Source organism: Uloborus diversus, chromosome 1 (genome assembly GCF_026930045.1).
Source record: "Uloborus diversus isolate 005 chromosome 1, Udiv.v.3.1, whole genome shotgun sequence".
NCBI lineage: Eukaryota > Metazoa > Arthropoda > Arachnida > Araneae > Uloboridae > Uloborus > Uloborus diversus.
In genome coordinates, this window is record NC_072731.1 from 213452551 (window position 1) to 213524639 (window position 72089).

Consider the following 72089-nt stretch of genomic DNA (forward strand, 5'->3'; position numbering starts at 1 on the left):
TGGCATTTGAGATAAAGTAAATCATAACAATCTGTCAAGTATAGATAACACTTATCCAAAAGAGCCCTCTTGCTCTAGAGCAACAGTGAGTGTTTTCTTATGTTCTTAGAGTTTCAGAAGATATCCAAAAACCGAAGAGCGAAAATTATAAGTAATAAAGAAAGATCATAAAAAAGGGCAAAAGTATCAATGCAAGTAATACTCCTGGGAAACAAATTTTAGAAGAAGAAAACACAAAAACTAGAGACATGAAAAAAAACCCTCAAAAATATAGAAACAGTGTAGACTTATTTGACCCAACAAATGAGGTAGAAAAAATTAAATGGAAATCTGACATTTTATCACACTATGTTAAACGTGCGAAAATATATCTTCGGGGTTTGAAGAGTTGGATCGTGAGACACTTGAAAAATGTTTTGTTCTGATAGAATTTGCCATCAAGCAGAAATACTTTTATGTTGGACATTTTCTAATGGTAGCTGATAACAATGGAGATTTGTGCATTAGTTTTTAGGGCAAATGTAAACCATTTTGACTATTTTTATTTGACCATATGGACCAGATATTGCTTCCGTTCCGAATAAAAATATTACTTTGTTTATAACAGCTGCAAAGAAAAGAAGTGATACAAAGCGCATTAAATCTTTTTGTGGTTTGAAAAATATTTTTTTTATTTAGATGCACTATGATTTTTTTTCGTTATGATTTTATTTTGCTTTTAAACGTTGAACAAATTAGTGTTTCTCACAACCCTATATACTGTCTCTATGTGCCTTGTATGCTGTCTCTCTGTGCCTTGTATGCTGTCTCTCTGTGCCTTGTATGCTGTCTCTCTGTGCCTTGTATGCTGTCTCTCTGTGCCTTGTATGCTGTCTCTCTGTGCATTGTATAATGTCTCTTGGTGATTTGTATGCTGTCTCTCTGTGCCTTGTAGGCTGTCTCTCTAAGCCTTGTATGCTGTCTCTCTGTGCCTTGTATGCTGTCTCCTTGTGCATTGTATAATGTCTCTTGGTGCTTTGTATGCTGTCTCTCTGTGCCTTGTATGCTGTCTCTCTGTGCCTTGTATGCTGTCTCTCTGTGCCTTGTATGCTGTCTCTCTGTGCCTTGTATGCTGTCTCTCTGTGCCTTGTATGCTGTCTCTCTGTGCATTGTATAATGTCTCTTGGTGATTTGTATGCTGTCTCTCTGTGCCTTGTAGGCTGTCTCTCTAAGCCTTGTATGCTGTCTCTCTGTGCCTTGTATGCTGTCTCCTTGTGCATTGTATAATGTCTCTTGGTGCTTTGTATGCTGTCTCTCTGTGTCTTGTAGGCTGTCTCTCTAAGCCTTGTATGCTGTCTCCCTGTGCCCCGCATGCTGTCTCACTGTACCCCATGCATGGGACACAGTGAGACGAAATTTAACGTTTCCTTTTTCTATATTATCTCAAAAACATTAAATAGTAATGAAGTTGCTTGGTTCTCAAAAGTTTGTACACTTAAGCTGGATCACAATTTCACCTTTAAAATTTTCTTTTAGAATCAAAGTTTCCAAACTTATTGAATTTTACATCCTACTGTGCCTCACCCTACCTTACTTTTAAATCATATTTTCAATGCTAAATATTATTTTTTTTTAATTAATTCTACTTTCCAGACAAATGAAAAGAAATAGCCGTATGAAGTAATGCTTTTTTTTCCCTCAGCTTTCAGTTTTTATCCTCATAAGAATGCTTCTTTCCAACTAAAATAAGGAACTTAACGTTTTAACTAATAAAAAAAAGTGCACCTACGTATACTGAGGGTTTCTTCAGAATTTTTCTTACATAGAAAGAAACTATTGACCTAATAACTTTTTCGATATTAAATTTGGCATTCAATGTTACTTTCAAATAGTACGCTTTATCAAAAGAAAGGAACAAGCTGAAATTCGCAGTCTACATATTTATTCTAGAAATAGAATCCTTTCTAAAAACTAATGATATGAAATCAAATTCCGTGTAAAAAGGAATGCGGAAAAATTAAGTTACAGAGAATTATGAAAGGAGTAACATGGGAATATTTAAGATCAACTTTTATTGGAGATAGTATTTCAAAGAGCAGGGGCATATTATTGCATTGCATTTTTTATACGTCATTAGCTAGTGTGCCATCTTATAGGCAAAGCTTTTATCTCATACCTGTTGTTTAATCATTACACTCTTAAACGTTTTCAATCAATAACTTGAAATAACTACAAATTTTATTACATTTATGGAGAAAGAAAGTACATATTGTGATAATTTAAGTGTTTTTTGATTGAAATTGTAAGGCGGTAACATTTTGAACTCCAATGATAAAGGAATAGTATAAAACTTCTGTTTTAGTCCCGTAATTAGGATATTTGCTCTTTGAAGACAGGTTAATTTATGACACCGAGTAGTTGTTTCGTTTTACCTTCCGTAGCTTAGTGCTTTTAACAAAATTCAGCCCATAAGATTAAATTTGCTTGAGAATCGAGATTACAAGCGTAGTATAAACATAATTACGAATATTCGTCACAGAAATTTAAGCATTTTAGTAGCAAGCCTAAATTTTTATGGTTGAAAGCAAATTCAGACAGCATTTAAAGGGAAAAAATGTTTTTGTTTAATATTCACGAAGAAACTTTTTTATAAACTCATTTTGGCCATAGTTGTATAAATTTTCAACAGCGGTGAATTTATGTGTGGATAACACCAGTAACAACCACCTTAAAGAAAATCAAATTTGTCATGTTTTGACCACTGGATGGCAGTGTGGATAAAAAAGAAATTTAAGAAAACTAAGTTATTTAAAAATATAAGGAAGTAAATCCATAATGAATCACTGTCCGCTACCTAAGTGAACAATCAATTTTACACAAATCGTAATTAATAAGTTACTGCTTATTTGAAAAAGGACTATTTTATGGAAAATACGTGAAACTTCAACGAAAAAAAAGCTTCCCTCCAACATCGTAAACTGCAGGGGTACAAGCTTGACGTGTAGTCTCTTACACACGAAAACTTTACAGGTAAAAAAAATACAAGAAAATTTAAATTTTAGTTAAACTAAATTAGGTTTAATAATGTCATAATTTCAATTATTATAAACATAAATGATTATTAACTAATAGGTATTGTAATTTAGAAACTAATAGTTTATATGTTTACAAAAACAAGCAATTAAACTATAGTAAAGCATATTAGAAGTTTGTAGTTTTATGATATAATTCCGACAACCTTTTTTTTCCATAAAACTCCATTTTGGCTGGTTTTAGCTAGTGGTATGGAAAATATCAGTTTTGTTGACCAAACATATAACCTGCTTTTGGAGAAATCAGGATGTGTTTTAGTGCATAAATATTTCCTCAATTTTGATTTTTCATTCTGAAAATGATTTATTTATCCTTTAAATGAAGTTCATACATTTAACTAAGCTATAAAAAACAACAATCACATTAAAATACTATAAAATTAGGGCCATTGACTCAAATTAAAACATTTCTTTTTTATTGCGTTCCAGTTTTTATTGATCAGCTCTTAATTTCAACTTCTTGTTTTTAAAATCATTTTTTGATGCTTAAAATTGCAGATTGGAGAAAGTAAATAAATTATATACTGCATATTGCAGAGACACACTATTCGTTTTCGAGAGGGTACTGAAATTCTGAAGTTTTGTTGTTGTTTAACCTTGTGAATAAAAACCTCTTTATTTAAACGAAATTAATTTAAACCTATATTATTACATATATATTTGGGTTATGATATTTAGATTTTATTAACACACATGCACGTCTTATCCCTCAAAGATATTCTCAGAAAATGCGGAAAATGCGCGTTTATTGCAAACATACTATTTTAAGAACTCGTTCGGACTAAAAGCCATTGTTCATGAGTGATTTAATCGTCTGGAATACTTCTCTATTGTATCGCTTTGTGCACTATTGACCTGTCGCACCTATTCAGATCTGCACAGCAATCTTTGTTTAGACCAATATTTGTACCTGGCACTTTAACACTACTGAGGCAAGCAAATTGCAGTGAGAAATCAAATGTGACCCGCTGCTGCATTTGTTGTTAACGGCGACGTAAATACATCAATTAGATCGACCGCAAGATTAGTTGTAAAGGAAGTTTATGTGAGGTTTCGAGATTGTCGGTAAACAAATGTGAGTATTGACGCCTAAGGAGATTTTCTCGTATTTACGTGTAAATATCTAAGAACTGGACGACTGACACAATTTGGTTTTCAGTTTTACTGACAGAAATTATATTTTGGAATTTAAGAACTACAATTTGAAAACTAAAAAAAGAAAATGGAGTTTAAGGAGTTCAAACTATCACAACTACACTGCTTGACAATTGCTAAGGAACAATTCCTTTTTTTTGGAATAGCTAAGAATAGACAATGATTAAAGAAGCAGAACTAAGTACATAGATAGTAGGGAGGATGTGCCTTTATTATAAGTACAAAATAGTACAGATAATACACACCGATGAAGTATAAACTTTAAAATTAAAAAAAAAAGCCTACTTAGATGATTTTTAAACAACCACAAAAAATTGATCTAGGTCAGAATGATGGAGACATGAGTACCTTAGTATGATGTGTGATTACAATGGACACTAATGCACATTTTGCATCTGTTTTCCATACTCCCCACTAAACTATCGAGGAGTGCTTGGGGTATATTTTCCTACTCCTCTCTCAAGGAGGATTTGACATCTTGTACTGTTCTGGGAGGGACGGTTCTTTGTGCAACACGTCTACCAAGAGCATCCCAGACATGTTATATTGGATTTAAGTCGGGAGAGTAAGCAGGCTACTGCATACGGAAAATATTTTCACCTTGCATTGAAGTTTTGCGTAGTAGTTTGTGTTAGAACCAGGGCTGTAGAGTTGGAGTCGGACATATTTTTGAGTTAAGGAGTCGGAGTCGCTCGAAAACATGCCGACTCCGACTCCAGGTTTCCTTTTTTTCTTAAATATTCACTGATTCCCCTTGCATTTTTTCTAAAACTGACAACCAATTAATTTAATTACATGCATTAAGGCCGACTAATAAGAAAATAATTGTCATTGTCGTACCCAGCTGGCTTGATTTTTTATCGAGTTTTCTGTAACAGCTACCTACGCCGACTCCTAGTTTGCTTATTTTTTAGCTTTATTTAACTGATAACAATTGTCAGCACACAGTTTTGTTGCCTAACATTTTCAAAGTAATCACTTTCAAATAAAAATGATATATTTTTTTACCTAGATCTCAGTTTTAAAATAGTAAAAGGAATGTATGAATCGCTTGAGCAAGTCATTAAACTTCTGAGGGTGCTTGGTAAATTCAAGTAAGTGTTTGTATGAAAGCGCAAATCCAAAAGATTTGATAAAATATAATTTTTTTAATATAAAGACTTTACCTAAGAAAACTTAGTTAACACTAAAAATTTCAAAATAAAATCAGTACATGATTCATTGGTTACAACACTGAATAATTGTAGTTAATCCTAAAATCTTCTTATTATGGTTTATTCCAAAGCTGCAAATAAAATTAAAATAAAAATTTAGCCAAGAGATGTAGGTATAGTAAAAGCTATTTGTACAAAGATACTTGTATACCGCTGCATTTTGGGTAAAATTTGCTCCCGACGTACATGTACCCGACCTCTACCGCAATGTAGCGCAATATTTTTGTTGAAATTTTTAAGATGAAATTTAAGACTTATTATTGGGGAAATTTTTCGGAATAGAAGTCTTTCGATTTTTATAAATTCTGAAATTAAGTCACCCGGAAGAGGGGGGGGGAAGGACCGCTTCCTCTAAAAAAAAAAAAAGGCTTTTTGATACTCAGCTAAAGAAAAAATCTCTCAAGTTACAGCGCTTTCAAAAATTGAAAGCACAGGATTTGATCAATTTCAATTTGTTAAACATTAAAGGGAAGCAAATTAATCCTATTCAATTTTTTTAAATGAGATTTTTAATATTCTCACTTTAGAAATCGCAAATATTGGATAATTTGATTTTCAAATTGAATCTCTAACGCTGTATACATGTTATGTTTACAATAAAATACTACGCGAAAGTTTCATAAAAAGGAATTAATATTTCAATCTCCGTTTAGGGGTTTTCCCCCTTCCCATGAGGGGGAGGGTTAGAAAAATAAATAAATTAATTAATTAAAAAGCCAGAGTCGGAGTCCATCAGTTTTCTTCCAACTCCGCAGCCCTGCGTTAAAAAAATTACCGCACAAAGGCTAAAATTTCAGCGGGATTTAAAATATTTTGCAAAATTTCTCTTTGATGTTTGTCTAAAAATCTCAAAATTTGAAGTCTTTTGCCAGAGCTGAAGACATTACCTCAGAGTCATGAAATTTTTCACTGTACTTAGTTTTAAGGAGTCACAAATTTCCCGCACTAAAGCTAAGAACTCTGAAAAAAATCGATTTTTTCGGCCTACCCTAATGCACAATTTAGATTGAATTATCTTAATGCAATCAAGTATTTAATCTGCTTTCCCACAAAAGAAAAAAATCATAGACAGATCAATCTTGACTTAAGGCAAACGACCTTGCCAAAATATTGCAAAAATCAAAACAAACATAAATAAATGATAAAACGAATAAAAGTTTTCCCTGATTGATTAGCTAGAAATTTTCTGAGGAGTTGAATCGATTTAAAAACACATCCAATCGTTATTATCTTTTATTTAATTTTATTTAGGTGACTTTTGTTGCGTTGTTTCTGTTGAAATCACAATGGAATCACTTGTCATTTAATACCTTTTTAACGAGCTGTAGTAAAAAAATATCAGGGGCTTCACAAAATCTCCAATTACCAAATTTATGAATTGAAATTTACGAGTTTGTTTGGCGTAAAACAATTGGTAATCAGGATATACAAATATATTTCGAACATTTCATTTACTTTGGCAATGGAAACATCGACGAAATGGTTTAAATAAATAAGGAAACGCAAATTTTATATTCACTAAGTTTAAAGTAAATTTTCAAAAATTCAAAAAGACGAGAAATTGCATTCCTTGCAGAAGGAAAAAAAAATCAAAACGCCGGCTAAAAAAATCGAGTGATTTATCACCCTGAAATGCAAGAGTGGAAAGGGTTTTGAAATTCCAGCACGGATAATGTGATATTTTTCGGTGAAATACGTTGGTTATATCTTTTTCCATGTCTGAAAAATAAATTTCCGCTGCATTCCACCTTATGCTTTTTATGGTTTTGCTCCCAGATTGGAAGTCGCTGGGGTAAATTGAGCTGGATACCTTGATTTTTGTATAAAACATGTTACTATTCACTATTATTTTGCTCTTCCTTTTGTAGAGATCTTGACAATGCTGCTGTTGAAAGAAATATGCTACAACTCTTAATTTGAAATACATCATCTAAATGTTGTTATTCGTTAGAAACAGTAAGTTTAGTTCACCCTTTTGTATCAGTTGAGAAGTCATTTATAATTTACTACACAAATTTAATTTCTCATTAGGCAGATCCGTATTTAAGGAATGGGGTTTTAGGATTCAAAACCCTTCTGAAGTTTATCAAAACCATTTAAGGAAATACTTTCTTTTGTTCATCGAAATAGTTGTTATTACTGTTTGATTTATAATTGCCATTACTTTTATTTGAGTTTAATTTGAAAAATTAAATCATGGTCGAAAAATTGGTCAACCTTAGTGATTTATCTGCAGTACTTATTTTGTTGCTATTATTGTGAACATCATTTCTTACAAAACTATATAGGGCTCTCCTTCAGACATTGAAAATCGTGTCACTAATATAAACTCAAACTTAATTAAATTCTCAAAGGAACAAATATATGTTTAACGTACATGAGTGCACACATTTTTTTCTTTTGAAGATTTAAAAAGGCTTCAATTATATTTATTGGGGAACAAGAAAATTATGTACTACTTTTTTCTTCATAAAATATTTGCGTTATAATTTATATTTTTCATAAATTACTAATTGTAATAAAAATCAACAAAATATATGAATTAAATAAACTTTAAATGATCATACAGATTTCACGAGAAATTTGTTTGGTAAAACCCTTCCCAAAACAAAAGTGTGGTTACGGCTCTGTAAAATTATTTATTATTATTTGTATATATTTGTAATTGTTTTAGAATATGTTACAAAAAATGTTTTCAAAGAACATTATGTATCAATTGGGAAGTATCTATTGATTGATTATTCAAAATGGTTTTTAGAGTCAGAGTTTCATCCAGCCCCATTCACTTCAATTATATGTTTTGATTTTCTTCTTTTCTTTTGAATATTATAAAGTCCAACTTAAAGTAAGATCTCTTAAACGCTCCCCCTCCCCCCATCTTCTTTCTAACTTTTTAATGTTTTTCATTAGAGAATTATAATCTCAATAAAACTGCACGAATGAGCCACTGAGTAATTAAACTTAATGCTATAAAATCATTACAGTTTCAGATGCGCGAAAAAATAATAGAACAAATGATATTAGCTTTAGAAAAATAACCTGTATAACTATATGTCATTAATGGTTGCGATTGTGCGCAAAATTCAGGATACTTCTTGAAGTATCCAAAAATTATCCACTTTTTGTATACAAAATTTGCACAAAAAGTGGACATTTTTAAAGTGTGCGCGATGTGTCTTTTTTGCAAAAAAAAAAAGTGCAAACATTTTCTAGCTTCGTTTTATGAAAATAAGGTTTTAAAAAGTGTTTGTTAGCTGTTCTAGTTCTCTTTACTCCATTTTTAATGTTTTTTTCTCATTAATGTACTAAGGTCTTATTTTTTAGAGTTTTAAATCAACAGTTATCGTCACATAATACGAAATATTAGTGTTGCCGCTTGCAGTATTATACTAACATGCCGTAAAATCAGCAATAAGCATGAATTACATTTTTTATTTATTACTTTTTTTAAGAGCACATTTTTTTCTCTTGCAGACACACTACCACAACGTTGATTGAGAAGAATTGTAAAAAAAAATGACTAGAGACAAAACTGAGAAGAATAAAAGAAGAACACGTAGAAAAGCTGCATCGCTAAAGTGATGTTCCGAACAAAAATCTTATGCATGAATCTCAAAAAGCAGCTTCAAAGGTTGCCATCTAACTATCGAATGGGTTTAAAGACTGGCTTAATCTGTTCCTGTCGTGGCACATGGGAAAGAATGGAGAGAGACCATCTTCAGAGAATCTTTGTATTGACCAACTGTGAAAGCTACATAGCTGTTATTGCATTGGGCTGTGCTGAAACCCTTGATACAAATATAACCAAGAAACCATACATTAGACTATTAAGGGAAAAAATCAAATAACATCGAAAATGCATAGCGATAAAACGTGAGTTTCGACCCATAAATTATTTGCTCCTTTCGTTTTCGAAGAGGCCTTAAAATTTGCCAAAAAATGATATATATATATATATATATATATATATATATATATATATATATATATATATATATATATATATATATATATATATATATATATATATATATATATATATATATATATATATATATATATATATATATATATATATATGTGTGTGTGTGTGTGTGTGTGTATATGAGAGAGAGAAATAAATTAGGTTTCTTTACGTAGTTTCTTTGTCTCAGTTTTTGCTAAGCCAATGATTGGACTTGATCCCTTCCTCTACTAATTCCTGCTCTAAGGTGCACTCATGCTCTTACCCACATGCATAGGGTAAAATCGCGTGATACTTCCAGTTTCTCGCCAAGTATTCAGAATCGCGCCAAGAACTTAGCGCTTTTGTCAAAATGTTGGCAGACATTAGGCCGTACATTTCGATAAAAAGGAGGACGACGACAGTCAAACAAAATATATCAGTATACTCTCTCGATGTCTAGCTATTTATTTTTTTTTCTTTTATTACACTGTTCTTGTATTTCATTATTTCATTAGTTCGTTGTAGCATTAATGTAAAAAAAAAAAAAAAACCATAAACTCCATTTTGGGGGCATTCTAAAATGAAAACTACTTGCACCTGTGTTCCCTGTTCGCAAATAATATTTTATCAGAGCACTGAAATTGAGAAATTGAACTGAAAAGTAAATTATTAAAAAAAAAAAAAAAATGAAAGCCTTGAATATTTTGAAGTATTTTTCTTTCTTTCAAACTGTGCTAAATCTGCGTAGTATTTGGAAATGTTTCTTTGATGGCATTGAAATCTTAAGCAATATTATCCTACAATATTACTCATACGAAACCAATACCTTTCCGAAGACTCGCTAGTAAGTGTATTTTTACTACGCACTCAGAAATACTATTTTTGAACTATTCTAAGATCATGGAACTAAAATTCAGCTGTGATGTCAAAATTTTATCCCATAACGAAAAATATAGAGAAAATAGAAACAGTTTTTATGTTCAGGATAAAGCCCAAGGCTATTGAGTGAGCTCAAGAACTTTCCCTCTCGGTGAAATGTCACACTTATTCTCTTGCGAGAATAAATGCCTTTCACCCTCTAGGAGTGTGTCATTGCTCTCATAAACTTATGCATTTCGTTTCCTTAAACATTTTTATTTGTATTTTGACTTATTCTCAGTTTGCGTCGCTTCTATTTTACGTGCATCTCATCGTTTCCTTCGAATTTTTAGCTTATCACAATGCGTTCTTCATAGTGTTCTATCTTTTAGTTGCAGCATTAAAGTTGTTTTGAGTTTTTAGTGGCTTTTCTGCTACGCGTACTATAATAAAAAATAATTATTAAATAAAAACAAAAAAACCCGACTGCGTAAAAAACGATGAAAATTAAAAAGAAAAATATATAAGCCCAGTAGTTTAGGATTTTATTAAGTACTACTGAATAACTACACCATTAAAATCGATACACATATAAGACAAATCATAAATTGAAAAGCAGATGACCAGTCCTTTTCTTTTTGACAAGTCAAGGAACCCCGTAAAGTTTGAATGAGCCCCGACTGTTGATTCTTCTATTCTGCTTTTGATTTTATAATTTGTTTTATATGTGTATCAATTATAAAACTATTTCAAAGGTGTAGTTATTCAGTAGTACTTAATAAGATTCTAAAATACGAGGCCTTTATATTTTTCTTTTTAATTTTTTCGTTTTTTACGCAGTCGGGTTTTTTGTTTTTATTTAATAATTATTTTTTATTTTGCCTTTTTTAGTTAATTTTCATTGACATAATTATGATTATAAGACGGTAAATTTCTCAATCTTGTCATTTTATTAAGAGAGTTTAAATCATGAGGATTACTAACTAGCTTAACAATGATCTAAAATACTGATTAATAGTCCCTCAAGGTACCTAACTCCGCTTTAAAATACATATGCTTGACCTTTAGCAAAAATGCACGAACTTAAGTCAACTACAGCTATATAAACAGCCTGTATAATTAATGATGACGAGATCTCGGAAACATCGTCTGTCAGATCTTTTCGGAAAACTAAAAAAGTCCGTCAAGAAAGCACACGTTTCGAAATTTAGTCCCCTGAATCACGACAAAAACAAATCACAATATGTTAGAGATGAAAATCGAATTAATAGACGTAGACAAAACATTCAGACAGTGAAACCGCTACCTGCATTTGTCGCGCGCTGAGTCGCTCGCAGGTAGCTTGCGACACGATCCAGAAATGCCAATATGGCGAATGGTTGTTGGTATGGTGAATTTTGATTACTGTCATGTGTTTATTGACACTCCGAAGGTTAAGAAAAATTGATTGACGTAAGAATTATCAAAATTGGCCAAGGCGCTTAGTTTCTACAGCGCCACATAGGAACAAACATACATACATAGACTCATAAACACATTACCTTCCTTTGCGTCGCACACGCGCAGTCGGGTAAAAAGAAAAAAAGAACAAAACCATGCCGAGCTGAGTTTTCAGTAAATCAATCAGGTTTCATGTTTTTTTTCTCATAAGATGCATCAATAAAAAAAAGTCTATGGGGAAACAAATAAGCCCTTAAAATGTTTTAAGTTTATGACTTGGATCGGGGAAAGCATCGAAATTCTGTGTTATTTGCAAAATTTTTAAAGTCTCTTAATAGTCCAGTCAATGAGTGCTCAATAGAAGGGTGTAGCGTGCATGGAATATGCGATAACTTTTGACTTCAGAATACTGTTAGGTGCAGTTAGTAAGTAAAATCCCCGCCTATGAGGGTGAGTTAAAGGTGAGAGGGAGGGGGAAGTTGACAAAGTTCTAGATCTTTAAATCTCCTTCAATATGATATGCTACTTTATTACAATTTACTCAACCAAATCAAACGTTATAGAATTTCAGACATGCACCTTCATGGCAAAAAATTGAACACTTGTCATTTAAAAACATCAAATTGACTCGAAAGGATCGCGCACTTCTTCTTTCCTCAATGAGTTCGACAATCCTGATTTATAATGAAGACGTATTTGTATATTACTGCAACACAAATGATGTTACGCTTCCAGGGAGGGGGGGGGCTCGTGAAGTTGTGACTTTGTGACAAAGTGGAAGAGTAACACGATGTGTGACATTAAACATTTTGCATTGGTATATTTTTATGAAAAGTACTTTGTGACAAAGCGGGAGCGGAATTAAAATGTTAAAAAAAAGTGTAAGATCATTTATGGACAGCCCCTTACCAAGAAAACGTACGAAGATTTGCAGAATTACGAATATGCAGTATGAATCAGCTCCATACCCATGGCCTTATTTTAACGAAAATGGACTGAGGAAGTCCAGAAAGTCAACACTTCCTCACTAAAAAATTTGTTACGAGTAATTATTACATAAATATGCTGAACGTCCCGTACCTTGGGGGAGGGGGAGTTAAAGGGGAGAGCCAATGTTTATGGTTTTCGATTACATCTCGGAAATGGTAGAAAAAATGTGTTCCGAATGAAAGTGAAAGTTAATTAAATTTATTGTGAAATTGTTTTCACAGGCATATACATATGAGATTTCCAATAGTTTTATTAGGTTTACGTTCTGAAAAATCAATATTTTCTTTTTTAAAAAAATAATACTTCGTTCTTTATATCTTGGAGTGTCTGAGCCAAACAGGAACTCAAAGGATCTGTAATGTGCCGCAATCATGTGACATGGATCCTGACGGTTTTCTGTGTCTCGAAAATCCACTGGCTGAAAACTTGAACATCGCATTCAAACTTGATACCTAAGCAATACGAAGCCAATGCACTACCACCGCGAAACCCAGCTGACAAGCAATTAAAAACCATGAATTTCTAGTATGTACACTCAATTTCATTATTCTTATTGAAATGAGTATGTGATGCTATAGCATGATAAGGAAAATTTTAATAATAGAAATAAGGTAATGTAATTAACACGTAGCACCTTTTTGTAATTGTAGTTTTTATTACATAAATACTAATCATATTTTCTAATTTTTCGTGTGGAATATGGACAGACAGGAATTACAAAATGAAAATATCATCTTTCAAGGTGATATATCGATTTAATTCTCAGGCTGAAGAGTCGAAGCTCAGTCATGTCCACCAGCAGTGAAAAAATTGTTCTGAGAAATTGGTAATGTATTGATGTCATCGTCGTTCCCTTCGTCCCGGATAAATATTTTGATTCCGTTGTTCCAACTGCCCTTGCAAGGCTAGCATGCGACAAAGTAGTTTAACAATGATTTTCTACAAGTGACTTTCCGATGTCACATCCTTTTATTCGTCGGTCAAAATCAACTTTAAGATTTCCGTCAGGAACAACATCCAATTCCGAGAGTTTCGGCACGAGTTGGTCATTCCTCCTTTCTCAAACTCCAATCCGGTACTCAGACATTAAGTTCTTAACTACAGGTGTACTTGGTAGTACGAGAGAGTTGAAGATCAGTCTTTATGTTTGCAGATACTTTGATAAATGATTTGTAGCGGAACACGTTGAGACACTTTTCTGTGGCTGGAGCACCGCATCATTACCCTAGCAGCCTCAGCGGATTCAGGGGAAGAAGAACTGTAGATATTTTACTAGTAGAATGATGTGATCAGTTGGGGATGTGGCTATCAAGAGAACAACTAGGAATAATTCCTCTCAAATAATAGCTACAGAAGAATTTTTTCATCTGATGATAGCTGTCTTCGCAATTTCAACGTCAGTATCACCTAAAGCTCGGAGCATATATTTGTCTTGTTTTTCAACAGCTTCATCATTAGCGGATTTTTCAGCTGACATTTTATGAAAGTTGGACAGAAACCTTCTCGTTTGAACGTCATTTCAATTTTCTAACTGACATTGATGTCCCCGTGGTTTATGTTTATACAGTCGTATCTTTTTTTCAAACAGTTTTGTAGATTAGGTATCCTCAGCAACAACAAATTTAAATTAAATCAAATCAATGTCGCTATCAATTTCCTTAAATAGTATGTATATTGCTGACTTTCTGCACTTCCTCAGTCCACTAAATTATACTGCATATACTTAATTCTGAAAATATTCGTCCGATGGCTTGTTGAAAGAGCTGTTCATGTGAATAATGTCACACTTTTTTTCAACAATTTTAACCCCCCATCCCTTTTGTCACAAAATACGTTTTACAAACTAGTTTTAATAAACATATTCGGATTTAAAAAGATTTTGATGTCACACTTCTTACTCTTTTCTTCCCCCTTGTCACAAAGTCACAATTTCACGCCCCCCCCCCTCTGAAAGCGAGACAGCATTTGTGTTGCAGTAATCCACAAACACTTTTTTATTGTCAATCAGGATTGTTGAATTCATTGAGGAAAGATGAAGTCCGCGATCCTTTCGAGTCCATTTGATGTTTGTAATGGCTAGTGGCAAGTGGTTGTAAATGGCAACAAAGTACCATATCAAATTGAAGAAAAATTAAAGCTGTACAAATTTGTCATTGACAATTTTTATGAAAACTGATCCTGGGATGAACTAGGAGCAAATGTTTGCAAAGAATTTCTCCGAAAATTATCGATTTTTCATATTATATACCCGAAAAAATATTCGATATTTGACAAATATTTGTAGAAACAGTTTTATAGGAACTTTAATTTAGCGTGAATTTTAATTTTGAGCGCATTTTTTCCACCGTTTATCCACAAGTCTACGCTTTATTATGCTCAAATTTGAAATGGGGTAGTCGAAATTTTAAGAGTTTTTTTTTTTTTTTTTTTTTTTTTTTTTATGAAAGAGCATGCTCAAAAATATAGGATCTGACTTGTTCGATATTTTTAAAAAAATCTTTAATCGATGTTTCTGCCGATGACATCACAAATAATGAAATGACATTCACTGAGGCCATTACGGAGCACAACATTTAATTCGCTTCTTTACTCACATGTGTTGGAAACGACATGATTGATAGCAAGCGTAGAGCGCAATATTTAGTTCGTTTGTTGATTATCTCTTTAAGACCGAGCCGGGGGGAAACTTTGCCACAGTTAAGTCCTGACTTTTTCGCCTAAGCTATTTTAGAAATGGAACCGTCCACGCTGAAGACCCCTTCGACCGCAGATGGCTCTGTTCGACCGTTCCTCTGTTCCTCTTCCGTTCTTCTGTTTGCTAATTGCAATAGGCGTGGTTAGCTGTCACCTTAATCACTCACGCTTCGGGCGCGCGGACTTCTTCACTTTTGCTCTAATGGTATCTTTGATGGCATTCAAACTTATGTCGAGATGCATAACAGTCATCTTGTTTTTTTTTTAATTATTTTTTTTAGAGTAGGTAAACAAAGAAAAAAAAATATATTAATCATAAATAAGAACATTACAGTTCAAGCACAAGCTTAAGATTTATTATGCAATAATTTATTTCCAATTTCAATCAATTAAATTTGCACAAACTGATAAGAATAATTACTGAAAGAATGTTTTTGAAAATATTTTCAAATATTTGGAAGAAATCCCCTATCTCCTCTTTTCCATTTCTGAGTATACTACGAACAAGTAATAAAAGCTGTCCCAGTCAGAAAAAAAGGAAAGTTAAAAGAAAATAATAGAAAGATAATTTTTTCAAGAGTAATAATGAAAAAAAAAATCTTTTCCTCAAAAAACGGGGGTTAAGAGAATGGTTAGTGGGGAAGCCACGAAATCTTATTTCCCCCCCCTTTTTTTTTTCTCTTTTAAAATAAATACTTTATACGGGCGGGCTCCTCGGATCTAAGCTACAAAGCCGTATACGGGCGGCCTCGGTCTTAAGGAGTTATAATAACGTGGAAACGCGGTAGACAGATGCGCCAAAGTACATCATTTGTGACGTCATAAAGACCACGCCTTACTTTCAAAAATAGACTTTAAAAAAATAATAAAAATTAAGCGTTGGGAAATGAAAGTTTTTTTTTCTAGCTCCATGTTTTTTTTTTTTTTTTTTGACTGAACGAAAACAATCCCATTACTGTTATATGTTATTACTGCATGTGTGGTGTAATCTTCTTAATCTAATTATGTAAATCTTCTTAACGAATAACAAAAAATCAGCGTGTACGCACAAAATCGCAAAGTGAAATTTTCGAAAACAGTTCATACAAGTTAAACACAACGGTGAAAAACACGAATATCATCAGAATCTTGAGTAGTGCGAACCGAACGTTTCCTGAAACACAGGCTTAGCAAGAAATAAGTTATCCAATTCAGCGGGCTTTAGAGTCCGCTTTTTTGGTTCGAATGATATTAAATTTAAACTATGAATAATTCAAATACACTCTGTCGCAAAAAAATATGTGCACCTAAAAGAATTAAAGCCACAATCATGAAACTTGGCACAAATGCAGTTTGGTAGCCGATATGCAAATGATTAAAATTTCAGCGCCAATGAAACAAGGCTAAGCGCGCTATGAGCATGTGAGTTGCACAGGTGGGAGAGTTTAAAAGCAAGAGTACTTGTGCAGTAGGGCTATTCAATCGAATCTGTTGACTTCGGTAGACTGTATTGTGACTTAAGATGCCTCTAAGACGTAACCGGCGGCAGCATGAACAGCTGACGGAGTTTGACAGAGGCCGTATAATAGGCCTCAGAGAAGCAGATTGATTAAACAGGAGTATCGGCCGCAGTCTTGGTCGGAGTGATATGGTAGTTGCTTGGTGTTGGCAACAGTGGATCACGGAAGGGAGAGTCTACCGTCGTGGATGGTCAGGGCGTCCCGCGAATATTAATGAACGCGAGGATCGCGCAATCAGAAGAGCGGCCACGTCGGCACAGACAACGTCGCTAGCATCGATTCAACGCCACTTACCTCCTTCCAGGCATCCGGTGGTATCAAGGAAAACCTTTAGGAGATGACCGGCCGAAGTTGGCTTGAGGAGCCGACATTAAGACGCTTGCCACTGACCACACATCACAGGCAGTGTCGACTGGATTTTTACCGACCTCGGGCAGCTAGGAGTGTAACAGACTGGAGGCGTGTGATCTTCAGTGATGAGTCCCGATTCAGTCCTCAGTGCTAATGATCACTGTACAGGTGTGTGGAGGCGCACCGGCCAGCGCTCCGAGCCAGCATTTGTTGTCGAGCAGCATACAGCCATTTCACAAGATGTGACAGTGTAAGGAGCGATTTCTTGGGACACACGATCACCTCTAGTTGTTCTCTAAGGCACTTTGACAGCTCGCAGATGCGTTTACAGCATTTTAACGCCAATTGTTCTGTCCCTGCTATCAAGTCCGCCCAGGTGCCATTTAGTAGTAGGACAATGCTCGTCCACATACTGCGCGACTATCTCAACATTGTCTTCAGGGATATGACGTACTCCCATGGCCTGCTAGGTCACCAGACCTTTCACCAATAGAGCATATCTAGGAAGTGCTGGAAAGGCAACTGCAGCCATCCCGGGATACAGGGGAATTGACGCAGTTGCAAAGATTATGGCATGATCTTCCGCAGGGGGTCATATGTGACCTAATTGATTCGGTGCCATGTCATTTTTCGGCTTGTATAGCTGCCAGAGGTGGCTTTACTACTTACTGATTTGTAACCTTTTGCGTGTTGTAACTGCTTAATAAAATTATCTTTTATTCTGCCTTTTGACTCAGCTTCTTATCTCCTTATACACTACATGCTTGTGTTGCGCTATACACTAAACTAAAAATGTGTTAAAAGTGATAATTAAATTCATATAATTAACATAAAACTGCAGAGTATGTCTTTCATTCCAGCAACTCAGACCGAACTAAAGGACATTATTTGGCGCCGTACTCTTCGAATTCTAAGAAACTCATTCCGATTAATGGTTAACTAGGGTTCTCCAATTAAAGAAAACTTTTAAACGACCGGAGGTCATACTATGGTGTTTTTATGTTGATACATATTTTTGGCGGGGGGGGGGAGGAGAGAAAATGATCTTTATACATATATACTGCATCTCCCGGCTTTGCACGGTCTACCTCGAAAACACAACTGGCGCGTATTCAACAGTTAGGCTTAAATAACAGAAAAAAAAACAGTAAAATTTAGCCGTGAAAATAATGATTCTTAAATATCGGTAACGGCAAATCTTTAAATCTCGAATAAATTAAACGCAACCCTTTATAGTTACAACTAAAATCCTTGATTATCATCTGCTGGCAGTACAAAAAAAAAAAATAAAAAAATAAATAAATAAATAAAAATTAATTTGAATTTTGACATTTGGAATTCAAATTATGTTTTTCGCAATCACAAGTGTGTGTGTATGTAGGCGAGTGTGTTTGTGTCTGTGTGCTGGCATGAGTGTGTGGGTATGTGTGTGTTTGTGTCTCTGTGCAGGCATGAGTATGTGGGCATGTGTGTGTATGTGTGTTTATGTGTGTGGAGGTGTGTATGTGTGCGTGTGTGTGGTGTGTGTATGTGTTTATGTATGCGTGTGTGTGTGTAGGATATGGACGCAACCTGGAGAGTGTTTTCGCTAGAGGAGCAGCATCGTGAGGCCGGTCGACGGTGGTGCTGCAGAGGAAGGCGTGTTTAAAATAAAAACAAAGGAATTTCAAAACAGTCAAGCGAGAACAATGAGCAATGTGATTACTCAAAAAAAAAAAAAACACAATAAATAAATAAATAAAGAAAGAAAGAAAGAAAAAGAAGAAAAAAAAGATAGCCAAAAAATAATTGAAAAGGAAAATTTTTAAGAGTTTTGTTTGTTTATAGTCGAGAAAAAAATGGCAACAGATCAAAAATGATGTTATTCATGTTAATATAAACGTAGTTTGTAAACAAACGATAAATTTAAGATTTGATATGCGGTTGTTCCATTAGGGTTAAAAATTATTTAATTTTTTTCTTGGTGATTTTACAGTTTGTTATTTCCTTTTACAAAAACATATTTATGTATTTATTTTTATTGTATTCGCGAAAAAATTTTCACTTAAAAATCGGCCTTAATTTCCATTTTCCTCACCCCCGAATGAATGTTGATTTTTTTTTTCGACCCGATCACACGTGGATATATGCCTGGGAACATACAGACACCCGAAATATCCATTTTTACGATCCCCGAGTTAATTACAACGAATTTTATCGTGACGTCCGTATGTATGTGCCTATGTGCGTATGTGCGTATGTGTGTATGTATCTCGCATAACTCAAAAACGGTATGTCCTAGAAAGTTGAAATTTGGTAAGTAGGCTCCTAGTGGGGTCTAGTTGAGCACCTCCCCTTTTGATTGCATGTGGGTGTTCCTAAAGGGGTCTTTTGCCCCTTTTTGGGGGTAAATCATAGTTAATTTCGGTGTGAACTCAAGTTGGGTTATAATTTGTCGGACACTTGACGATATATCGCCAGTTTTTTGGTCGCCAAGTTTTTTTGCCAACTTGGCGACAAATTTGGCGATTTTTGTTCTTTTTTTTAAAAAATTTGATTTTGATTTGGCCACTGTTGGTGATATTTAGAGAGTAAACAATTTAATCACATTAAAATTGCCAATGTTGAGGAATTAACATTAAATTGGAGTAAAAGGAAGTCATGTGATGCACACATCAGCTCGTTTTTTTTTTTAATTCGAGGGAAGAAAATAAACATCAGGGGTATTTTCCGCTGGCTTTCAAATGGTACTTGAATAAAAAAAAATCAAATAATTATTTCGGCTAGAAAGAGTTATTTAATGACAATTTCGGGTCCTAAAATTAAAATTCGAACAGCCTGCACCTTGAAACCCATTTTCAACTTTTAGATTTTTAGATGTTTATTTTTTAAGCTAAAACTTTAACGTATATTACCTAATAGGGCTGCTAAGTACATATAATACTCTTCTATTTAATGAACATTCAAGACCTTCCTTTACATTAAGCATTTCCTTCACATTAAGCTGGAACTGATGAAATTTGACGTCATATTTTCACTGAGGTTGTGTTCGAATACTGCTACCGGTTGACGGGGACTCTTTTTTCGTGTTATTTATTGCAAATTTTAATGCAGTTAAAACTACGATATTTTCCCTTCTCTATGTTTCTTTTTTTTTTTTGCTAACGATGAATCTGAAAATGAAATTCCAACTTTTTGCGGATTTTCGTTTCATTTTTTTTACTATTTACGAAATGTTTTCATTGTTGTCATGGCATTTTACTATTTTTTTTTATTATTATTCTTTCTTTTTTCCAAAGGTTCCTTACGCACGTAGTATGGACGTTCAAGTAAAGTCATGAGAAAAATAATGATTCCTTTCGTATAGCGATATGAAATTTTAGAAACTTCATATTGCTATACGAAAGAGTTATACCTAATTATTAGATAGTGGTTTAAAAAATAATTAGGTAGGCACTTTTTTAATTAAATAATTTTGTATTTTCACGCACATAATATTTTCTCGTTCGTTTTTACCCGAGAAAAAAATCAGCACCTATTTCAGGCGGATTAGTTAAAAAATTCTAATTACTTTGAATAATTAAAAATTAAACCTTTATGTAATTGCAATTAATGATGGCTGAAGCGCTTAAACTATGTTATGCTTATATTTCGTCGTTTTACTTTAACATTTTTAGAGACAAGGTAATTGCGAACATAAAATTAATGATGTACTTAGCACTAAAAATGCGTGTTTATTTTTAAAATACAAATATATTTTGTGCCTTTTCTAATTCATTTGAATGAGGTTCCACCAATAAAGATGTCTCTCATGTCACATAAGACATTCCAAATTGATATCTAATTTTACGCATGAATAATCCCAAATTATTTAAATGGAAGATTCCCATGTGAAATGGGAAAATATAATGGAGTTTTCAAATAAAAGATCCTTTTGTGATGCAACATAAAACTGCAAGATGTTTTGAGCGAATCAGAATGACTTTTATAACGTGCGAAATAATTTGCAACTACTTATTAGTTTAGTTTAATCCAATTAGACGAAACCATTTTAAGTTTTGTTTGTACTAAAACTGAATTCTTCTTCTGAAATACAATTAAAGGCAATTTAAGAACGAAATTCAGTTTTATTATAATGTTGATCAAGATAGTTTTTAAATGGTTACGATTTTCATGTCGACGTAACGAAATATAGAATGTTATAAATGCTTTTTAGAGCTAAAAGTTGTAAAAAAAACAAAAAAATAACGTGTTTTGAAATACACTTTAGCATAAGGTTACAAAATAGCACTAAACTGTCAAAAAATAACTGAAGTTTTATTTTAGTGAATGATTGCATTTCTTATCTTCAACTGCAATAGTTGAAAAAATAATATAAAAAACTTTCTACTGAGGATGAAGGAAATAATGAATGAATACAGTTGCTTTATTACACCAAAACAGCAACACCTGCTGCTTTTGTTCAAATTTGATACACGAATCACATTTGTATATTTTGATTTAAGTATAGATCTTTTTTTTTTTGCATATTATTTGTCCTGCAGTTGCAAAATGAAGAAATGTAAAGTTTAAACTAAAGTAATTACACTAGTCAACACCAAAAATGCATCCGGCTAAAAAATAGCTATTTCCGAAGTATTTTGCCCCGCTAAACACGGAAATTGCCGTAAAAAGTTCAGATTAGCTCTATTTTTCAAGATACAGAGCCAACTAGGGCAGTGAAATCTCACTAATATTCCTTCTTCCTGGCAGATAGCAGCATTGGGAATGACTGTCTTCTTTGACCCCTGTTTGGGATAGAAAATCTCACTACATAAAACCGAAATGGCCTTCAGAAAATATAAATTCTGGGAATAAAAATGCCCAAAATGAACCTCTAGTAGGTCCACCCACTTCTGCTTAAACCCCATGCTAATTTTGCAAGGAATAATGAAGAACTTTTTGAAAGCTGTGAACAAAAATTTTTTTCTAATACCTAAGAGGGAAATTTCTAAGATATGTTGAAGATAACTTTAAGAAGCGAATTTTTGACGGCCCTTCAAATACGCGCAGTTATGAAAATCACTGTTTTTGAGAAAAATTGTGAAAGGGAAGGAAAAAAAACCGCATAGGAAGGCTTTAAGCATTAAAGGCTAAATTATTACAAGTATTTCTAAGCAGCAGAGAAGACGAGAACTAAAAACAGTTGGTCAAAAAATCCCTACAGAAGTTCTTAGACAGCTAATGAATGATATGTATCAGAAACTCTATTTTTTTCATTTCCGCCAGGATATTTTGCTTAAAAAGTTTGAAGCTATGAGTAATGGGCATGAGGAAAGGTTTTGCCAAGATATCTTTACAATGGAACCCAGATATGACGGTCATTGGGCTGAGCTAATAATGGTCACTAAATGCTGCTGAACTATTACAAGAGACGGTTATTATTTGACGTACAAAAGTCAATCGAAAATGAATCGTTTACAACAATTGACCAAAAGCAACCACTGCTTTCGGATTTTTTTTTTTTTTTTTAAATAATACAGGACCTATTTAATAACATTTTTTCCAAAGCTTTTTTTCCCCCCCTTTTAATATTACCTTGAAATCAATGTGTGGTTTTTGTGCATCTTTCTGTAGCGCGCCTTTGTGTATCTTGAAAACAAAAGCTAATAAAAAAAAATCCATTACAGTATTCATTTTTCTCGACCCAAAATTAATAGGAATTGAATTTAAAACCATGATGCAGACAAAAAGTTGTTTTTTGTTGACTAGTGCTATCTGCAAGCAGATCTTCATTTTTTTCCCCAAGACCTTAGTAAAGTTGTTGAAAGCTGTGTAGGTGTGATTAGTCAATTAATAAATTTATGAATGCGTACATCCAAAACAAAAAAAAAAAAAAACTTTTTTATGTATTACCTTTTTTAATTAATTAATTGATTGATTTATTTATTTTTTGAATATTAACTGAAACATGTGGAAGAGAATCTATTAAGGTACTGAGATGATATAAAGTCTGATTTAATGCATTTCATATTTTCTGCTTAATTTTTTTAAGGAAAAAATAGTACAACGTCACAGTAATTTGTTAAATATCAGTTGGAAAGGAAAAAAAAATATTTTTTTCTGTAAATAAATGGCAAGAGAAAGAAACGAACAACTCGTTTTTAATTTGGAAACTTTGGGCGATTTTTTTTCTTCTGAAATTCAAGTTCCGAAATACCGACATCTGATTATGTACACAACTCGAGTCATTGGGCAACACATAGACGTAACTCGTGCTAAAACAAACAGGATTTGATGCTTTTTTGGCAGGCTGCAACAGCTTGTTGTCCTTCTGAAGTGATATGCTGCCTTTTAAAAGTACTTACAGTATTTTTTTAAATTTCTTTACAAGAACTGGTTGTGTGATAGTGAACTTTAAAAGCGATCTGTTCTACAGAGTAATAAGGGTTCTCTCAGTGGTTTTGGGCACTATCAAGTTGTAATTTTCAAGTTGAGTGACCTTTGAAAACATTTACCCATCCTGCAGAATTTTCGCTACTAAAGATTAAAGTTGAAAATTTGTATTTATGTTCTATTTCTTCATATAATAAGTGTTGCGATATTCCAAAAGTTACAATTTTTTATGGTATATTTCTAAAAAGGTGGATTTTCTGATAGAATTTTTATATTTATTTTTTTTTCTTTCTCAAGCTCTGTGCCATAAATGTTTTGAGATTTTCGAGAGCACTGTCTTTAATATCCGGGCCCTGTTTCTGAAAACGTATATTCACTAATGCACTCTTGTTATTTTTTGCTCCTCGCTAGTAATATTACAGAGGGTGGTCTAAAAACGTCAGAGGGTGGTCTCAAAACGTGCTAGAGGTCTAAATGCGGCATACTTGCAGAAAATTAGGGGCAGAGACTGATCACAGTCGTTAACAGTCTCTGTCTGTTTGCAAGATTTGGAGTCAGAATCGAAGGCCTTACATTTCTGAGAGTCGGAGTCAAAGAAGGGAGTTGGTCAATTTCTCGCCTACTCTACAGCCCTGGTAGAAGCATTTACTCTTTTAATTCATTTCATTATGATTCAGTCATATTTATAACTGACTTTTGCTAGTGTTAAGTCTACAAGATATTTTTTTTTCAACTTTTTGTAGCTTTTTTTCTATAACTTGAAGGTTAAAAATTAAAAATATCAGAATCTGCAATTTTTTGGAGCAGTTTTTCATGTTGCAGTTAACGTTAAGCATTTTCGAATTGTTCAAAAACACTTCAAATTGCTAATTAAAAATAAACTCTGTACACTTTCTTCATCAAGAACTTTTTCAACAAATTTTGTTTGAAGTTATTTGTCTTTTAAATTCGGGCTCTATATTGGCCTTGAGTTTTCCGGTAGGAACTAATAAAAGCTTTTGAAGTTTTCAAAACCGAACCAAAAAAAAAAAAAAAAAAAAAAGAACTAATAATAATAATAAATATCCCCGACAGACACACATTACCTTCATCTACAAACCTTCCTTTCAAATTTTTAATTTTTCAATATTGATATTTACTTTTTATTTGTTTTTGACGTTTTTAGTAATATTTTTAAAAGCATTTTGCTTTCTTTCTGCTTTTTTTCCCCTGTTTTTAACGGACAGGATGATGGGGGGGAAAAAAGCGAGGTTGAGATCCGATCTAGACGCCAATTACAAAGTCATCAAGAAAGTTTGCGAGCACAACATGGGAACTTTGAAGGTTCGAAAATATTTCCATTGTGTTTGTTCATTGGATTATTGTACAAGATTTGTGCTGAAAAAAAAGCTGATTTTAAATTTCGCAAAAAGTTTTCATCGTTGATGATAAAAGTGATTGCCCATTGTCCTCAGAATAAATATCTTTCAATGATTTAAAGGACAAGATAGTTTTAAAAAAAAACGAGCTGATGTGTGCATCACATGACTTCCTTTTACTCCAATTTGTTGTAATTTCCCCATTGCTGGCATTTTTAATGTGATTCAATAGTTTACTTTCTAAATATCACCAACGGTGGCCAAATTGAAACAGATTTTAAAAAAATCACCAAATTCGTCACCAAGTTGGCGACAAAACTTGGCGACCAAAATGGCGAGATATCACCAAGTGTACGCCAAATTATAAAACCACTTGAGTTTACATTGAAATTAACAATGATCCCCCCCCCCAAAAGGGGCAAAAGATCCCTTTAGAAACACCCGCATGCAACCAAAAGTGGAGGTGCACAACTAGACCCCACTAGGAGTCTATGTACCATATTTTAACTTTCTAGGACTTACCGTTCTTGAATTATGCGACATACATACGCACATACGCACGCACATACATACATACATACATACATACATACATACATACATACATACATACATACATACATACATACGAACATACAGACGTCACGAGAAAATTCGTTGCAATTAACTCGGGAATCGTCATTACGGATATTTCGCATGTCTGTACGCGTCTAGTCGAGTTGAAAAAAAAAAAAAACTCAATATTCATTCGGGGTTCAGTTAAATGGAAATTAAGGTCGATTTTTGAGTGAAAATTTTTTCGCGAACACAATACTTCCTTTTTTGTAAAAGGAAGTAAAAAGGCTTGGATGCTTTGACATATGCACATCAGCACAGCTATATTGCCACGGTCAGGTAAACGGCAGTATCTTTAGAGATGAGTTTTCGAGATATTTGAAAAAAAAAATTATAAATTAAATAAAAATTAAAAAAAAAAAAAACACACACACACATTTTGAATAAATGTTGGAATTCAACGTTTTTTTTTTTTTTTTTTGAAACTTTTTTTCAGTGGAAACCGAATATCAACATTACATTAAAGCTAACGTACTATAGATAACAAGAAAAAAAAGAGAAGAAGAATTTGTATAATCTATAGGACCTTTATTTGCTCACGGTAATTAATATAAGCTTGCATGCGTGCTGTCAGGATTTTAATTTCTCCTAGTGTGATTATTTAGAGCCACAACGACCTTAAAAAGGTTAAAAAAAAAATGTTCAATGAAATTTTGACCAAAAGTGTCATGTCTTTTGTATATTTGGTACGATATTTTTTTTTAAATACAAACATTCCGTATTTGGACCTTCTCTTAAAAAATCAACATTTTATTTTTTTTCAGAATTTATTTAAATTTTTAAAAACTAAAACTTTTCTTCTTGCAATTTTCAAATCTAATATCATCTTCAAGAATGTTATAAAGAGTTAGTGGTACTGACATTTTTCAATCTGAGTGAACAGGTAACTCGACAAGTATCAAAAATAATGTGGTAGCCCATTTGTGAATCCCATATTTTAGACCTTGAAAACAATTATTGAAAACATATTTTTAATCACAAAACCTTTTTTATGCTTAAAAGGCTGATGGAAGCAAATGGATCATTCCTTTGCTGTTAAAGATTTTCATTTATGGGTAACGCGTGAAATTTTTCAACAAATTTTACATATCCATCAGAGTAACTTTAGCAGTTAAATCAGTACTTTAGGAAAACAAAAATTGAATCATATCTAAAAATATTAATATATATATTTGCGTGTACTGATAGTTTTAACTGAATTTATTGCTTTATATCATCCTGCTAAGAAAGTTAATCCAAATTTTGTAAAACAAAATTTTACGTGTCATGTCTCCTCCCTTTTTGCGAATACTTTAATAAGACACTAACTTTTTCCCCAAGAAGAGCCAATAAAATCAATTGATTCTATCCCATTTCATCAAAATTCGCCAATGCAACAATTCCCTGCAGCAAAATGCTAGAGCACAGGAAGTCCAATTACGGAAAAATATTGTTTTAACTCTTAGCTTTGATGTGATTGCAACTGAAATAACCAAGCCTTCAGGGAAAGCAACAAAAATCATAAAAAAAAGTCTTCGAAGACTTAAAATTTCCGGAAGTTGGACCGTTACTTCCCTAAAACCATTTTTTTTCAATTGTTGTTTATTATATGATTTTTTTTTTGTTCTGGTAGCTCTTATTTCAAGCTTAATAACATGTATTGTATACAAAGCACAAAAAATGATGGTCTTTTTCTGCCAAATAAATTTATTTAATCAATTGAATTAATCTGTTTTGTTGCATCATTAGTTTTTAATGCTGCTTTTAAATGCAATTTTTCTTTGTAAGCTTCTTCAATAAATCTAATGCTGTTCGAATCATAAAAACGGAGAAAACAACGTATCGTTGTACGCAAAATGAACATTAATTATTAAAAAATTAATAACTAGAATACTATTATCTTTAAACCGTTACTAAACACAAACAATATTTTACTTTTCTTTCGCAGGCCACTTCAAATCTATATTGTTTTAAAATTTACCTGAACGAATGAAAAAAAAAAATATTCCAAGTCTGCGTTACGTTTGTTTTCTAGAAAACGCATAAATTGTAAATGGTTTTAACTTTATTTCAAAATAATATTCGACCTGAGTATGTATCAATATTTAGATAGTGTAAATGGTTATGCTTAATTGCCCTACACGTAAAAAAATTGCCATTTCTCTCGTTGTGTTTAATTTAATAATCATCTACCTAGTAAGTAGTGAAATATAATGATAAAAATGGACGAGTTTGAAGGAAAGTCATAAATATTATCGAAGATCTCATTAAAATAATTTCATACCTTTTGCATTTTCACAGCATGATAAAGACCATCTGAAACTGCACATGATGAATATTTTCCAAAGTTCGTGAACCCTTTTGAAGTAAGTCAGTAAGTAAGGTTTAAGAAGTTTTTAAATTCTAGATATGGCTTACCTAGATACTTAGTGGTTTAAATTGCATATTTTCAAGAACAGCCGGGAGTAACAGTTTGAAACGGGTATTAAAAAAACTCGACATTTTACAAGGCCTAGTCTTCATGTAGCCCTGACACCTTTATGTGGTTTTTAAGAAACAAATACACGACTTAAACGCGTATTTTTACGTTGTAAATTTTTGTTTATAAATGAAGGATTGACCGCATTGTTTTAAATAATCACAAAATACATCTTTCATAGTTTTTCTCTTCGTGCCAAAAGTGCGTAAGTCAAAACAGTTTCTTCCAAATTATGTTGAACTTTGGTTTATATAACGATCTCATCTCCTTCGCGTTATTAGTAGAAGGCTCTTACCAACAGATCTACTGGGTCTCCAATTTGGGATGCTATAAACTGAAGCAATGCGTAATAAAGCTGCAAAATAAATGGAAATTAATGATTTTTTAAAAAATATTTTAAAAATATTATACCGCGATTTATGATATTAAAATTAATGTCATGTAACTGTATTTTAACAACAGCAGAGCTCAGAACCTGGAAATGAGTTAAGGTTATACATTCAGGAAATTTTAAATTATAGTTATACCAAAGAATTCCTTAAAACAATATTTTTTTTCGTCCGTGGATATTTGATCTCACGTACCGTTTTTTTAGGAAGATGCTCTAACCAACTGATCCGGCGGACGCTAAAAATTGAAGCAATGCACAATAAATAACATAATACATCGGTTTTTCGACAAAACAACTTGAATCTAGAATGTCTCTTTATTTTCGCCGAAAGCCGTGAAAAATGAAATCTTTAAAATGATGTCTTATTCAAAAAGTTTGATAAAGAATTATGGGATGTATGGCATTCTCTCCCACAAAAAATAAATAAACTTTGAGGAATAAAATATGTATGATATTTTATATGGTAGTCTTTTCATCTGAACAACAAATATCATTTTTAATACCCCTGTTTTCTTTCTGGGTTCTTTCCAAAATTTCACCAATTTTTCGCCCGAACATTTCATGAGATCCGAGCATGCTTTTCTAAAAGTGCATTCTTACGCTGTCTGTAAAAGTAAATACACTCACTAATATTATGGAAAATGTGCAATAAAACAAAACAAAATACATACATGTAAAAAAATACTCTAAAATCATGCTTTTTACTGCAGTAATACCCCTTAAAATAGTAGAGTTACGCAATTCTATTGTTACATATATACGAAAAAAATATTATCTTGTAGTCACTCGTATATCAACATTTATCGACTGAAGTTCTTGATCTTCGTTCCAAAGCCTTTTTCCCTATTTCGAATATTCTTTGGACGATAAAAGAAATATTTAGAACATAAGAATGGTTCTAGAATAAAACAGTTGTTAAATTTATTCGATTGAACACAAATATATCAGATATATGTGTTTCAGTTTTTTTTTTTTTTTTTTAGTGTTCTCTCTCTTTTTCGGTGTTATTCTAATAATGTCTTTTTAAAAGCATTTATACACATAATGATTTCACAAGTGTTTTTGCAACATCCTTTTTAAATTGGGTATTTCGCTTCCATCTCAAATAAAAAGAAAAACAAGACTTTATATGAGGCAAGGAATCCAATATACTGTATATTTATTTGTACGTTTTAAAAATGTACTTGGAGTTTGAAACTAAGCATGGAAATGTTTTTACCAAGAATATGTCAACTTAGTCCATTCAGAACATTTTCTATTCTGATTCGCATTTCCTTTCACAACCTTTTACTATTGTTAGTTCTTTTCCGCTTACAATATTGAAGTTTCTACAATAACCAAAATTTCAATTTTACTTTATCTTATGGAAATTGCATACATATTGAAGAACATATTTCATACATAATGCGTACATAAATAAATTCCTTCAAGATCCAGAAAAAAGAACGCAATGGTAAAACCGTGGTAAATAAAAATGAGAAAGTTTAAATTTTCTCTTTATAGTAAATAAAAGTAAGGGGTTTCAAAGAAATTCTGGAAGAAAGTCTGTGATGGGCCTGCATCCAAGAGACCCTATAGCACCTACAGCCTTGAAATTTTGTACAAAATTACTTCGAGCCTCGGGGGTGAGAACCTGGGGTTTTATTTTCTAAATTCGAATTAGTTTTTTGCAATTAATTTTTTAAGCTCAAATTTCACGTAAATTGCCTATTATTGCCTAATAAAGGGGTGAACAATTACTTGCACTTGTTTATATTATATATCGTTGGAAAGGGTTGAATTTTCCACGTTCTACACAATTTGCTTCAATGCTCCAACTTAAATGCGGCGGGAGTTACTTGCGTTTTTAGCACGTTTTTTAGACTAAACTAAAATTTAGGCACTACTTTCTTCATTATATCTACCATGAAAAGCGAAAGAATTGTCCTGCAGTTTTCTTTTTGACACCACTGGAAAGAACGGCGTTTTTTACTCCAGATCTCACTCGACCTATGGTTGAAAAACTAAGCTTCTAAAGTAAAAAAAAATACAAGCTGTTAAAAATCAAGTTCGAATAAAATCATCTCCATTAAAATTATTAATGTTTTTTTGACGTTAATATAGTTACATCTTTCCGATTCGCATGTTTCTTCTTTCTTATTAAAATTTTAAGGGTTTCGATTTTAAAGGAAAATTTTAAGCTCAACTCAATGCCGCTTCATTGCTGCTTTACTGGGGCTGATTAAAACTCGGGGGTGTTCGGGTAAACACGACATACGTATGCCTCGCTGATGACACACCATGTGGGAGCGTACGAAAGCCTACCCGATTTGGGCCACCCTCCCCTACGTATTTTGTAAGAGTTTTTACTTTTATCATCGTATTTTTGAGTTAATTAACTGTACTTTCAATTACGTATGATTTTTACGAGTAAGCAGTATGCGCACAGAGATTTTGACATCTTCTATGAACTCATGAAATGACAAAAATGATTTTATAACGGTAATGGTCGAAATAAAACTTTTATTTTGCTTAAAAAATATCTTTAGATTGAAAATGATGTCTCTATCTTTAAAATGGCTCTGCTTTGGCTCATTTGAATACGATTTAAGATGAAACTTTTCCGTATTCAATAATAAGAGAGTTCAGTAATTATAAACTGGTAATGTATCTTGCAATAGTAAAATCGTTCAATCATTTGAACAAGAAAGTCTACAAAAGAAGAAATAAACTGCTAACCATCCAAAATAAACACCAAGAAGAGCCAAATATTTATCAGAGATTGCGCATTGTGTCAACAACAAATAATTAGAAATATAACCTTCTTTGCATCGGGAAAGGCGAGAATTAGCTTTTAGTGTTGCCTCCGTGTATTTCAGTAACCGCTACTACACATTAAGACATTGAGTCATTGAGTCATAGGAGGTTTTGGCTGATAGAGAAAAACAGCAAATGGTGCTTCCACACATAATTCATCTGATGGACAGGCTGGTGCAGTCTTCTGGGCAAACAGTTCTGAAACCGTTGGCCAGAACTGTTCGATGGACAAAAGATATGGAGAACAGGATGACTAAGGTAGCAAAGCCATAAGGTGAGCAGAGAAGGAAGCTAAAATAATGCGTGTAACGTGTTGAAGAACCTTATCTTGCTGAAATCTTAACGATTTCAGCAAGATGCAAAGGTTGGTAAGTGCATCTGTAATGCGTATTAAGGGAGTGTGGGATTGTATTTCAATATCTGTACCTCAGATCAAGAAGGACGTAAGTCAGATTATGGTAATTTTGCAGGAGAGAGAAAACCTTTTCTGGAGCATGCAAAGGATGAGACGTTCTCTCTTCTAAACATAGTAAAAATTGAAAAGGATTTTTTCTTTTAATCTTCCTTTGAACCCTAAGGCGAAAAAGGGCACCCATCAAGCACTTCTAGTTTTAACAGTGTAGAGAGTTTGTGTTGTTTAACAGTGTAGAGAGTCAGAGTTGAGAAGCCTCTTCCCACTCTAGTCTTAAATTCTAATCAAACCACTGTGGTGTTACAAGCAGAAGCGAGATTCAACCCAAAACTCTATAATGCCATTCGAATTTTCATCTCCCCTTAGCGCAATATTGTAAAAAGTGAAACACGTATTATTTAAAGTCAGCGCGCCAGAAGTGTCAATGTGTATCTGTATATAATGTGTACGTCGTCCCGAGAAGTGGCGTTGAGGCACTTGCAATCGTTTGCAACGGTCCCGCGTTCTTTTCTGCATCTAACAGTTTAATCTTCGTATGGCTCTGACTTGGCTTCGTACGACACTTTGACTGGTTTCACGGAAGTAATCCCCATTGGCCATATACAACGACTTTTCTTGGGTGTCGAGTTCAGAAGTGTACTCGAATGTTGCTCGTGTTTTTCTCAGAGAAAAATCACACGAGATCACTGTGTTGTATTTATTTGTAAGTTGAATTAAGTAATTACTGAAAATCAAAGAAATCATTGAAATGAGGATTAAATCAAAATTTTGCGCTGACCCGAAATTTATTCCATTCTGTAACGGTTTGGAAATGAAGCAGATGACGCACATACACGTAATCCGAAAATAATTTCACGATTATAATTGAATGCTTTAATGATGAATTCCAATTATAATTTTAGATAGACTTAACAACAAGTTCTAGAGGTCCGTCGTGTGAGTTTCCATATAAAACTCCTTTTCAGAGCTTCCCCCTTGTTCATAGCTCCTTTTTCCCGCCTGGTCGACTACCACATGATCCGTTTCCTTTATTCATTCAAAAACTCAATTCATACGTTTCAAAATTATCTTTTCTGCATTTTTATATAGTTTGTAGAGTACACGTTGCAGTCCCTCTTAATGTAAATTGTGCTCAATTGCCTATCCCAACGTGATGTACGCACGTTGCAAAATTCCTACGAATTGTATCCTTCCTTCATGAAGTCGCAGTTTGGATGGCCATTAAAAGAATTTCGTTCGCTTCTCTCTCCGTTCGTTTTTTTACAATAGTATACGAGTTTTTTTTTTTTTTTCGCCCTTAAATTTCAGTTCTGCATTCATTTATTCAAGGCTTAGCTTTAGCATAAAATTTATGTCTGCGAAATCCACTATGCAAGAGCCTCCTCGAGTGGGACCAAACCTGGGTGGTGGCGTCTCCCCTATGTCTTACACACGCACACACATGCCTACGCGAGCACCCCCTTTTTTTTCTCCTTCATTTTTTATTCATTTATTTATTTATTTATTTATTTATTTATTTATTTTATTTTAATTATTTATTTTTTTGCGCCCTTTGGTAGTCAAGGTTGGCACCCTCTTGGGAGATCCAGTTCGCCGCGCATACGAGCATTACACAGCAAGTCATATTTGTCTTATATTTCTTGTGTTGCTCTATGTCGTAAACAAGTGAGAGACATCTTTAGATTTAAGCCTATTTGTCTGGCAAGCATTTTAGAGGGAAAAATCAACGTAAATTAAGCACAAATTTTGAAGAAAAAAATCTTCAAAATTTGTGCTTTATTTACGTTGGTTTTTCACTTTAATTATATTGAAACACAAAGCTTATATGATAATTTTTCATTTAAACATTTTAAAGTTTAAAGTTCTGCTTAGCTCCCAAAAAATTGTAGCTACTAAAATCATTTGAATATTATGTTTATAACGTTCATAAGTTTATATTTCTAACGGTATTTGTATCTAAGTAAATATTAAATTTGGCTTGTAAAAAATATGTTTGTAATTTTAATTCAGTTTTCATTCACCGTTAACTATTCCATTTCTACATTTTAATTTACGATTCCATTTGAACAAGCAAGAAATAAATAAATTAAAAAAATAGGAGAGATAAACAGAAAAATTGTAATAATGCTAACAGAAACAAATTATAAAAAAGAGGAGGTTAATTTTCTTTTGTTATTTATAAATTGTATTTATAAAGAGAAAAGAAAACATATGAATAATCTTAATTTGAAAACTTTAAATCCATTCCAATTGAAAGTTATGGTCCCATTAAATTTTAATCATTAATATTAGTTTATCCTTGAGCAAGCAAATAAATATATTTAACGATGCATAAAATATTTTTTTTCTGTACACACGTTTCGCAAAGATTGAATAGCAGTAATTAAATAGTTTCTTTAAAAATGTTTGTTATTTAATTTGTTTTACTGCATAGAATAAAATCAGAAAGCAATTTTTTTAACACGACCGACTCGTGCATGTAGTCAACAAATAGGACTTGGAAATCAAATATGTAAATACATTCCAAACCTTGAACTATCTTAAACTAGATAATGAGAAACATTTTTAACAATATTGTTTCAAAGCATGGTTTTAACAAATATTCACTTGAATTTCCTAAAGTAATTGCTAGTGCACTCTTGAACAGTATATTCCCCGTGCAGGTTTAATTTTTGAAAAAAAAAAAAAACTGTTTACAGACAGAAGGCGTCAACATCAGCAGAAACCGCAAAAAAAATAAACAGCTTTGTAATAAATTCTAGTTACTGCAATAGTAACCATCGCTGTAATGAATTTTACACAACTTCTAGTTAAGTAAATATAAGAATTATCTGAAGATCTTGAAAAATATAAAAGTTAAAATAAGATTTTCATATTACAGTTCCCTTGATAATTTTCACATTTTGCAAAAGTTATTCGTTCAGAAAACGAAACCTTTTTTGTCTTACTACTTTATGGTCAACATCAGTTACATTCCAAGACATTTGAGGAGAGGTTACTGCATTTTCAGGGTTGATATGATAGTAACATCCTCTGCGCAAAAGCTTTCATCGTGTGTTCTTTAAAAAAAAAATTGCTTTTATACTTTGTGATATTATGCGTTTTTTTTTTTTTTTTTTGTCACGTAGGTTAAGAACAACGAGATAGCTTTACTGTAATATTATTAGTTGTTAAATGTTTCATCTTTGAGTGAAAATTTCACTTTGAAAGAAAGAGAAGAAATAAATATTATATTCTTTGAATGAACTATTCATTTCGCTATTCTTATTTTTGAAAGAACTATTCTCTTTCTTCAACTTTTTTCTTTCTTTAAAAGAAAAAAATTCACATTTTTTAAAGATTCTTCTTTTTAATATGAGCTGAAAGCACACCGTCACAATGAAGTAAGAAGTGATTCAATGTGGAATCCGTACGCCAGGGGAATAATGAAAAAATCTTAATTTGTATCATTTAAAAGAGCATAGTAAAACATGTTTTGGACGTAACAATTATTTGATTTTGTATCCCCGTTATCAAAATATGAGAAATTTAAAAATAAATTTTACGAAAAGCGATCAAATTTAGCAAGTTTCGGTAAGTAATGGAAGACATCCTTCAAATGCTTTGGAGACGCATATGACAGTGAAATCGTGTGATATCTTCGTATTCTCATGAATACTTTTAGTTTAATCTTATATAATTAAAAACTTTACGTATGTAACTATGTATCTATGTCCAAGTTTCTTCTCCCAAACGACAGTGAACTGACCATCGAACTTGGTGTTGATGGATTCGTATTTTTTCCTGCCTTTATGTTTGGCTATTTAACATAATCCTCCGATAATAATTAGCGGGGATATATATCAATTTAAAAATATTAATTAGGACACTTAGATTTCAACATAAAATCCCTATTTTTCAAAGGCTTTCCTCCATTCAAATTATTATTCAGTGCTTCATCTGAACTTTCCGCAACAATGTTTTTATTAAAATTTATAGCGTGAAGTAAATCATTGAGATGAAAGATATGTTGCCATTTTTTCTCGAATATGAACAAGTAAAATTTCTTCTTTTGTTTTAAAGGTTTTTCCTGTAATCGACGGATTTTTAAAACGTTTACGTTTTGGTTATTTTTCCGCAATTTGGCACAAAATTTTGCTGATGTTTTTTTTTCTCTCTTTTTTTGTTCAAGCCTGAGTGTTGAACAAACGTCACTTGACAGAACTTTTATTTCCGAGGTAGACTGAACAAAGCCGGGCGACGCAGCTAGTTCTTATCTTAAATTTTGATGGCTCTTAATAATGTTTCCTTTGCTACTCATTTGATTTTTTTTCATTCTTACACTATTCGTGTGGTTCCCTTGTTTGTGCTTTATGTATCTGAAAAGAGTACATAGTATGGTGCTTAAATCTCAATTTTGAAAAAGCATGGACATTTTTTTACTTTTTTTTTTTTATTTCCCTTTTTCTCCAAGAGAACATTTCGACCACAAAATATGTGATTTACTGTAATAATTTACACAAATGGTTTTAACTTAATTTAACCAGCACTTGATTATAGCACCCAAAAATGTATCTTGTTTTCATACGGTTTTGAAATGGATACGTTCATTTCTGAGTGCCCCAACTCTGACTAGAAAATCCTTCAATGAAATATATATTACTACCGGCATTTCTACGACCAATGAGTTTATCATTGTATGCATACCCAAAAAAGAGTAAACACGGTTACAGGTAATAAGCAGAAAGTAACTGCAACTGTCTGCTTAAAGACCAAGCTTTACCTTCAATTTACTTGTTGACCCGCACCAATTGGCGGAATCTTTCTGGTGAAATACATTTAATTTATCAACCAGTTTGTTGGCACTTTCAATTCCAATTCTTTGTAGCACAGCATTTTCCTTAGGATAGAGGAACTTTTCTTTGAAGACTATAAGCACTCGAGTAATATAACTTTTCTGGGGTTTAAGAAAAGACAAAAAAATAAATAATCATGTACTTATTTTTTAAACAATACATTTTTTCCACTAATATTACGATTATTTTGTCTAAATAACATGAACAATATTACTGAAAAACTATTTGCTTTCGATAATTTATGTAATATTTTTCAACTTACATTTAGGGTTACATAACGGCTTTAAAAGGGTTAAAATTTAATTTCCCACTAGTGCTGCTATTTATTGTTTTTTAAAGCCTTTTCCTTTAGCGTTTTAAGGCATAAGTATTATCCTATTTATGAAAAACCTCTTAACTAGCACTTTTGTAGTGCATACTACAAACAAAAATAGAGATTGGAATCCTGGCAAAAAAGATAAAACCAGAACGCTTCAGGGTATGTTCTTATCGCCTCAAAGTAAATTACTCATCCTGAATAATCATTCTGAAGAAATTGTCGAAGATTAGATGCGATTTAACACTTCAAAGCTGATAATCTCTTGAAGCGTTGGATGTAAGTTTTTTTCTGTAACGAAATATGTTTCGTGTGACTGAACATAGCATCTCTTATTTGATCACTTAAGTCCAACATCTGCAGAAAAAAAGCTTTGTCATAAGAGCTAAACGTTATAATTGAATCTCTGGGATTGCATGTGAATCAAGACTTGTGATCAATTTCATAAAGAAATATACTGTGAAATAAGATGGATACCAATTTTCTATTTTATACAGCTGCTACTGTTAACTTAAATACACACACAACCACACTTTTTTTTTTCTGACACAAAAATGTTCTTAATTTTGTATAAAATTTCAGGGCATATTTTGCAATTGCATTCGTTTTATATGCATTCGTTTATCAACCTGTGTTTGACTTATGCGAAGTTTTCACGCTTGACAATAGAAATGAATAAATACGATATTTTTGTACGTAATTTTTCGAATAACGACGAAAATGCTACTTGACTATTTATTTGTCTCCAATAGAAGTAAAAGCATTTTTCATATGAGGCAGTGAGAAGCAAAGGGATGCAAATGAACATTTTGAAGTTTTGAGTAAAACGCGTTTAAAGATCAGATCCTAGGTAGGCTTTCATTGAAACTTTTTTCTAAATCAAGCTGTATACCGGAACCTTCCAGGGTGTACTAGTAGCGTCTTTTACCTCAAGACAGGGGTGGGGTTCACCTACCATTTGTACTGGTTATCTCCAAATTTTTAATTTTGCCACTTTCATCCCTTTTGCTTCTCACTGCCTCATATGATGAATTGCTTACAAGGAGATAGAGTATTTAAAAATTTATGGCGTACCAACAAACGCATTTGTGAAATTATAAAGGGAAATCCCGTTAGACCTCTATTTTTACAACCGGTAGTCCTTGATGCATACTACTTTCAATTCCAAAAATGTTCAAAATCAGGTGCAGAGTTAAGGTTTTGAAAGCTTGCAGCGAAAAAGAAAATAACTAGAAAAATACTCAATTAAACTTTCTACACGAGCTCTAGGTCTCCTAACTAACATTCAGGGAAATTACGTTTGACCAATATTTTCCGAGATATAAAACGCAGCGTTTTTTAACTTGCACCAGATAACGCTAGCCATTAATAACACATTTTAGGGGGGAATATAGCTCAGCTAACAAGGGTTTAAAAATGGATGTGTGCATAGAATTTGTTTTTACAAATTGTGCAAGCTTTTGCAGTCTATTTTTGCAGATCATGGCATAACGTTTGGATTTATGTTTAAATAACAAGGCAACATATTAATACTATGCGTCTTTACTTTGACAACCTGCCATTTATCTGAAAGGGCGATACGTTTCATTCTCATCTTTCGCATGGTCCCTTAAAACTTTGAGTTCGAATATCTCCTTGAGTTTTGCTAGCACAAATGTCAAGTTTTTTGTGTTAGTCACATTTTTCAATTAAGATTATTTTCCTAAATACTAGTTAGGGGACCTAAGGCTCGTATAAAAAGATAATTTTGTATTTCTTAAATCGTTTTTTATTTGCTTCAAACTTTTAATAGCTTAACTCTGCATCTGATTTTAAACATTTTTGCAACTGGACGTATACATTTAGGACTAATGGTTACGAAAGTAGAAGTCTTGAAGGTTAAACGGAAACGGCCTGTATATAGGACACTGCGATTTACTTTTCAAAAAAAAAAAACGAAAAAAAAACCAGGATGTTTTTTTTTTCAGATTTTAATAGTACTAAATACATGTGGCTTAGAATACTGAAATGAGTTAGGGCTATATATTCATGGAAATATGCATAACAATTCAGCAGAAAAATAAGTTATGCAAAACGACATTTTCTGCCAAATGGAAAAAAACGAATAAATCATTAAATGACATTTTTGACAATTAGGGATACGAACTCAGACTTTTGCATTATTAACGCGACACTGTAACTGAACTAATGGGCATCTATTGCATTCTACTATACTTTAAAGTAATGATCAATCGGGTGTACGAGCTCAGGCTTTTGCATTATCAACAAGGCACTGTAACTGAGCTAATGGACATCCATTGCGGGCTACTTATTATTAGATTTTTAGAGCATTGACTCTCAACATGTGGGTCGCACCTCCTAGGGGGGCGCGAGAACGCTCGAAGGGGGCACGAAAATATCCAAGGGAAAATATTATTTAAAATAATTGATTGACTGACTGAAAGAAAAGCGGACACAGTACAAATAGAAAAGAAAATGCATTTCAACCAGTGGAAGTAGCGCGCTACAAATAACAAATCTACTGTAGTAGTTACATTTTTTTAGTAGTTTGTAGTGTAGCGCACTACTTTTCAAAAAAAGTAGTGTAGCGAAAAGTTCGATACAAAAAAAGTAAATTGTAGCGATTCCTAGAAACTACTTTTAAATAGAGTTTCAAAAAAAAAAAAAAAAGTGATGAAGAAGAAGAAATAAACGAGGTTTCAAACAAATCTGACTGGTGCAAGTCTTACGCGAGTAAAACTTACACCAATCAAATTTGAAAGACGCTGAAAAATACGTGCTGACCTCAGATTGACGCAATACGTTCTATCTGTTTGACGCCGAGTTTGTTTGGCATCGAAATTTTCACCTTTCCCCAATAGTCACCTAAAATAGCGCATGGCTTAGAAAGAAAGTAGTAAGAGATAACTGCTAATGTAATACCGCGTTTCGTGGGCTCCCATATGGGGGACAAGTGAAGGCTCAATCCCCCTCCCTTTAGAAATTAGAACTTCCTTGCTTTTAGTACTTTTTTCTTCGCAAAAGATGTAAAAGATTTCTCCTCCATCCATTAATGAATAAGTTATAAAAAAAGTCAAATTTTAATATTTCTAATCGGTACTTAAATCAGTTGTCATATGAACATATCCTGCGAAACCATGAGGAAAATATTTGACCCCCCCCCCTTCCTTAAACTTTGCATATTGGCACCCATGCTGCGTTTGTGTTTTCTGTTCGCTGATAACGTCCCGATGAACATTTTGGATGTCATTGAGATTACTGTGCCAAAATTTCCTCCTAATATGGAAGCTACTGTAAATGTTAGGGAAGAACTGCCTTGGCCGGCTAACAACAAATATTACAGTGTTATAGAAATGTATGAACACGGAAATTTTTCCGTTTCTTGCAAATTTACTTGTTGAGAAGAAAGCTCTCGGTATCCATGTCAGATGTCATCCGCATATACGGTCAATTCTCAACTTACGCGAGGGATGCGTTCCAAGACTCCTAGGGTAGGTTGAAATTTCGCGTTATGGAAAAAGAGGAACAAATGCGATTTTTAATGAGCATACCAATCGTTTTGAGACATTTTTAAAACATCTATTTCTTAACTTCCTATTATCAAATTTAAACAAAGAGTACTGAAACTTTACTGTATTTTTAAAAAAGTTGTGTTATTGAATAAAAATACTGTTATGTTGCACGAAAATCAGTGGGAGATAATTGCATAAAATGAAACAGTACGGTACGTATAGTATTTAGCAATAAAAAATGCAACACTACAATAATACTGTACAGTTGATACTGTCATTATATTCGACACAATTTTAAGTGTTCAAGCATATCGAAAATCTTAATATTTCTTTAGCTGACAGAGATTTCTATTTTTCCTTCCATTTTCAAAGTTTAGATAAACAGCTACTTATGTGATATTATGTTTCATCAACTTCATATTTAGAATGATGAATGAAATATCGAAAATATTTACCTTTCTTTAGCTGTCAGAGATTTCTATTTTTCCTACCATTATCAAATTTAAGATAAATAGCCGCTTATGTGAAATTATGTTTCATCAACTTCATATTTTGAATGATGAATGAAATATCGAAAATCTTTACATTTCTTTTGCTGTTAGACATTTCTATTTTCTCTTTCATTTTCAAACTTATGATAAACAGCCGCTTATGTGAAATTATGTTTCATCAACTTCATACTTAGAATGAAAAACATGCGTGATGGCGATTTGTAAATTAACAAAATGATGTTTTGGTCGGGGAACTTTCGCTTTCAGTGATGCTGAAGGGTAACTCCATTCACGAAAGACGAAACTAATATTTAGTATTCAGTAAAAAACGTGATACTTAACCCCTGCGATTCCCATTAAAATTTTTTGTGGTACGGGGTGAGGAATTCGCGTTAGCTCCAAAATTCATTACTCAAGAAACGCTTGCTATATAGACATTTCGTGTAATCGTGCTATCGTGAGAGTCCACTGTAGTTAAAAATTTCACATTGAAGTAAAATAAGCATTCTCAGTTATGTTTCATATTTCAGATATCACCATATATATATATATATATATATATATATATATATATATATATATATATATATATATATATATATATATATATATATATATATATATATATATATATATATATATATATATATATATATATATATATATATATATATATTAGCGAATAATCGAGTAACCCTATTGACGTCATCAACAATAAAACGCACGCCACGGCGTGATAACTTGAAAATATTCTTTGATAATGTTTAACATGCTGGGAAATGATATATTACGTTAAGGTCGAACTTGAACCTGTCACTTAACAGTTTTACTGGTAAGACTAATTTATGGAAACGAAAAAGTGGTCAACAAAATTAACGCTTTCTACTGGAGTTTAGGGTTAATCCATTGGAGTTAGGGTTAAAATTTCAACCATCAAAATATCACTAAACAGGTGATTGCTTCATTCAAATGTAGAAACAATTTTCACCCGTCATACCATGTCGGGCGATTTTTCAGTTTTTTAATGTTTGATTATAAATACTAGTACCGTTTGCGATATTTTCCGATTTCTTTATTTTTTCTTTAACTATTAAATATTTTAAGTTTTTCAGATTATTCAGTGAAATTGAAAAAATGATTTTGTTTCATTTTATGAGTGGCATAAGAAACGAAATGTTGTTCTAATCCGGACCTCTAGCTTGAAACTCAAAATCAATTAATTATTTCCAGCAAAAAAAAAGAAAAGAAAAGAAAAAAAGTTCCTACAAAATTAACTGATACAATGAAAATAAAAGTTTTTCTCTTTTGTGTAAAAGATGTTTTTCATCATCTGAATCAATTTTATGTACATGTATGTCTATATAAAATTTAAAACCAACTATGACTGCCGAGTTGCACTTCTTGGATGAAATATTCACTGTCAGGAAATGATTAAAAATTTAAAGGTCGAATTTCTTCAAATTTTAAATTCTTTCTTGCAACGAATATGCGTAAAAATCGTTACAAATATTTGGAATGACAAATTGGCTCATCAAGCGAAGGAAATAATAAATAATTTTTGGTAATAATCCATACTCAAATGATTCAATTTATTGAACTGAATCATTTTTTGAATTTTTTCGTACAATCCTCAAACGGTGTACACGTGTATGCTTTTTATTTATTTATTTTTTTTAAGTAGCGAAGTAGCGACTACTTTTGAAAAGTAGTTTGTAGTTGCTGCATTTTGAAAAAAAGTAGTTACAGTTGTAGTTAATTACATTTGCTCTTAAGTTGTAGTTATAATTCGCTACAAAAAAATGTAGTTTTTCGGACCACTGATTTCAACATTATTAATAATTATCTTATTGAAGTAAACAACTTCTAAATCAAAACTTACTTAATAAAAATTTACCAAATTAAAAACAAATTTCGTAATTATTAGTGACTTTCTTGGGTCTGTCTTGAAGAATAAAATTTTGCGAAGGAAAGCTTAATATTGGAAATAGCCACTCTCAGATCGGCTTCTATATTTAGTCGAGATCTATAATTTGTCTTCATAGAAGCCACAGCAGAAAATCCAGTTTTACAGAGGTAGGATGCTGAAAATGGTAAAAGAAAGCGACATGCCCTTGTTTATAGTTCGGAAAAAGAATCATCTTCTCCTGACCAAAATTCAAATAGTGATTTATAATTAAATTGTCTTTTGCTGTCGTCACTTGTCATAAAGTTTATGAGTTATTCTTCCTCATCTATGGAAAGGCCTTGGGGAATCTTATAAAATGGATCTCTAAACCACTCGTAACTTGCTATCAGTTTGTCATCAGCAAGAAAATGCTTTTTAAAGTTATTTGCCAGCGTAGCTAAATGATTTTCAATGGTTACAAAAATGACTTTTACATGTTCTTCTTCAGTTTGTAAGTTTTTTGTTAGAGGTTGATAATCAAACTCATCCAGATCCTAGATTGCTTCCAAGTTATTTGCATTCAGTTCTTTAATTTTCTATGTTATAATAAGAATATTCTCAAAACAAAGTTAGTAATATTAAATTTGAGGCAGTGAGGAGCAAAGGGATGTTAGTGGATGTTTTCAAGTTTTGAGTAAAACAAGATTAAAGATTAAGTTCGAGGTAGGCTTTCATTGATTATTTTTTTCTCAATCATGCTGTAGAGCAGCACCTACCAGGGTTACTAGTTCTATTTCTGGACCTAAGACAGAGAAGAGGTTCCCCTACTATTTGTACTGGTTACCTCCAAATTTTTAACTTTTCCACTTACATCCCTTTTCTTCTAAAATGCCTCATTTGTTTATGAAATTATAGATATATTTTTAATAACCTGCTTCAGCTATACCAAATAGCATCAGTTTCAAATTTTGACTGTGCTCTCGTATTAACAGGGCGGAGGAATGTCCCGTTAATGTTCAAAGGGGGGGGGCGCAGAGCCAAAAAGGTTGAGAATCCCTGCTTGAGAGTAAGAGGCAATAAAATAGAAAAATAATAACCATTTAACTCGAAAAACAGTCAAAATGTGAATTGCTTGTTTGTTTTTCGACAAACACGGGGAAAAACTTAAAATGATACCTAACTTAAAAAAATTAAAGATATATTGAAAAAGTTTTGATGTATCCCCTCCTCCAAAACAATTTACGAATTAATATAAAGGATAATAATATTATTAAACCAATGAAAGTTGCTGCGAGATAGGTCGAGGCAGTCCGGAGGATTTTCAAAACCATCCTAGTCAAGGCCCTGTGAGACTCCTCATGGTTGACTAGACGGGCGACAATGTTGTACGAAAAGGTTTTAAAAACCTGTACCACGTTTTAAAAATGCTTGTAAAATCACGGGAGCAATGTCGAATAATAGCGAAAGGGTGGTAGATTTTTGTCCAATACATTTCTTTGCTGCATCTGTACTTGTTTTTTTTTTTTTAAGCCTACTTTTCCAGTAAAAGTCAGAAAAAGAAGAAAAAAGCATGAAAGAAGGCTTAATGCATTTTAAAAATATCGCGAAAAATAAAAAAAAGTCAAAAATAAATAAAATAATTAAATAAATATTGAAAAATTAAAATTTGGAAAGTAGGGTATTGAGATGGGGAAAAATGTCTGTCGGTCTGTCTCTCCCCCCCTAATAACGTTTGAATGAATAATCCGATTCGAACAAACTTTTTTTTGTTCAAAAGATCTCGGCGAAGAAACCTCATTCCCATATTTCACTTTTTGATTTGAACTATTTTTTGTTCAATTTTGAACAGTTCAAAAAAACTTAACATTAGCGCCTTCAGGGAAATTCAAGGCAATTCCGAACTGTGAGGCGAATTTGCTTCAAACAAACTTTGTAGAAAAAAGTTTTTGATGAAAAACTTGCATATAAAATATCTTTTTGATTTGAACAATTTTCCGTTCAATTTTGAACAGTTCAAATCCCTTAACATTAGCGCCTACGGGGAAACTGAAAGTCAATGTAGATTCCGTACTTGAAGGCGGATTTTTTTCAAACAAATTTTGTTGGAAATAGCTCTTGACGCCCAACTCCAGACTTCGACTCCGAGAATTTAGGGGCACTTGACTCCGACTTCGACTCCTATGCCCGACAATTAATCGGAATCCGACTCCCCGACTTCAACTCTGACTTCGTAGCTTTGGCAAAAATTTATACACGGAGGACAAATGACTGACTCCGATTCTTAGATATTCGACTCCGACTCTTTTACCCCAAAATGAGATTGACTCCGACTCCAAATCCGCCGCTATGGTTTTGACTGTGATATAATTATTGTTGATCTGACTTGTTTTTATTTTTACGCTAAAGTTTTAATTTAGGTATTCAGTTTTCGGCGAATAAACACGAAGTCATTTATGCTTCTACATAAAGATATGCGCAGACGATTTTTTTTTTTTTTTTGACAATGAAAATTATTTCTTTAAGTTGACATTTTATTGTTTTTATTTATTTTGGTTGGTGCATTAATTCATTTGAAAAATTGTTTTTGGCAACAGGGGAAAGAGAATTTTTTTTTTTTTGATATGATGTATTTATTTTAATGAGCTTATTAATTTTAATTATTATTTTTTCGTTTTGAAAGCTGTTAAAGATTTTTTTAATGGAAAAAAGTGTATTAGCTGCTTTGTTTAAAAGTTGCTTTTTTTAAGCATTTAATTTTTTTAGATAAACGAGGAATATTTTATTCCTAGAAATCAGCTTAAAGTATTTTAAAAATATGTTTGAAAAAATTTGCGATTTTAGCTATTTTTGAGAATATTGATCAGGTACTAGAAAGTAGTATGGGTATACGGGAAAGTAGGCTCGTCTAGTTCTAGACAGAACTTCTTGTTTTTTTTTTTTTTTTAAACGGTATGTTTCGTCACTAAACGACAATGTCCGAGCGCATACGGTCACAAACATGCGCGACTTTTTACAGCGTTTTCAGACTGCAATATTGAACCTGATCGTTACAGTCCTAACCTCGTACTAAGTCATATCTATATAGGACCATTAAAGAAGCACTTTGAATGTCAGAATTTCAGAATCACTGCTATGGTTCAGCAAACCGTCTTAATGTGGTTTCACAACTTTGACGACGATTTCTTGAATGCAGGTTTCAATTCAAAGTTTTTGCCTGTCACTGGAAAAAAATGGCTCGAAAAGTATGGTAACTATGTAGAAAAGTAAATTGTGTCATTGCCTTCTTACATTGTATAACGTTTTGCAATTCCCTATTAATTTTGTACACTGCGTGGGCTTGATACTTTACTTTTTAAACTCTCATCTCCCATTAAGTAAAAATAAAACAATTAATGAAGCAACTTATTACTTTAAACGTGCTTAACATATTATTTAGGTAGTGATGTGTACTGCTTTATTAGTAATTTTTCATAGAATTACGAATTTGTTAAATATGTTTATGAGTTTAAAAAATGGACATACTATCTCGTTGAAGAATCTTATTTCCACTGGGTAAATGAAGATGCTATTGATCGAATTTCACTCTTTTTAAGCTTCATAGAAGTTCAAGAAACTATTCTTTTCCTTCGAAATTAGTTGCCCAAGAATAACTTACTTTCTTTGCTTAAGTTTTGTAACTTATTGTTAAAATGATGACTAATTAATCCTTTCATCGATATTGAACTCAAGTCACAACTATTCCTTAGGGCAGAAGCTCAAAAATAACTAAACATTGCTTCCCAAATTAGTCTCATTAGTAAAACAAAAGCAAGAGATGGAAAGATTCAGAGGGAAAATTCTTCTTTAAACAGTTATGAGTTTTACTTGAATTTTTCAAAGCAATGAAAGAAGCAGCTTAATTCAGTCATTAGTGAAAGTTATTAATTGATTCAAGTAAGTATATTCAAAGAATTTTTCTTTCCGCGGAAGTATCCTATTGGGACCTTTACTTCAGGTATCATCTTCGTTTAAGTTCCAGATTTTAGAGATAATTAATTGTCGTTTCATGTTCAGCATGCTGAAATTATTTTATGAAGCTAGTTAGGCAGTTCAACTATGAATTAATTTACGTGCTTGCAGAAGTTTAGTCAGTTAAAACTTTTCTTTTTTCTTTATTGTATTCCTTTGGAACGGCTATAGGTAAGTTGCAAAAATAAAATAAACCAAGTTTTTATTGACTGTTTTTTAAATAGTCCTTTAAAATTGCTTGCTCCCAAAAAAAAAAGTCCTAAATATTTTAGAGATTGTGACTGAGATAAGTGTGGACAGTCAAAACTATTCGTACAAGATTTTTATTGATGCTCGGAAATTTCCAATTGAATGCTTTTAAATATTATTATATTTTTAAAACTTCTGTTGAAAGGGAGGGGCGTTTAGGATATTAATGTCTAAGGAGATCCAACGAATGCTTTAAATTCCATCCTCAGAAAGGTTTTACCTGAAAAAATTTGTATTTTAAAGATTGCTTTACATTTTATCAAGTATTTGGTTGAAAAAAGCTAAATGCTGTAGCAAAAGTTAAAACTGCGTAAAAATTAAAATTGTTAGACATCATATAAAAAAATGTGCGCTGAATTCAGCATAATTTATTGAAATATTTAAGTATCCGACTTAAATACTGATCATTCTAAATAAGTTCAACGGCATTTTTTTAACCTTTTACTCTCAACCAATACATATTGCGTCATTTTGAAGCTCTTATAACTGCTATTTAAACGAGCTGATGTGTGCATTACATGACTTCCTTTTACTCCAAGGTAATGTCATTTCCCTATTATTGGCAATTTTAATGTGAGTCAATAGTTTACTCTCTAAATATCACCAACAATGGAAAATTTAAAACCAAATTTTAAAAAAAAGCCAAATTTGTCGCCAAGTTGGCGACCAAAAGACTGGCGATGTGTCCAACAAATTATAACACCACTTGAGTTTACATCGAAATTAACAATGACTTCCCCTCAAAAAGGAGCAAAAGACCCCTTTAGAATCACCTGAATGCAACCAAAAGAGGAGGTGCACAACTAGACCCCACTAGGAGTCTACGTACAAAATTTCAACTTTCTAGGACATACCGTTCTTGAGTAATGCGACATACATACACGCATACGCACGTACGCACATATGCACTTATGAACATACGCACATACATACATACGTACATACAGACGTCACGAGAAAACTCGTTGTAATTAACTCGGGAATCGTCAAAAAAGGTATTTCGCGTGTCTATACGTTCATAGGCACTTATCCACGTGTGGTCGAGTTGAAAAAAAACTCAACATTCATTTGGGGGTGAACAAAATGGAAATTAAGTTCGATTTTTGAGAAATGTTTTTCGCGAATACAATACTTCCTTTTTTGTAAAAGGAAGTAAAAATTCCTCATTTTTCTTTAAAAATACCATTTGTCCTTTTAACTCAAATGCGGTGAAATCCACTAAATTTGTTGTGGCACTGATTGAAGATAAAAATGAACTAACTAGAATGAGATGTATTCAACTCTAAACGCAACTGACTCTTTTTCAGTTCCTTTCCAGTTGCGAAAGATGTAAAGTTGTTTATAAAATTGAAAATGTAAAAGAATGTTAATCCTTGAGTAGTGAAGATTTAGGAATTTTTTGAGAAATCTTTTCTCGTGTGAGTATCAAAAAATTAATAAATAAAATAAGGTTAGTTAAAATAGCTACATTTGATTACGCAGCACAAATTCCTTTAGATCCAAAATGCTTTTCCGAAATACTTTTTTCCATTTTCTTTTCCCAAAAAACGTTTTCCGCTTATAGGATTTAGATAGAGCAAAGTAATCGCAAGGTTTTTAGAAAAAATAGTTCATTTTCTAAACATCCAACTGCTTTAAATTTTTAACGAAGTGTTCTCATGTTTTACTTCACAGTTATCATTTTTCAAAAATGTGCTTACTGGTCTTACAAGAATCGAAAAATAATTTATGTTAAATAATTTTACTGTGTTTCGTAACAGCAAATTTTTCATTGACTCTTTGTTGCTAATATTACGTCTTCAAAACTTATTCAACTTATTTAGAAAAAAAAATTAAAGTGCATTAAATTAACAGTTTTAAAATAACACAAAATTTCCCTGAATTGAGGGTTTTCAATACATCACATTATTTTTATAAGTTCGGATGCGAATGTAACGCACTTAAATGTAAAAATAAAACTAATAAATAATGAAAAGTACATATATGATTTGGAAAAAACAGATCATATATCTCAACGACATCGAAATATTTTGCTCCTTTTTTTCATCCATTTATTTTCCTTATTTATTTATTTATTTATTTTGAGCAAACTTTATGGAACTCGCATGAAAATTGTAACCTAATTCGTTAGTTAGTGAAATGTCAGCATTTTAAACAGAAAGAGTCTAAAAATTTTCCTTGTAGAAATGTTGATGTATACCTATTTGAGATTCCACTCACATCACTGCTGAAGATAGTTCTTCCCCTTTCATAACTTACATGCTTCGTCCTGAAGATGGCGCAGTATTGCCTATTAAGCCTGTTCTGCCATAAACCTCAATAGAATCAGTCGTAGTGAAGAAAGGTTATTTGTTAATCTACAGTCGCTGTGAAGAAGGTTTATCAGCAATTTTGAACAATTAAGTTTGTGTATAAGCACATAAGTACAATTTACCGCATTTCTTGTTTAAAAAATCCAGAAGACTTTTCTTATAAAAATAAACAAACAAAAAACTTTGTTGAAAGAAAATGAAAATATTAACTTTAATTTGAAAAAATACTAAGTAAAAAAACTAATTAAAAATCTTGCTTTAGAAGGTCTAAAAGATTAAGAATAAAATAAGGGAATTGTCCTATACTTAATGCTTGCTATTATGCATTCTGTTGTCTTTGATATGGTAAAAACCTAGAAAATAAGCATTTGTTTTAGCGGAAAAAGGAAAAAAGATATTTTTTTTTTTTTTTTTTTTAAAGAATAATGCATAACACTGCCTTTGAATGAATGTCCTTCTTTCGGATGGCATTCAGATAAGAAAACTTGCTTGGGAGTTTTTAGTTTTTGCACAAAGATAGATTTTGCACAAAAAAGGGAATAAGTTTTCTTCATTCTTCTTCTCCCAACAAAACGTCTCTGTAGGAGAATCCAGGTAATTGTGTTTCTACAAATCCCCGCTCTGTTAAGCATTGTAAAAAAAAAAACAGGTATTGTTTTTACAATATTCATACTTTTAATGCGGGCAACATACCATTTTTTGACAGTAGGCAATCCTCTTACACGTCTGAGGGATTACGTACCCTTATGTTTTAAAAGATTGGCTCTTAAGAAACGAAACTGTTCAGCTAACAATTAAAATTCATTCCTGAAATCTACTTTCTCATAATTAAAGTCAAGCAACATGGAAATGTCTTTTAAAATATGTCATGTATCATTAAAAGTTTTGGCAAAAGATTCAATGTCATAGAAATAAAACAAATCCTTTGAGAAAATGAAGTATCATTTGACCCATTTAACCTATTTAACTGTTGTTTTTTTCACATACTTGTCACGTTTTTTCAAGCATTATTGCAAAAAACTTCGGGTCTGGCAACCTTACAATTGCAATTCATTTTCTCAATTCTGCAATACATAAGAGGATTTGTCAAACATTTAAGAGAAGAAACCGAAAGAGCTTAGCAACAGAAAAATCAAAACCTGATATTGGACTGGCTTAATAATCTTGGTTACATGAAAACTAGTAGAAGAAAAAATGACAAAACAGCCTGATTATTGATGTTAAAAGTGGAGGGAGGAACATTATTTTAAGATTTGCTGGGATTTTTTTCTACATAAAATGGAGCCTATCGTTGTATGCTAATAATCTCAATCAATAGCCGCAGTTCCTTAGAAGTTTAGTTTCGCATTAAGGAGTTTAGGTGCAGAACAAATACTCATAGTACGATACACAAATCTATTAAAAGGTGGACTATCTGTGATTACTTATAGTGTTGGCTAAATTATTAGACTGACTTGTTTTAAAAGCAATTCGTCATTGATTACAGAACTATAGACACATTAACGAACAGTGAAATAAATATATAATATTCAGTATGCATTCCCTTGTTCTTGATGAGCATTTTAAGTCTTTTTGGCATATTTCTCACAAGGTTTACACCATTTCTTAACTTTTTACAAAAGGAGGTAAAAAATTGTTTATACTCACTATTATATATACTCACACATACTCACTAATCACCTGAAACTAACTTTAAATATAACAGACCACACTAATAGAAAGAACAAGTGAACTGTTTAAGCTGATTGAGGTTATGTTCCTGGTAGGGTAGATAAACAAAGAACCTAAACAAAGCAGACAGTGCTGCCACCTGTAAACATTAAATTATGCCAAAATAACGTAATAATCAGTGTACAGTATGTGCTGTACTTTAACAGTAAAATAAATAGTATTTTAGTACAAATAGTGTACAAAAAAAAAGTCTAATAATTTGGCCAGCACTGTAGATGAGATGATAATCTATGCAGAAAGAGCCTAAGTTTGAGATAAATTGTAGTATCACAAATTGAGAGGTGAAATCCTTGAAACCTCGAAACAAGTGACTAATAAGTTGCTGATTTATTCTTTCTGAGTATTTGATTGCATTAAAAAAATCAAATAATAGCGCAAGTTTCGTAAGAATCTTTTATGTAAAAGGACTCGACTTTTTCTTTTTGCTAAATTAATACAACCCATGGTAAAATATAATATACATATTTATCGATGTAGATTAAAAAATAAAGATCCTTTTTCCATCATTCATTCATGTTTTAAATATTTAAATGGGAAGTGCAGCCGTGTGTTTGCCTTTGTGATAAAGTACTTAATGCATTAAAAGCTTCTAATATTATACGTAATAGTATTAAGCTCCCCTCAATCTGTTTACAAATACTGTGCTCACAAGAGTATAATTATGTACGAGCTAATATAATTGTATTATGGTAAACTAGACCTGCTTAGCTGAAGATTGAATGTATGACGTCATCATTATTTCTCAGCCGGATGACGTGAGATCAAAGTTTAGATCCATTACCTGTAAGGTAAATTTAGTAACCAACTACATGACTAACTGTACTGTATTGCTTGTTATGTTGCTTTATGTAGCTAGTCAAAAAGTAGTTCATTCCTTTCAGAAAGGAAACTTGATGTTGGACAGAATATGTAGGGGCAACGCATTAAATCTTTTAAATATATATGGATGCCTCAATTGCCAAATCTATTAACTCCACTTTAAAAAAAAATCATCATTTCTGCCTAAATGGTGCTTAATCAATGCTTAGCATGTGAATTTATATTAAAGTTTTGGTTCAATACATTCCTGACCATGTGATTGCAGAAAATGTAACACGAGGGCCCATTTACTCCATGGATAACACTATCTTCTTCATCACTTTTCTCGACTTTTTGTTTTATGGAGTTAATCGTTTTCTCAATTGAAGCATCCATATAAGAAACATAATGTATATACAATATCGAGAACTATTTTTAAATAATTCGTATTTGAAATTGAAACAATGTTTCAAATAAATTATTTTTCGGTGAAACAGAAATGTGCCAGTAGGTTTTACGAAATTTAGAATTACAACACCGGCTGGAACGTGATGGTTAAGCGCTAGATTTCTAAGCCTTAGACCCGGGTTCTGACTTGAGGTGGCCAGTCGGTGGATTTTCGAAAACATAAACAGTTCAGCGCCCATGTTGTAGGATTACGCGGCATGTAAAATATCCCTAATAATAATTCGAATATTCGTTTGGTTTTGAATTCCCTCATCCAAATTTTATTTCAGTGCACTTTCGCATCGAAGAGAGCCCAAGTGCAATTGTGGCACATAAAAGACTGATGCCTTGTGGGGGAGTGCACTAGGTCTGGTAACGGCCAAATGGCCTCTTATACAGCCCCACTGAAAAAAGAAAATTCTCAAAGAGCACAAATATATGAATTATACCCCTGTAGGTGAGGTAGACTGACATAAAGTCAATGTCACAACAAATTTCTATTTTTTAATGCTCACCTTATATTAGTTTTCCTTATTAGAAATATATAATTGTAGATAGTCATGCCGTGACTAAGCCAAAAATATAAAAATTAGAACCGTTTTTTCTACAAAAATATTTAAATGAATTTTCCTTTTTCAATGTTCCTCTATTCCTCTTAACTGAATAATTTCTTAAAATACATTAGGCCTTTGAACAATCGCGTACCACCTATGGGATTATAAGGTCTAGCACCATAGTCGAATTTTAAGGAGTTGCAACTCCAAACTGTAACATACAATACATTGTTTCTTACTGAAAAAATGATCCAACATATTTCTTTTCCCACCAAGAATCAAAATGTCGCTCCCTTTTAAAAAACGAGGGACCATCCGGGACGAAAAGTCGCTCCTCGGAAACACCACACTAACAAGAAATGCATCATGTATGCATTATTATTTATTTATTTATTTTGAGCATCAAAGATTGTCTTTTTTTATCTAGTCTATTCCAACCACTTTATTACGAAAAAAACACAGTATGTTTTTTGAAATAATCTTGGCAAATTGCCGTCTGTGTTGGTGCTGCACCCCTGAAGAGAGCTACTCGCCCCGTCCCCAAGGTACGCCTTCGCAATTGATAATAGAATTACTGACTTTTTCTTTCTCTTTTGAAATATTATAAAATTTAGTAAAATGTTTTTATCTTACTTTCATTAATTATTGTTTTCCTTAACTTATAGAGATTTATTTTGTCTAAGTGAAGATAATGGAAACATAATATACAGATTAAAATGTTCCGATTAAACTAATAAGATTTCTATTATTTAATGTTCTAAATGCCCTGGAAGAAACTTATGAACTAGTAAAAGTTGACAATAATTTATGCATCTGTCACTCAATTGTTACGAAAGAGCATACACCTTTGAAATTACAACAAATAGTAACGAAACTATTTCATTGAAAAATAATGTAGTTCATGCCGGGGGCCCATGCTCATAAGGGCCATGCATCCTCCTGCCCCCTAAAACGAGATCAAAAATCCTCTCAAATTATCTCCTCTACCCCTAAATGTTTTAAGTGCGTGGTGTGCGTCATGCACCTACCCTCGTTTACAACACTGATTTATGACAAAACGATATGAGTTTTGATCTTATTTATATACTGCCATGCTAAGCACAAAAGTCGTATGTGCACGTTTTATCAAATTGTGTTATTGTCAGCAGGTGGTTTCCCATAACACATAAAACCAAAGTACAATGGTTTGGGGTCTTGTAGGAATAGGAAAAATTGTTTAAAGCATTCTGAAAGAGTGAAATTCGAATCAGATATATGGCGGAATAAGACTTTGAAAAGCAGTTTCTCAATTTAAGCTCTGTTGCAGATATAACGTCTGTGCTTAACACGGCATTATACAAAAATCTTAAAATGGAACAAAATGAAACATGTCATGTTATATACACTTTTTATAAAAATACTAAATATAGAAAATCACACAAGTTTATATAAATTATCATTTAGAACGTATGCTATTGGCACGCACATTCTCTCTCAAACACCACTGTCTTATTAAGTTATTTCCGTTTAGAGCTTATCAACCAAGAAATCTGCAAGTTTCCGAGAAAATGACTATCATTCTCCTCCAGGCGTTAACAGAACTTTGTTCACTCGTTACGTTCGATGCCAGTCAAGTGTCGCAGCTGTTTCCGGTTCAACGCTGAAATTTAAACATGACCTCTAGCGCTGATTCCAATTATATGGGTTATTATAGAGGAACTGGATACTTCGATTTAAATCATTCAGCTGGCAATGTAGGGAAAAGTATTGCTACAGCCCCCATAAAGGCAATTACACGTTTCGAGGCGTAATCGGACAAATTTCTGAACCTTGCGCCGAAGTTGTGAAAGTGTTTCAGCGAAGACTTGTCACGGGATTGTTGTATTAATTAACACTGCCCCTTAAGTTAACTGTTTATATTTAGACTATATATGCAATCAAAGGATTGTTGGCAGCCTTATGTTTATGAATACGCGCGTTTTAATGGTGAGGGAAATATTTATTACATCAATGAAATAGGGTGAATTTGTAAAAATAATAATATAGCGAACTAAAACTAAAAATAATTTATTTGAGAATTAGTAACGAGTTGACCATCAAACTTTTAATATTTCAATTTTTTTCAACTATTCAACTACATTAACTATAGCACATCAAAATGTGTTTGCTCTCCTATCTCATCTAGACTTTTACACTCTTCTACCGTGTATTCCACACATAATCTTAATTTGAAAAATTAAAATTAAGTTTGAACGAAACGTAGAATTAATTTTAATTATTTTTTAATAGAATATTTTCTCTTTTTAATGAGTAATATGAGTTGATGAATTAGAAATAAAACGTTATAAAAGATCAAATTTAAAGCAAAATAGCAATATGATTCCTTACCATAGTTTGTTTTAATAAACAAACCGAAATAATGCAAATCTGCATGTTTATGGTTACAAAGAATCCGTTTTATAATGCAAAAAGATATAAGCCGATGAATGAAAAGATATCAGGGAGATGCTTTTAGATTGAAATTATTAGATATTGTTAACTGTATCTTCATCCATATGCTCACACATTTCTGTTTTTAAAATTGTTTAGTTTTTTAAGCTAAACTTATGTGATTTGTCAACTTTTAATAGTTTTATTTGTGATTTTTCGCTCTATTTCCTAGACCCCCGACAATTGTTTTAAACATGTTAAAAAATTCAAGGAAATGTAAATTTAAAGATCTAAACTACCTACTTTCCGTGTACAATACCAGTCATTAAGTTCAATACGTTCCTTGTTTTTCAATTTTTTTATGAAATGCACACGGAAGTAAACTGTCTTATAAACTAAACTAATTCGTTATTCGTTATCTCTTATAAACGTCATTTTTTATTATAGTAAAAAAAAACCATACATACAAAAGCACAAACGTTGGAGTTTTGTCTTTAAACGTCTCCCTTTATCAAAATAACCAGCTTCAGAAGGAATTTCTACTACGCATACCAGGGGAATTATATTTGTCAGTTTATCCAAGCCTTGGATTCAAGTTATTTCAGCTAAATTGAATCACTTCTCACACATAATTTGGGCTTGAAATATGTATGTCTCTGATGCGCCTGTCCAGATGAATTCAGGGTCGTTCAAAAACTTTGTAGTCTGGATTTTGAGGATGCCAAACTTTGTTCTGGTGCACTAGTTGGCATTTTTTTAAACTGATTTTTTCCACTGACCACGTGCCCAATCGTGTTTTCTAGCCCAATAATTCCTTTTCATTTTATCATTCGCCGTTGAACTCGTTTCTTGACGCTTGCAGTCTTTAAAGGAGCTGCTCAAACATTTCATTTGACTGAATATTGATACGCTAGTTTCACCTTTTCCCATCAGTCCAGACCACGTGTTTTATACTTATTTCATTTAGACATCACCCTTGAAATAGTTATATATATGTTTTACAATTTTCTGAACCTTACCAGGAAAACATTAAACAAAAAAAAAAAAAAAAAAAAACCTCCTGATATCAATATTTTTCTTGAGGATACTGTACACTAGGATGGATCAAAAGACTTTTTTTTGGAACTTCGAATCGGCCAGGGTGAGAAAAGTTGTTCACTAGCACTAAACAATTACGTGTGAAATTTCAAGCCGGTCAGATAAAATCTTCATGCTCCACAACACGGTCAAAGTTCGTAAATTAAGATAAAAAAATAATTTTTTCTTCTTTAAGAATACAATAATTTTTAATAATTTTTTGAATCGGCCAAGGTAAAAAAAGGTACCAAATAAGGTGAAATACTATGATGTAAAATTACATCACTGTCCGATAAAATTTTCATGAGCCGCTTAGAGCTCGAAGTTTGAAAATCGAGCCTAAAATAGTGTATTTTCAGCACGAATGAAAAAAAAAAGTCTTAACTTTTGAAATCGACCACGGATAGAAAAGTTGCTTAATACGATTAAAACAACTTATACCCGCCACAGAAAGCAATTGATCACGTGATTCAATATTATTTTCAGTAGAATAAGATACGTTAAGCCACAGCAAAGGTATATTAATAAGCAATCTTAATCACTCAATTTAAAAAATATTAAAAATGCAATAAACCATACAACATTTAAACAAAAACAAAAAGATTAGACGGAAAAAAAATCGTTCAGAAACAAAAGTTAAATACAGTATTACAATCATGTTTCCATTTCTGTCTGTAGACCACAGTATAAATTACCATCCATCACTTATCCTGTTTTAGTCTACTTTCCCAGTAAAAGTCTGAGAAAATAGAAAGAAGGCTTAATGCATCTTAAAAATATCACGAAAAACAAAAAAAGTCAAAAATAAATAAAATAATTAAATAAATATTGAAAAATTAAAAATTGGAAAGTAGGGTATTGAGATGAGAGAAAATGTCTGTCGGTCTGTCGGTCTGTTTATCTGCCCCCCCTCCCCCTAATAACTTTTAAATGAATAGTCCGATTCGAGCAAACTTTTTTTTGTTCGAAAGATCTCGGCGAGGGCACCTCATTCCCATATTTCACTTTTTGATTTGAACTTTTTTTGTTCAATTTTGAACAGTTCAAAAAACTTAACAGCGCCTATGGGGAATTTCAATGCAATTCCGAACTGTGATTGCGAATTTGCTTCAAACTTTGTAGGAAAAAGCTTTTGATGAAAACTTGTATATAAAATATCTTTTTGATTTGAACAATTTTCCGTTCAATTTTGAACAGTTCAAATCCCTTAACATTAGCGCCTACGGGGAAACTGAAAGTCAATGCAGATTCCGTACTTGAAGGCGGATTCACTTCAAACAAATTTTGTTGGAAATAGCTCTTGACGACAAACTCCAGACTCTGATCATTTCGGGGCACCTGACTCCGACTCCGACTCCTGTGCCCTGCAATTAGTCGGACTCCGACTACCCGGCTTGGACTCTGACTTCGTAGCCTTGGCAAAAATTTATACATGAAGAACAAATGTCTGACTCCGATTCTTGGATATTCGACTCCGACTCCTTTATCTCAAAATGAGATTGACTCCGACTCCGCAGCTATGCTTTTAACTGTGAAATAATTATTGTTGATATGACTTGTTTTTATTTTCACGCTAAAGTTTTAATTTAGGCATTCAGTTTTCAGCGGATAAACTCGAAGTCATTTATGTTTCTACATAAAGATATGCGCAGACGATTTTTTTTTTTTTTTTGACAGGGAAAATTATTTCTTTAATTTGACATTTTATTGTTTTTATTTATTTTGGTAAGTGCATTAATTCATTTAAAAATTGTTTTTGGCAACAGGGGAAAAAGAAACAATTTTTTTTTCATGATGTATTTATTTTAATGAGTTTATTAATTTTAATTATTGTTTTTATTAAAATACTCAAGAGTCCCAACCAAGTACAGTTCAAATGATCCATATGCGGTTCGCAAACTTCAGGTTTCCAAGCCTTGCTTTAGGGTGCCAAGTTTAATCCCGTGGATATCTAGCTGTTGAAAATCATTATGCTATTTGTGTTTGTGAAACTGTCAGAATAACGTCTCTTTACACCATTTCCTGTAAGGAATTGATTTTTTTAAGAGTGCGAAAATGTCAGAATATCAAATATTCGGCTCATTATCTCAAAATTCATTTGGCAAGCAATCTCTAATTCTAATCTGAGACTGATAATCTCAAAGTTTGGTAAAAAGTACATAGTCTCTTTGACGTAAACTGAGAAGTTATGCGAGTTTTTAGCTGCAAGTGAGCTTTGGAATACTTTTATTCAATCGAGATACTTAAAAGAGGATATGAAAAATGTTATCGGTCCTGTTTTTCAACACTGATTTACTTATAAAATGTAATTTACTTAATAATGTAAAGAAATATAATTTTTTATGGCTCTTACCTTTACTTGTACTTATCTGAAATATAAACATAACATGTTATAACAGTTATGTGTACATTTTAGAATGTGACTTGTCTTACATTCAAAATTTTGCATATGTCTACAAAATAATAATAATAATAATAATAATAATAAAAATTGGTAAAACACTAGGTATTTTGAATCTTTTTGTCTTAGTTTAAAGAATGTATTTATTGGCAACTTTTCTGCCTGTGGTCGATTAAAAAAGTTACAAAAATTATATGCCCTCGTGATGAAAACATTTTTTTTTCTCCAATATGCGAATTTTGACCTCCAAGCGGCACATGAAGATTTTATCAGAGAGTGATATTATTTTACATTATAGTATTTCACCCCATTGGGTACCTTTTTCACCCTGGCCGATTTGAAAAGTTATTAAAAACTAATGTATGCGTAAAGAAGAAAAATCGCATTTTTTAGGCTCAATTTACGAACTTTGACCGCCGTACGGAGCATGAAAGTTTTAACTGACCAGTTTGAAGTTTCACATATAATTATTTAGTCCTAGTAGACAACTTTTCCCAACCTGGCCAATTTGAAATTCCGAAAAAAAATTTTTCGATCCACCCTATTGTACACTGTTCAGTGAACTACTAATTTAAACTTTCTGTAAACAGCTTATATCCCTCAAGCTACGATCTAATTGTCTTAGAACACCAATCATGGAACTTTTTTCAATTCATAACTCTTTTTGAACTCATGTTCAAAACAGTAATGAAATTCCTATCAATGAAAGTATCTTGCAGTCTTGCTTTAAACCGTTTTTCTTTAAACCTAAGCATGTGTTCAGATAACAGGTAGTTGAACAACTTACTACGTCCCTCACATGTAGTTTACATAATATTATGCAGAGATCGAACACCATACACCTTTCTATTTGGGAAAAATGTGACAAAACCTTATAATAATCGCTATATTTCATTGCGAAATAAATGAAAACAGCTATATAAACAATAGCTATATGCTACCCCTTTGAAGCAGAGTTTTTATCCTTTTGATGAAACTTTTTTGTTTTGAGAAGGTTTGTATTGAAATTTACTGTACCTCTCAAACAGTTTGTTGTTACATAGTTTTCAAATCATTACAACATGCACTTTTGTTGGAGAATTTTACAAATCAAAGCACACCCTAAGTTTGTATTTTCTAACTAATCAACTTGAATTACATACACAGCCCGCAATGAAGTTTGAATTTCCTAATAAACTGATATACTATTTTGGAAAACCAAATAACGCATTTTTTTTCGAATAAATAATTAGCTGTCATTTTCCAGTTTAACCAATCAGAATTCAATAAATTTTGCCTTTTTGAAACTTGAAATTCATCAAAAAATTCCTTTATCTTTAGGAAGTTTTATCTTAAACCAAAAAAAAAAAAAAAATATTTTTAACGATAGTGTATCTTTGAAATTTCCAAAAGTTACTTAGAGTTGACTCCGCTGTTACTTAGAGTTGACCGCGTAATAACATGCAAAATTTTTAAATTCATACCGCTTGAAACTTACATTGTACATCATTGTGTTTTCTAATAAAATCCAAAAAATTTACTCTACGACATTTTTATGTAGCGTTGAGGAAAAAAATCGTTTCGGCTGTTTTGAACATTGACATGAATGTCAACAAAAAATATTTGTGGATGAAAAAGTTTTTTTTTTCTCGATTTCCGTTTTGATAAACATAGTTTATCTGGTGGAGTCTTCAAAAAACATTTTTCAAAATGTTTTTCTTTCTTTTTTAGAGTAAATGTCTGAAATAAATGTCAGAAAATGTCTTGTGAATATAGGAGTCTTTTAGCTTTTATGCCAGAATTGAAAAGCAGAAAAATAATATCTAAAACCACCTATTATTTCAATACTGGAGACGTTTTTCGGAATAAATTTGTTATTGGTTCAGGATTATTTTTCATACCCTCTTAGGTAAAGCAAAAACAAAATTTGGGTTTTTCATCTAACGTTATTTTTATCCCTCTCAGTTGATCTGTTATTCCTCAACATTAACTTTTATATGCAGTAGTGCCTCCCTTACAGCCCTTACTGCCTCCCTTACAGTGCCTTAAGTATACAGAATCAGAACAATTACAGTTGTTATTGCTTCAACTAGAAATGTTATATTTTGTTTAGTTTAATATTCTTTTATTAAAGTTGTACGGAGAAAATAGAAACTAGAAAAGAAAAGTTTTAAAAGAATTTAACTTAAAAAATCTTATGAAAAAGAAATGAAACTAGCCTAAATGTAAAATAACAATTAAAGACGCAATTTCTGGATAGCAATTTTTATTTTTGTAATCATTTGTAAGTTGTTTCTACTATATTTATATAAAGGGTTTGCTCAGTTTTTTTTAGGTCTTGAACAATGATATATAACAAAGATTTCGCTCACAAGCGATTGTCTAATGCGAAAGTATGCCATTTATTACTGCAATAACTTCCCCCTTCCCCCCTTATATATATATATATATATATATATATATATATATATATATATATATATATATATATATATATATATATATATATATATATATATATATATATATATATATATATATATATATATATATATATATATATATATATATATATATATATATATATATATATATATATATATATATATATATATATATATATATATATATATATATATATATATATATATATATATAGTATAAAATGAAGTCCCCAAAAAACGTCTATTTGTTTGAACTCGCAAAACTCGAGAACTACCCGGCCGATTGCGTTGAAATTTTCACAGTTTGTTCCTTTGAGTCTTGAGAAGGTTTGCAGAACAGTTCGAAAACAACTCCATGAATAGTTCTTTTTTTATTCCAATTTACTTCCAATTTTCACATAAATTCCCGAATATGGGGGTGAAAAATTACTCGCAAATAGTAATATTACATATCGTTAGAAAGAGTAGAATTTTCCGCGTTCTACGCAATTTGTTTCAATACTCCAACTTTATTATGGCGGGAGTTATTTGCGTTTTTAGCTCGAATTTTTTTAGGCTTAGCTGAAATTTAGGCACTTCTTTCTTCATTAAATAAATCAATAAAAAGTGAAGGAATTGTCCCACAGCTTTCTTTTTGACGCCATTGGAAAAAGCGACCATTTTTACTCCAGATCTAACTCGACACACACACACACATATATATATATATATATATATATAATAAAACTGCAGAAAAATCAAGAATTTTGGGGAAATTTTTGACTTGACGTTGTAGGAGGTTTGAAGAGATTTAAAACATGCGTAATCAGGACGAACTACAAATCGCTATTACAGGATGATTTGAAAAAATAACTAGTATGCACATTATGCATATAGAAATATGCAGTGCTTGTGCGTGGAAGAAAGAGAATCACGGATGGCGACCTGTAAAATCACAAGTAAAGTACTGTCGTTTCAAAAAAAAAAAAAAATGTAAAAGACATTTGCCCACTCCAAATCGAATCATTCACTTATATTGAACTTTTTAGTATTAACCGATTACACTACAGAAAAAGATCCTTCGTTCTAAAGAACTAAGTTCTAAAAAGTGATTGTGTTTCAGAACTTTTGTCTCAACAATTCGTCATCTATCGGCACTCAAATGTAAATTATGCTTCTTCTGAGCTACGGGAATTACTATGGGATATTAGTTCAGAATAATTTTTGGGTAAATTAGTTAGAGTGGCAGTCGTTAAAAGCACGATAACGTTACGACTACAGATATTTTTATTTAAAATTTTACTGTATTTACACAAAAACTACAAGTCTGTTTTCGATTAAATGACGAGCTATTGTTTCTACCAGATGGGCTTTATTACTTACAAAACTGTCCGTCAAAATAGCTATTAGCACCGAAGTTTTGATTTGCCTAACTCCATAACTTTCCTTAAGTATTATTATACCTGGCCTTTAAACACTTTTTATGTTTAATCTTTTCTAATAACAGAGGGTTTTCAAATCTAATGTTATTACCTGCAAATAAAGATCATCAGTGCATTTGTTTTACCATAAGCGATTTGAACGAAGTTATCGATCACATATAATTTTATTCTTGAAAATAAATTCTTATGTTGAGTATGGTTAATGGAATACATAAGATGTTTGAAGTATATTCTGAAGTTTTTTTTTTTTTTCAGAAGCACTGCCCTCCAGGAAAATTACTTCCTCAAGGAGCCTAGAGATCCTTAAATGTTTATAGAGTCATCTGAATGGTGATATCCTACAGAAAAAGTACCCAAGAGGTGCTTAAGAAGGGAAAGATTCATTGGAAAAGGGTCGTCTGCTGCTGCGGTTAGAGAACACTTAGGATGTGATTGCTTTTGGAATGAGCAGAACGTGAGAACGATTTCTGGGAAACAATGCTTCAAATGTGGGATTTTCGATGAGCTGAAGAACAACAAACTTAGGTACGTACTTCAGAAGGGAAATGAAACTCATTTAAGGATCAAGAATACATTAAGTATGAGAGTGCAAGAAGTTAATATTCCATTTTTTATTTTATTTTTCAAAATTGAGCCTGATACCTTTATATTAATTGTTGTTTTTAATGCATAGCTCAAAGTTAACCGAGACTAAGTTGTAACGTTTTAAGAACAAATGTGTTTAATTTTCATTTTATTTTAAAACAAATATTACACTAGGAGACACTGATTTGATTGGATCAGTTCTTTGATTATTTTTTTTTGACAAACTGTAGGCGAATGAGCCCAAAAATGATTTCACTTTTAGTCCATCACATTACGTTTTTAAGCTACGTTGGATCAAATCACATAGTGTAAGGTGTTTAAAAATTATAGGACAATTTAGAAGATGTTTTAGGCAAACAACTATTGCGTTCATTGTATACATAATAGAAAAAAAAGCCTTTTTTGTGGATTGATGAATACATCAATATTTTACACTCCTTTCTGAAAATGTATTTATTTCCCATTTTGCAAGTAGTAATAGTAATATTTTGAAAAATAATTTTGTGTTTCATTTTTAAAAGCTTTATTTCGGTCAACAGAAAAGGATTCGGATTCTTACAATACATACTCTCCGGCAGAAATCTTCACGTGGTCAACATTCTTCGATTCACATAAGGTGTAAAGAAAAAAACATCCTACATTGTTAAAGAAAACTTAGTATAATTCTAAAATCAGAATGCCTCTTTTACTTTACAACAGCTCAAACATTTGACATATCAGAAATGTTTTTAAAAATATTGTCCCTGTCCTTTATGAATGCCTCAATTGCCAAATCGATTAACTCCACTTAAAAAAAAAATATCATCATATCTGCTTTAATAGTGCTTTATCAGTGCTTAGCACGTGAATTTATATTAAGTTTTGGTTCAATACATTTCTGACCATATGATAGCAGAAAATGTGACACGAGGGCCTATTTACTCCTATCGACAACACCACCTTCTTCAGAACTATTCGCTACTTTTTGTTGTATGGAGTTAGTCGATTTGACAAGTAAAGCATCCATATAACTGTATAAACAAAATATTCAAATAAAAACGTCATGTCATGACCCGACGAATTACGCAAAAGACTCACGGTGTTACACCACGTTTTTCATCATCCTCTTTGACATTATTATATAAATATCAATCGACATCTATGTGCTTCTTTGGGAAAAAAAAAACACCAGATATTCTTTCAATTACTCCGTAATGACGTGGTGTTAATTTATTCAGTTTAGTACATCAAGTAGTACATCATAAGTTGATATGAAATAGTAGCTCTCGACATCTTGTTTTATTAAAATACATTTTTTGAAGAGACATAATGAAAGTAATACATTTAAAAAATGTAATAATAATTTGAATTCTGAAATTTTGAATTCAAATTATATTTTTCGCAATCACGAGTTGCGACAGGGCCCTACTCATTGGGGGCTATTGTTTCTAGAAACAGCTCCTGTCCCCCCAAGCCTACCCATCCTCCTGGGCGGTTACGTGTGTATAGTTATGTGTGTGTGTGTGCAGGAGTGTGTGTATGTGTAGGCACGCGTGCGTGCATGTGTAGGATTGTGTGTGTGTGTAGACCTGTGTGTATGCACGTAGGCGTGTGTGTATGTGTGTAAAGGCTTGTGTGTATGAGCGTGAGTGTGTGTGTGTGTGTGTGTGTATGAGCGCATGAGTGTAGGACAAGGACGCCAACGACCAGCAGAAACGGATTCCAGGAGTCAGTGATCGGAGCCGCGCTTGCAGAGGCCGGCGGGTGGTGGTACTGGTGTCCCTGGTCCAAGCTGAAAAAGGAACCAAATGCCAAGGACGGTGAAATGAAAGCAATAAACAATCGTGATTCCTCAAAAAAATTAATGTATTATGAGCAAAAAAGATTTTTTCACCAGATATCACTATGATGATGGAGTAACGGATTGACGGATTGAATAACTGAGCTGGTGGTGTATTTTATGTATCACTATAACGAATTTAATGCTCCGTCATATATACAGAATTCTGCAGAAATAGAAGTGTATTGTTTAGTGCTTACGTTTTTATTTATTTATTTATTTTTATTTTTTTGTTCTTTTAGTTGCAGCTGAAATTTTAACTTGTTATTTCCATCATAATCTTTGTTCAAATTTGCTGCAACAGTATATGTGTATTATCTTTGTTTCTGAAAACGGATTTAAAACAGGTTGAATTAAAACGTCAAAGATATCGTAACTCTTTTAATTAATATATTTTTTCTATTTTTTTTTTTTTTTTTGTTTTTAAACAAGTGACAAAAACAAGAAGTTTTCCGCTTTCAGTAGTGTTACCACATCGATAGCTTACCAACTGCTTTTCAGTAGAAGATGTTTCATTTGTAGAGAACTCTAATGTACTTCATTGAGGATTTTTTCTCATTTAATAATTCAAAATAAGCATTTCATTATGAATTACATAATCTTTCCGTTCTTTGAAATGTATTTCTAATAACTGTATTAGATAAAGTGAATATTAAAAAATATCCTTATTGTTATCGAAATGCTACTACATTCAAATTTTAATAACAAATTTCATAATAGTTATTGTATTTGATACTTTTTTTCATTCATTTTATAGCTAAAATTAAAAATTATCATAACATTTTGAATGCAGCATTTAAAATCTCGATTTGCACTCTAAAAGAAAACTCATATGTAAAAGTCAAAATTTGACATTTATTATTTTGACGTTCTTTTTTTTTTTTTTGAACGTGAACCAGCTATAGTTAAAAGCATATCCCTATTTCTATTTTTAAACGGGGTTAAAAGCTAATGGAGTTGAAAAAATATTATCAAAAACTTCGAGTCCATTTTTCTCTTCTTCCCATATACGTGTTCTTTACTTTCATCAACGTTCCTGGAAAATGCACGACAGAAAAACAACCACAAAATTCCAGGAAATCTAATTAAAAATACATTAATTATTGATTTAGATTTTTCTTTCTTCTCCCTACTACAAAAATTTAAACTGATTAAAATGTAAAGAAAGGATAGAAAGAGAGAAACACAAAGGAATAAGAAAAATCTTGTTATTAGAAGAAAACAATAAAACAAGTATTCGTGGTTGTTTTTTAAAGATATTCTTTCATCCATGTCAAATTATCATTAAAATTCTCTCTTATATTCTTAACTATTTCTGTAGAAACACTACGTGTTGATACACTTTTAAGAGCTACATTTTAAAGTTTTTTACATTCCACCCACAAAACTTGTTTGGTTAACTGGGCAGCGTTTTAAAAGCGTTTAAATCATTTATAGAAAGCATATGGACTTCAAAACTTGTCAATTTATTTTAAATTATGTTTAAAAACGTTCTGCTGATATTCATTATTACTATGATATTTTGAAATAGTTACGGCGTATCTCAAATCCTTCACGATTTTCCTTACTTTCGAATGTATTACAATTAAATGCAAAACCTTAAATTTCTTGGAATAGTGTTGGCAAATATGTGCTTAAAAATATCCCTCGTGCAAATAGGTTGCGCAATTTATTTCCTTGCTGCAAAGTAGCATAGCTATTTACGTAAATATAAGTTAAGGCAGTGCTTCTCAACTTTTGAGGCGCGTCCTCTAGGGGTTCGCGAACACGCTCAAGGGGGGGGGGCGAAATTATCCAAGATATATTATTATTTAAAAAAAAATGTTTTACACTAGAAAGACGGAGGCGGTCATTTTGACCGCAAACAATTTTCAAACGCTCATATTTGCTGAGCTTAATTTTCAAACTCTTTTTCCTTTTTATTGACTTTTCCTAACTATTTATTAAAATCTCATTAAGAAAATTTTATTTCTATAGACTCATATTTGCAGTTGCTATAAATGTTTATAACTAAAAAGACTGACATTTTGACTCCTAATCAAACTGTTATTTATGCTTCCGGCTTTGTTCACTTTTCTCTTATGAGATATGTGCACTATGGATTGTTTGCTAGTTGTAAGGATAAAAAACTTTATTTTTTTAGGTAGTGGGTTTGAGTAGCATCTTCTGTTCTGGTGTAGTTCTTTGAACCTTTAGGAAAATGCGAAGCACCTGTTGGACACGTTTTTCTTTTTTTCTGCTGTTATAGCTGGGGACAAATTTGAGAAACGTGACTTTGAAAAGCATGTAACTAGACACATGAAGTTCTACTGGCTATATATATATATATATATATATATATATATATATATATATATATATATATATATATATATATATATATATATATATATATATATATATATATATATATATTTAAATAATTACAATTTCTGCCCCTGTTTTAAAACATGACTATTTTCTGTTGCATTAATGATTAAGTTCAAACATTTATTCCGACTATTATAATGGCTAATTGCAATTCAATTGTATGATTGTTTTTAAGAACGATCTCTCCTACCCATACCCGCAATCTCTCCGATCCTATAGGGGCAGATTGCATAAAAACAAAATCTTGGTATTACTACAACTGGTGCATAACATTAACACGTAACAACTAAATGCCAATGCAAATGCATGACCAACGATTGACCTTATTTATACATGAACATTTTAGCAAAATATTAATAACTAGAGTGTCTCTTACTATTCTGTTCATTTGTGTAGAAATCTGTTAGCTTTATCTTACTTTGAACCGGTTTCCAATAGTTCAAACAATTGCAAACTCGTTGTTTGATATTGTTGTTTACATATTTTTTTGATGGAATAAATCCCATTACATTCAACTGATCTTTTCTCTAAAGTACCTCTGAAAGCGAGGGCAAGGTGTTTTTTATAAATTATTTCATTTCGCATCTCAAATATTTACGTACTGATGAAAACCCCCAGTAAAACTGATTTATAAAAAAAATGCTTAGAGTAGTTTATCAAAAATAAAAACTTGCAAAAAAATTACAGACTGTGAAGTACATGTAAGTTATGTTTTTTAGCAAATTCAAGTACGATCTAAGATTCTATTCTTTTTTAATGAAAACTAGCGCCAACATATGTTAAAAACTATAAACTGTCATCTTGATTCTATCAGAAGAACACTACTTACACTTTTTATTATGCACTCCTTAAAATAAATAGATATTTCTTAAAATACTTTAACAAATACTTGGTACTCTAGATGGCTTCTAAGTGTCATTGAAATTTTTGAAAACACTTTTAAATTTTTGAAAGGCCGGAAGTGCTTTACTTACCTCTTATTTTAATAGTTTTTTACATACAACAAAAGATGAAATATAAAATTGCTCATGGAGGAGCTATTAAAGAAGAAATTGAAAATAAATTAAAAATGGTACATCGATTTTTAAAAAATGACAGTTTATCTTTTTTATCGTCATATAAAGAGAGAAAATTTTTAATCTATAAAAACTTTAAATTCAATTACAAAACCTGCGAAGTTTCAGTGCCGCAAGTTCCAAATACTGGTGGACAAAACTTAAGATCAAAGGAGAAATATGAAAAAAATGAAGCTCTGCGAGATGTGATAGGCCAAGGAGCAAGCAATAGCAATAATTACAAACATTTTGTTTCAACAAAATGTAACAAATTATTACAGGATCTTGTTCTTATCCAAGTCCGCTTCTTGTCCTAAATTCTGGACGTACAAGAAGAGTATCTTTCTTCGACGTATAAGCGTAATCATGTTATTAGAGCCACCCTGTTATGCGATGAAACTTACGACAATATGTGTTGTACTTTAAATATATTTCAGAAGCTCTTGATGCAAGCTGTCCCATTTCTCCTTCAATGCATGAATAAGGATTTCTCTGTATGAGAAAGGAAGTTGTTGAGCAGCAATACGTCCCTTCTAGGCCTCCCATGCTTTTTGAATCAGATTCAGAACTGAAGAACGGCTAGTGTAAAGATATTTCGTTAAAACGGATATAAGGAAAACTTGAAGACGTTAGTGCAAAGACGTGTTGAATTAGCATTAAGAAACTAGCCCTATTTTCTTAAAGTGACCTTAAGTTTAATGTAAAAGTAGGTCATCAATGTATTTTTGGATGGCTATACATTCTTTGTCAAGCACAGGTAGGTTCATGCGAATATTTACGATGAGGTCAATACATACCATGACATTAAAGTCGAGTATCGATCTATCTCTAAAATAATTTCTACACATTTCATACGAGACCCTTAGAGCCATATATGTTTGCCTCTATAAAAAGGGCATATCTAAACAGGTTGCATTGAAATGGCTACGAAGATTCTAATCACAGCATTACGTCGCTTCTAGGTTAGGTTTGCCCTAACTATAGACTCATTCTGAATCTACTCTCAAACTGTTACGAATTGCCGTAAGAGGGCGTATTCCTCACATATTTAAGCAAGTTGTCTTGTATCTTTTGGTTTATGTTGTTATGCTTATGTTGGTGTGATGTTATGTTACATCAGTTGAAGGGAGCCGCCAGCCTTCATAATACTGGCAAGAACGAGCACTGCCTTGTTATCTTCATTCTCTTTTAAATTTTTAAATAAAAATTAGTTTTTAAATTAGTGTTGATTTTTGGAACCACCGATAAAGCTACATAATCATTTTATACAAACCGAGTACACAGCGGTGGGCTCGTGTTCATCAGAAAATTGTAACTCTGATAGCTACAGTCTAAACAGGTTTTCGGTGATTTCGCATGCAATAAATGTTTGTTGTTACTGTCATTTTTCTATTTGGCAATAGTCTTGCAACTTCAATTAATTAAACTAATTCCACAACAGTTAAGATGATGAATATGGTACTATAGAGCAAAAGTTTATTAATAGCACAGAGGGCACCACCTGAAATTGGAAACGATTCCACATGAGAAACTATGCTTTTTTCCTGTAAAAGCAACCTAGACGGGCTTTGAAATTTCACTTGAAAGGGCAGCAAAATCTTTTACAGTTAAACAAATCTATTACTGCCCAACATCCGAATCACACTTTTTATTTTAACTCTATCAAATTAAACAGAAATGCCTTAATAAATCAAATTTTCATTTTCGAAAATATTTTCATGTTTCGAGAAATAGCTCTAATTTGGTTAACGATCTTAATGTTATTTCATATTTTTCTGTTTCACTTTTTCACTTTTTTTCTTCTTTCATCAGCCGTTCCCAGATATTGAAATTGTTGATTTTAATTCATCTTTATCGACTTAATCTTCATCTAATTCTTCTGTTTTCGTAATTTTTGTACCTCTGATCTCAATTGCAGTGCTGTTTTTTTCACTCTGTGACGCTGATTGAAATTTCAAAAGCAATCTGCAAGATTAAATCAATATTCAAAGTTAAATCAGAACCGAAAAATGCTTAAAAGATAAAATGCTAATCTTTAAATTTTCTAGTACATTTCGCATGTGGATTATATTACAGAAATACGGAAACAATCTGCGTTTGATGAAATTTAATGTTTTTTTATCTTTTAAAATTTTTGATTTTTTCTTCTCCAATAAAAAAAAACTGGTCTGCTGACTTTCTCAAAAATGTGTGACGCACGTCGTAGCACTGCACTGTTTCTTCAACTGGGCCTATGCGAAAGCTTTTTAACATGATTTTGCATTTCTGTTAGTTTCTTAAAGTATGTTTTCCATTGGTGCTCCGTTAAGCGGCTAAATATAATTTTTGACTTTTTTACTGTTCGGTGTCGTAGCTTTTATCGGATGCCACTTCTTCCGTAAATCACTTCGTTTTCTTTCTTTTTAAAAGGGATTCCTTGTAATCTTATAGTATATTTGAACCCATTTAGTACTCTGAAATTTCGTGAGAATTTACGTTGTAATAATTCCTTTTACTTTTCTGCACAAAAGTATTTCTTTATTTCCTGTTTTATTACGGTTGAAATAGAAAGTAATAATCAGACATAAGTTTCGTTCTTTCTATATTAAAGAGTTTCTGCTATTATATCAATACTGCTTTAAAGGCAAGTTGGTCCAAACTATGTTCATAGTTTATAGAGCGGTGTTAGCTGTAACAAATCAAGTTTTCTCAAAAGGATTGAAATTTAAAGTTTTAAAGTACTGGAAACTGAGTATAGTTCTTACGCCTTTTACATTTTGATTTTTCTAATGTTTGTTGCAAAAATAATCCGTAAGAAAATATTTTTCCTAGAAATACTACTACTGTTTACCAACCCATTAATTATGTCAAGTTCTTTGTTGACAGATATTGTTTCACATGATTTTTTTTTTTCAAAATGGTAAAATGAAAGTTTTAAAACGAATTGGTCGAAAGTTTTAACTTTGCCCAACGTGAGTCAAGTTAATTTACAAGTGAAAAAACTTTCCAGCTGACTTAAATTTTATATTATAAGGTTTTTTAGTGGAGTTTTTAGGCTAACAAAGTAGGGTAGGGATTAGACGTTGGTCTCTTACGCCTAAAAGCGCAGTTCGAACCTGGCATCTGTCGGTGGATTTAGAAAATCGACAACGTATTACTATACGGCATGTGAAAGATCACTCAAAAATACGTTTGACTTCGAGTACTCTTGGCAGCATTAAGTTATTAGTGAAGTTTCGCATGAAAAGAGCTCAGGTGCATCCATATGGTATCAAAACTGGACATCAAAATTCTCGCCGTAATGACATCTCCTGATATTGGCTGTACAAAGAAAGGATGCTATATCAGGGAACCGCACAAAATCTGCTAAAATGTAGTGCCTGTAACGCAGCGTAAGAGGAAAGAAGAAGAAAAAGGGTTGTTTTTAGAGAAGAGTCTCATAAAAATTTGAAGTAATAATGTGATGTATGTAATATACGTAAAACTGGTTTACAAGAAATACAAATACAAACACAGGGGTAGGCTAACAACCGTACTATCTTTCCGAAATACTATCTTTCAAATATTAAGAAAAAAATCCTTCCTTCGATTTTATTGCTAATATCTAAACATGTTTGGAAAAGCTTAAAAAAAAAAAAAAAACCTCTACAACTTTTGCAAGTTAAGTTGTTTCATGTACATACAACGCCGTTATATTAACTCAATAAAAGGGGCAACAACTCCATCGAAGAATGCTAATTTTCTTAAGTAAAATCATGCCTACCTATTTAAATGTATATTTTAATATTTTATTATGTACATATGTACTCG